The 71,405-nt window shown below is 33.8% G+C and overlaps 7 protein-coding genes across 8 annotated transcripts; 5 read left to right on the forward strand and 2 right to left on the reverse strand.

The window, feature by feature from the left end:
• The first annotated feature begins 608 nt into the window (after window positions 1-608).
• Window positions 609-1,540, forward strand: LOC116022875. The gene has a single exon (XM_031263762.1). It carries the CDS (start codon window positions 697-699, stop codon window positions 1,273-1,275), a length of 579 nt encoding a protein of 192 aa, XP_031119622.1. The 5' UTR covers window positions 609-696; the 3' UTR covers window positions 1,276-1,540.
• A 5,059-nt stretch (window positions 1,541-6,599) lies between these two features.
• LOC116023635 lies at window positions 6,600-7,199 on the forward strand. The gene has a single exon (XM_031264637.1). The coding sequence runs from the start codon at window positions 6,600-6,602 to the stop codon at window positions 7,197-7,199; it is 600 nt and encodes a 199-aa protein (XP_031120497.1).
• A 7,100-nt stretch (window positions 7,200-14,299) lies between these two features.
• LOC116022257 (casein kinase 1-like protein HD16) lies at window positions 14,300-19,388 on the forward strand. The gene is made up of 16 exons (XM_031262889.1): window positions 14,300-15,075; window positions 15,663-15,794; window positions 15,887-15,960; window positions 16,045-16,114; window positions 16,257-16,312; window positions 16,396-16,467; window positions 16,570-16,664; window positions 16,744-16,810; window positions 16,929-17,058; window positions 17,165-17,383; window positions 17,488-17,630; window positions 17,726-17,900; window positions 18,199-18,289; window positions 18,371-18,528; window positions 18,626-18,814; window positions 18,904-19,388. The coding sequence occupies exons 1-16, from the start codon at window positions 14,680-14,682 to the stop codon at window positions 18,961-18,963; spliced, it is 2,127 nt and encodes a 708-aa protein (XP_031118749.1). The 5' UTR covers window positions 14,300-14,679; the 3' UTR covers window positions 18,964-19,388.
• A 14,109-nt stretch (window positions 19,389-33,497) lies between these two features.
• Window positions 33,498-40,676, forward strand: LOC116023190 (ABC transporter G family member 35-like). The gene is made up of 20 exons (XM_031264173.1): window positions 33,498-33,874; window positions 34,065-34,359; window positions 34,568-34,727; window positions 34,831-34,907; window positions 35,071-35,124; window positions 35,464-35,554; window positions 35,644-35,945; window positions 36,189-36,948; window positions 37,037-37,146; window positions 37,252-37,399; window positions 37,496-37,651; window positions 37,732-37,907; window positions 37,989-38,321; window positions 38,417-38,707; window positions 38,805-38,888; window positions 38,972-39,105; window positions 39,204-39,431; window positions 39,546-39,717; window positions 39,807-40,061; window positions 40,148-40,676. The coding sequence occupies exons 1-20, from the start codon at window positions 33,498-33,500 to the stop codon at window positions 40,418-40,420; spliced, it is 4,476 nt and encodes a 1,491-aa protein (XP_031120033.1). The 3' UTR covers window positions 40,421-40,676.
• A 643-nt stretch (window positions 40,677-41,319) lies between these two features.
• On the reverse strand, window positions 41,320-44,689 carry LOC116022546 (transcription factor MYBS3-like). The gene is made up of 3 exons (XM_031263293.1): window positions 44,076-44,689; window positions 42,448-42,656; window positions 41,320-42,136 (listed from the first exon to the last, which is right to left on the reverse strand). Exons 1-3 carry the CDS (start codon window positions 44,395-44,397, stop codon window positions 41,564-41,566), a joined length of 1,104 nt encoding a protein of 367 aa, XP_031119153.1. The 5' UTR covers window positions 44,398-44,689; the 3' UTR covers window positions 41,320-41,563.
• A 15,276-nt stretch (window positions 44,690-59,965) lies between these two features.
• LOC116023168 (histidine-containing phosphotransfer protein 4) lies at window positions 59,966-61,645 on the forward strand. Its single transcript, XM_031264147.1, has 6 exons — window positions 59,966-60,143; window positions 60,250-60,380; window positions 60,859-60,927; window positions 61,027-61,098; window positions 61,230-61,302; window positions 61,395-61,645. The coding sequence occupies exons 1-6, from the start codon at window positions 60,084-60,086 to the stop codon at window positions 61,440-61,442; spliced, it is 453 nt and encodes a 150-aa protein (XP_031120007.1). The 5' UTR covers window positions 59,966-60,083; the 3' UTR covers window positions 61,443-61,645.
• A 202-nt stretch (window positions 61,646-61,847) lies between these two features.
• On the reverse strand, window positions 61,848-71,397 carry LOC116022721 (MMS19 nucleotide excision repair protein homolog). 2 transcript variants are annotated; one of them, XM_031263569.1, is made up of 19 exons: window positions 71,144-71,397; window positions 70,833-70,895; window positions 70,689-70,743; window positions 69,691-69,788; window positions 69,352-69,510; window positions 69,157-69,216; window positions 68,286-68,474; window positions 68,034-68,087; window positions 67,159-67,245; window positions 66,367-67,069; window positions 65,876-66,255; window positions 65,561-65,634; window positions 64,484-64,589; window positions 63,478-64,355; window positions 63,220-63,295; window positions 63,017-63,128; window positions 62,654-62,730; window positions 62,453-62,533; window positions 61,848-62,178 (listed from the first exon to the last, which is right to left on the reverse strand). In XM_031263569.1, exons 1-19 carry the CDS (start codon window positions 71,213-71,215, stop codon window positions 62,077-62,079), a joined length of 3,426 nt encoding a protein of 1,141 aa, XP_031119429.1. In that variant the 5' UTR covers window positions 71,216-71,397; the 3' UTR covers window positions 61,848-62,076. The 2 variants fall into 2 exon arrangements, with proteins under 2 accessions (XP_031119429.1, XP_031119430.1); XM_031263570.1 differs by lacking the exons at window positions 70,689-70,743; window positions 70,833-70,895; window positions 71,144-71,397 and having other exon boundaries at window positions 69,352-69,506; window positions 69,691-69,794.
• Between the last annotated feature and the right edge of the window lie 8 nt (window positions 71,398-71,405).

The raw sequence follows: 71,405 nt of genomic DNA on the forward strand, positions 1-71,405 counted from the left end.
GGAATTTGTGAGACCCGCAGCCGCCGTTGAATTACCAATATGTATATGTGACTATGTGAGTGCTTGTTACGTTGGGGCAATTTCTATGTACCTTAACCTACCTTCTTGACTAGGGTTTATCTTGTATTATAGACCCTGGTCCAAAAATAATTTTAAGATTCTATATTTGTAGTTGACACATTTTGTATATAAAATTGATAATTTTTTTTGCTGTATCTGTTACTATTAGCTATCATATTATGTGTTAGCAATTATCAAGTTATTTTTGTTTACATGTACAAAAATGGTTAATTATAATTACAGAATGTGTCAATTTGAAGTATAAATTTGTGTATTAGAGTTAATAATGCAATATGGACCATGTTCGTTGGTATAACAATTGACACTAAAGGCCTTAATTATTTTGAATTATTGTGATTATGACCCAAACCAGCATTAAACTCCCTATTCCACCTTAATAATTGAGCTGGATTAAAAAAATTATTAATTAAGACAAAATATCATTATAGTGTATACCAACAGGTCACCCTAGTTGAACCACACAATACTTTAGTCACTATATAAATATAGTGGTAATACCTCCCACTCTTTCTCATTCGGAAATCACAACAAGTCACTTCTCTTTCGTTTTTCTCTCTAAACTCTAATCTCTCTCAAATATTTCAATTCCAACAGAGAATTATACACAGATCAGAAATGGAGCCAAACAATTTGCCAGTGATAGCGAAGAAGTTTTGGAGCATTGTGAGAGCGGCGCTTTTCATGTTGAAGCAAGGCATATGCAAGAGGAAGCTTATGCTTGATCTCAATCTAATGCTCAAGCGCGGCAAGATCGCCGGAAAAGCCGCCATCCACGGCCTCATCTTCCACCGCGGCAACCACCACCACTTGTCCGTCTTCGCCGCCGCGGCCGCCGCCCACCGCCGCTCCTCCGACCCGCCTAACGAGTACGAGTTCAGCTGCAGCAACAGCCCCGCGTACAAGAAAAGCAAGCACGCGCTACACTTCCCGTGCGCTCACGCGCCGCCCACCGACGACGACAATGGCGTCGTCACCGTCAACTCGTTCATGAAGGCGCTGGAGATGCACGCGCTGCAGAGCGAAACGGCGTCGCCTGCGTTGCCGGGATTCGGGAGGACTCCGCTAGCGAGGCAGCTCAGGGTGACGGACTCGCCGTTCCCGGTGGGAGACGCGGAGGCGGACTGCCACGTGGACGAGGCGGCGGATGAGTTCATTTCCAGGTTCTACAAAGATTTGAGGCTGCAAAGTAATTAGAGAGAGAGAGAGAGAGAAAAGCTGGCTAGCAAAGATCGATGATAAATTTGTTGCGTGGATTGGATTTGCATGCAATAATATTATATTTTTCAAGTGACGATTAAATTCAAGCAATTCAATCAAAATCATAAATTATACATTATAGTATTATATCAATCATTGCGCATGGACTACTTGTGTTGCTGGGATTGGGACGTGACATTGTTACATGTACAAATTACTCGTTTATAAGAGCATATATATAATTCTCCAATTTTTATTTGCATCACTCTTCTACTTAGTTTATTGTCCATATGTTATTAAATAACTAGAGGGAATACAAGGTGCTGCGATTCTTGAATGTAGTTGATTGAATGGTTGATGAAGCTAGAAGAGTTTATATTTATTAGAAATTTAAAGTGTTAGGTTACCTTGTTAGTGTAAATAAAGGCAGTGCCATGGCCAGGGCTTTATGAGGTTAGGGAGACGGGAGGCAATCCTGTTCGGAAGCTATTAGATGGTTGAATCACAAATGAGCTTGATGTTGATGGGGTGGAGGTAGGGGTGTGAATGAGCTGAGCTGATCGCGAACCGCTCGGTCATTTATGATATTAACCATCATTTCAACTTTTGTTAATTTGAGACTCTTATTTGAATTGTTAAATAGTCTACGGTTCAAGCCGTCCATGCATGTCTTGACTAGGAGGGAGGTGTTCTTTGTTAGACTTTAAGGAATGGTGTTATTGTATGTTCTCCCTCTTTCATTGTTCATGTAGTACGTTTCGATAATTCTATGCAATAATATGTTTTTCTTGCTTTCAAAAAAAAAAGTTTATATTTTTTAAAGAAATATCAATCCTATTTTGGGATAGACTCAATTAAAGACAAAATGTATGGACTAGCAAGTAGTGAAGTAGTCTAACTTAATGTACACACAAATATTTACAAAGAATGTGAATTCAGGATAACTGAAAAATACTCGTTTAAAGTAAGGGCATTGAGAATGACAAGTTATACCATCGACCAGGTTTACCTTGCATTGTAGATCTTGATCTAAAAATAATTTTAAGATGTTGTATCTGTAGGTGATATAAACAATATATATATGTACAAAAACTATTAACTGGAGGTACATAATGTATTAACTAAATATACATAATATTTGTTTTAGGGTTCACAATACAATAGGAACCTTTGTCTATGTATAACAACTGATTGATAGTTCATGTTATATCAAGTTGAATAACCTCGTAACCAACGGATGCTGGCCGGCGCAAATTGGACAAACATTTTTCATATGAAGAACATGTGGACTTTTCAAGCAAAAGCTGCAATGTTATTGCCTTTGTTTTTCCATACCCAATCCCATTGAAGTCCAAATGCAAAGCGATTTATTGGGCAATTAAGTCGAGCAACGTGATCATATCATTGGCTTAATGTCCTTGAAAAGCTCAGACCAAAAAGCCATCATAAAGCTTCAAAAAGGGAAAGAAATCAAAAGGCAAAATACCAAAAAGCTCTCCAAGTTTAGTAAATAACTCATTAACCACATGCTTTGCTTTTGTTAACACGGCCGTGCCTTTAATCGTACTTTGACAGGCTTCAATAATCAATGTTTTTATAAACTTGGACTAATTGTATACCCAAAATAAACGCTCACTTCTAAAAGTACGTAGACTCTACTTTCATATCATCACATTTATAATTTATTACTATTTTTTTACATCATTGTAATTTCAATTTACATTTTGTTAGTCCCGAGCAAGTAATAAAAGTCTAGAGAGATGGATGGGTTGAATAGGTTTTATAAAATTTTCATTTTGAAAGATAATTACACTTAGTGCACAACAGAATTCTTGTACTTGGTAATAAGTTTAAATTTAAGAAATAAGATTGTAGCTTGTTGGAATATTTGAGTATGCAAGTGTTTGTGTATGTCATGGATTGAATAACAAATAAAGTAATAGAGTAAAGTATAGAGAGATTTTTATATTAGTTCGGAAAAATTTCCTACTCCATTATTTTCCTCTACACAATGAAGAATTCAATAAGTATTTTATATAAAATATAAAGTGATAGATTTTACACAAAGTCGTTTTATAGACGGAGTCACTTGTTCTTCACTATCTTGCCACTTCTCTTCAAGGATCTACAACAAAGTTCTCTTGAGTGGAAAAAGTATTCAATTCTAACAATGATACGGAGTTTTTGTTTTTGTCATGTAAAGATAGGTGTCGTACACTTGATTCTAAATGATTCAAAGAAGCTTGAGTGCTTGATGATTTCTATGTAAGCACACTTCTCTCCCAAACGAATAATTGAATTTTGCAAGATATTGTCAAAAGTCAAATTTTGATTATGAAAATTGATTCGTTTAATTTTTAATTTAAAATATCTTAAATGTCTTCAAATACAACAAGTTTTGACAAAGTAAGGCATTTTGGGTATTATTAAAATTCATTTTTTAATTTAGTGCTAAAAATTGATCAAAACAAAGTTGAGAACAAGAAATGAAATTACTACTATACTCAAGGGAGCAAGGTGTAATAAACTCTTTGATTAATTAACTAACACTAATCCACGTTCAAGTTTTGTTATATTAAAGACTCTAAAAAGAACTTTAAATTTGTTATTAAATGCAAAAATAAAGTTAGAATTTTTCTTTTAAATTGTTTTTTTTAAAGTAAAAATTAAGAGATGATTTTCAAATAATAAATATGATGAATAAATTGGAAAACGAAAATAGTAACTCATTAGATTACTTTTGGGTGATGAAGAAAACTCCGGTCACTATCCGATGGTGTGTGGGTAAATTTTGCAAACCACATAGTACGTAGAGGTAGGCTGCACTAGGAAGATCATGTGTATGTAACGAGTTCGACCGAGAGAGTACGGACAACAATTGAATTCATAATGTTTGATTACGAGAATTATGATCCACCAACCTTTCGATAAATACTCTTTTTGGGCAACTCATATTAGATTGTTGTTCCCGGCCACTTGAATGAAAAAGAAAAAATAAAAAGCATAAATTAAAATATATTATGTGGATCTAGTAGTGCGACCTTTTCACTACTTGTGGTCTCTACAAAGTAAACATCTTCCTTTAGGAAAATAAGCAATACATGAATAAATAAATATAAAAGGTCCTAAACTTGTTTGCAAGTAACATATATATGCTAGCTTCTTTTTTTTTTTTTTTAAAAATATAGCTTCATTTATATTTTAAAAGAAATTAAAGTTACATATACATTCACACAACTTATAATAATCTACAATAAAAATAAAGTAGAATTCACTATAAAATTGAGGTAATGAAAAGACAAAAACATTGGATTGTATTATGCACATAAAAATAAAGTAATAATGCTTGGCACGTACAAAACAATATAATTTTTTAAAATTGGCGCAAAGCCGCAAAGTATGAATGTAATTAAATAAGAAACTTTTATATGGTGCCATTGCAAATTAAAGTATTATAAATTAAGGGAAAATTATATTTGAAGTTGTATCTTTCTTTTTTTTTTTTTTTCTTGAATACTTAATAAATACATCTATTATAAAGAGTGAATTATAATACAGCAACAAACAAGTTGATCAAAAATTTTGTGAATAAATATAAAATAATAAATACCTATTAATAATATTGATGAGACTTGGATATTTTGAAGAAGTACTATTGATTGAGTTTGGGATTTGAATATGCCAACAGCCCCAAGTATCATTGAGATTCACAGGATAATTAGATAAGGTACTGGATCTGACCCGGTGCGTCTAACCCATCTAAGTAGCCAAACAACAATCAGGAGCAGAGAACATGTGGAACAGTTACAAGTGCGAGCCCACACATTAAGAGCAACGCCTCATCAAAGATATGAGTTATGGATGACAACGTCACTTATTAGGAGGTTGTTGATATCATTATTGTAACCGTTATAGGTTTATAGTATAAAGGTTGACCTTGTGTAGCAAAAGGGAGACACGCTAGCAAGCTATAATATAATATTTTTCAATCGAATATGATAGATTTTGTTAATGGCTTAATTAAAATTACCGCTTTATAAATAACTAAAGAGAAACAAATAGATCGAATAATAAATTAAAAATGGAGTCTATAATAAAAACATATTTAAAAGAGTAAAATTGGTACCTATTTCCTCTTATTATTAATTTATGTAATTGCATTTAAGATTAAAACATGTGTTTTAAAATTATGCATGCATGCATGATAGTTTCCCCTTCAAACTGGTTTGTTAGGTAAGTACTAAGTAGGACATAAGTTTACATACTAAAACATACCTTCCTTTGATTGTAAGAGACACGTGTAGGGCCCAGAGGAAACCTCCCCTGCTAAGCAAAAGTATTCAAGCTAAGGGCAGAAATATAATTGTGAGACGGCGTCGTTGAATTAGCAATATAATACAAACGTGTGTATATATGTACGCCCGTGGTGGGGCAATTTATACGTAACGTTACGTACAACTTCTTTAAAGAATGAAAAAAAAAAAAACAACTTCTTTAATGATTAAGGGTGACCAGAATAATGACCTACTCAAATTAAGACGGTTAATAAGTTATTCTCATTGTATGTCTAATTTAAAATATTGTAGTTATTAAATAACATTATCCAACTTGGTTGGGTTGTCCCTTTATTATAAAAGTTTGAATTAATCTCTTGTGATAAATTGTTGAGTACAATGATTGAAAAGGAGCTCTCTGTAAAACATGCGGTTTAATCATAGTTATTAATCTTGTCAAAATCAACTGCTTAGAATGAACATGAATTTAAATTAAAAAAAAAAAAAACAAGGGGACATTATAATAATTTTGCTTATTGTTGAAAGTTTAAAGTATGTATTTTTAAAGTTGTGTCATTTTAACACTTAAAGTGTGTCATCAGTTCCACACTTGAAACAAGAGATCAAATCATTCACATTAATATTCGTACGTTACATTGTGTTAATTATTAATTTCTTTGATTTGTAATTTTGTATCATGAATCATGTGGAAGCTGGGCACTACACTGCAGTAGACAAATGAATTTTAGCTTAGAAATTACTGAAAATGACACAAATTAAACCATCCAGCTTTAAAGCTCCGATCCAAATCACCAACCCGCCTTAATAATTGAGCTCCATTATATTATATAAAACATTAATTAACACTAACTATCATATTAGCGTGTCCCGACCAGTCACCCCATCCAATACTTTACTCACTATAAATATACTGCTTATACCTTCCCATTCTTTCTCATACGGACCTCACAACTTTCTTTTCTCTCTCTAACTCTCTCTCTCTCTCAAATATTTCACTTCCAACAGAGAATTATACAGAGATCAGAGATGGAGCCAAACAATTTGCCGGTGATAGCGAAGAAATTTTGGAGCATTGTGAGGGCGGCGCTTTTCATGTTGAAGCAAGGTATATGCAAGAGGAAGCTAATGCTTGATCTCAATCTAATGCTCAAGCGCGGAAAAATCGCCGGAAAAGCCGCAATTCACAACCTGATGTTACACCACGGCAACCACCACCACCACCACCTATCCGTCTTCTCCGCCGCGGCCGCCCACCGCCGCTCCTCCTACCCCGCCCTTCCTAACGAGTACGAGTTCAGCTGCAGCAACAGCCCCGCGTACTACAAGAAGAGCAAGCACCACGCGCTGCACTTCCCGTGCGCCCACGCGCCGCCCACCGACGACGACGGCGTCGTCACCGTCAACTCGCTCATGAAGGCCCTGGAGATGCACGCGCTGCAGAGCGAAACGGCGTCCCCTGCGTTGCCCGGTTTCGGGCGGACTCCGTTAGTGAGGCAGCTCAGGGTCACGGACTCGCCCTTCCCGTTGCGAGACTCCGAGGTCGACTGCCACGTGGACCAGGCGGCGGAGGAGTTCATTTCCAGGTTCTACAAAGGCTTGAGGGCTGCAAAGGAATTGAATATTTAGAGAGAGAAGTTAATTTTTGTTACGTGGGTTTGCATATTGCATGCAATAATACGGGCCGGGTTCTCGGGTGGGTCGGGCTTTTTTCCTTTTTCTTTTTCTTCCTGTAATGCAATGAAATTGTGAAGATTAGAATGGGAGATGTGAATAGTGCATGTCAATATTATATTGTTGCATGTACAAATTACGAATATATGGAAATTAGTTTTTTTTTTTAAATACTTCTTCAAATATATATAATTACCATTCTCCTAATTTATTAGAATTATAATTGTATTTATTATAAAGCAAGAAATATTTTTAACAAATAAAGAAAAAGTTATGGCCTTGTGGAGTTGTGGGAGTAGTTACGTTCTTACCAGCCTTTTCTGGGAAATAGGGAAAGGAGCAATACAGACAGGCAGTCCCGACAAAAGTAAACTCATCGCCAACAACATTAAGTCATTAACAAAGAAATTAAAAGAAATGTTCTTTTCTTCTTATCCAAGTGATATTATTATCATTGATTAAAATTAGGGTTTTCATTAAATTGCTTTTTGAAAACTTACTACGGAGTATATACTTATATACAGTGAGACCAAATCAAATTAAATATAATTAAAGTACCCAGGTCAAAATAATTTTCAAGCAATATAATACGTAAAATCTTCAATCATCTGCATACCAATTACTCGAAACTTAATTAAAATGTTTTATTATTTTAATACTCCAACAAATCAGCACCATCATTTCACTAACTTGATTTTCGAATCTGGTGAACGTACCCTCCTAGTAGGATCGTACAATAATATAGAATTTAGGACAGAGATTTGATGATAGATTTGCCTTAATTCTTTGAGGATTTAATTAATATTGATTGTATGTAATAAGGATAAGAAAAAGTTGTGGATGTGATTCCACTAATCCCAAAAGCAGGAATTGAAAACCCTAGCTGTTAAGTACGGGAAGGGCCTCCCTTCTCTCCAAAGTGCAAACACCTGCCTATTTTAATCAACCTCTCTCTCCCTCTCTCTTTCTCTTTTTTTTTTTTTTTTTTTTTTTTTTTTTTTTTTTTTTGCTTTTATTTCTATTTTATTAGACTATAATATCAAATATAGTTTAGTAGGCAAGCAATACACGGAGGATTTTTTAATTTGTGTGTTTTGATACTAAATTATTGAGTGATATATTTATATTAATTTTGAAAAATATAAACTAATAGTGAGTCCGCACATTTATTAATGTATATATTGTACTCTACCCAAATTAGACAGTTAATTAAAAGCATATATTGGTATTTTGTAACGGTTAAATCATATAAAATAATTTTGTAAAAAGAATGGGTAAGTAAAATCCTAGCTATTGTTACATGAGAAGCTTTATATATATATATATATATATATATATATATATATATATATATATATATTGGGTTTTTTTGAGCTTTCTTAGCCTCTTAGAGTCTTATTAGGTAGACTTTTGTAATGGGGCAATAATTTGGGTAGTTTAGATTCAAGCAAGTGATTAAACTTAATTTATAAATTAAATTGAATGGTGAACTACCTGGATTATTTGCAATGAAATTCTTTTTTAAAAAATCATATAATTATCTAGATTTATCGAACCCATTGAAATTGAATAATTGTATTAAAAATAATACACCTATATAGAAATATACTTTGCCCACATACATAGAAATATACTCTTTAGATGGGTAGTAGTACGAGCAATATTTAGGAAGGATGTGATGTTTTGGGATAAACTCGAGCACAGCTGGGGTTACAAATTTACAATTGTCCCATCTTATTCATTAATACTTAATTAATTAATTAATTAACTTGTAAAATTGAAACCTAATTAATATCGTGACAGATGGTGCACTCTGAATACGTGACTTTGGTACGCTTTTAGATTTGGGCCCTTGCGTCTCAATTATTTGCATATCATCATCCATCCCATATTGCTTTCAAATTTGTGAATTTCTTATATATATTTCCTCATTTATTTGGCTGTATTTGCCTATTTGGTAAATTGATGTTAGTTGATTAAGTTAATAGGTTTGTCTAATTGATAATTTTAGCTGAGCTTCATAGTTGACAGAAATTAGTTGTTAACAAATAATTAAACTAACTATGCTGCCAAATTAAGACCAAACATTTACTTTTGAGATAATTTTTTTGGATAGAGTTAGAATTTTATCTTAAGTGTCGTATCATATTAATCATGTCGATCAATTTTATTTTTTTTTAAAAAAGAAGGTATTTTTCCATCGAATACAATTTACACCCTTGCCTATTAGATATATTAAACCTCAACTTATTAAAACAATCACTTTCAATTGAAATTAATAATATTGATATACGAATCATGTGAATTTAATTCATCTGAAAAACCATATCATATTTGTAAATACAAGTTCCGTCATTTTAACAACTTTATAAATGTTTGAAAGTCTTTGTATTTTAATTTATTGAATTGAATTGCAAATCATGTACGTACATGGTTTAGGTAAATCTTTACAAGAAATCTAATACTTCTTGTTTATAGCGTCCAAGGAAAATGTTGCTAAATTACTATAATATTATTTCAGAAAAAGAACAAATATTTCTCCGATAGTGACCACCAAATAAAATCTTATTATGGTTTCTTAAAACACAAGGCAACGACAATCATCCTGTTGACACAGTGATATGAAAACCAGGCCACTTTAATTTGGTTTGTGCTTTACAGGCTTGGAAAACTTGTGTGAGACGGCTTCACAAATCTCAATTCGTGAGACGGGTTAGGTCAATATAATTTAGTTTATGGTCAATATTATGAGTTGCTCTTTGTTTGTTTGTTTTTTTTTTTTTATAGTAAAAAAGTTAATTCATTAATCATAAGTTGATCGAAACGTTTACAATAAAAATTGATTTAATGGTCAAACATTCTTACATTCCTTACCGTCAGATACAGAAACAACTTCCTTAGCAATGCTATAGAGAACTTGATTCGTAGACTGTTTCACAAATTTGAAGCTGAATTCTTTGGAGGAACTTAAAGCTTCTTTAATGTCATTAATGATATGGTCAAACGTACCCAAGACGGACTCTGGTTTAAAAGTCTTGCACACCAGTATCTATTTCCATTCTTATTTCCATTGACAATATATCTATCGGGCTGAACTGCATGTCCTAGTTCAATTCGGAGGAGTCTCTTTTTTCATTGTCATGTTCGTCACCTAGGATGAGATTCACATATGCCATGACCAGTTTTATCGTTTCACGCTTTATGAAAAAGAACTCGCCAAGTAAACTAGAGGAAGAAACTCGTCAAAACAACGAGAAGACGATGAAGGGGGACGTTGTTTGTGGTGGAGATGGAGGCAAGGGAAGACGATTGGGCACCGCCTCCACTTGTTTCACGGAGGCGGCGATCGTGTAGAAATTAGAGCGCAGCGGTCGAAAACCAAAGACACGAGAGAAACCCTAATGGAAAAATGTTAGTAAAGTTTATTCCGGTCAATTGAACTTTATCTTGATTGAAATTTAAAGAATAAGATTAGACAAAGTTCACTTATTGTTTGCTTATCAACTCGAAACTTTTTAACATGTCGCATCATCTACAACTACAAGTATCATATTTTTACTTTATAATTACATTTACAATTTGCTTATCAAATGTTGTAAATTATTGGGAATTACTAGGGCAATTTGTCCATAGTAGTATACAGCATATAGTAATCAAAGTTAAAGGTTTGGGTGGTCAAAGGTGAGTGGAACGTAACTTAGCGTGCATGCAATAAAAAGATGGATAAACATGCATGCATGCTTTTTTTCCAAAGTTAATTTCAATTCAATTATATTCTACCGGCCTTCCCCATTCATGCCTGCAATCTCAATCAATGTCCAATCCCCTTCCAAAAAGCCTAGCTAGTAGTGCTCCATTTCAATTCATTCAGGGTCATTGACTAAAATAGATATATGGATAGAATTTGGATGTGAAAAATGGAAATAGATATCTTTAGTTTTAAAAGAGATAAAACATACTTTTTTGTGTAAATATGTTTCAACTTAATTTTTATTTTTTTATCTCCAAAAATAATTTGTAGAGTATAGGTCAGGGAAACACATATTATAAGAGAGTTTTGTTTGCTAATATATAAGTTTTGTTCAAAAAACTTTACTTATTTTAATTAATGTCCTGCAATTTTAATCCTTCTATACTTCCTCTTCATGCCACTCGTGCACAAAATGTACAGTATGCACACATCTATATGTTTAGCACAATGACATGTCGACATGTATACATCAGACACACTAATAATTTCGATAAACACTTTATACTAGTTTATTATCTTTGATCTATAACTTTAGATAAGAATTCACAAGTCTAAGAATGCATAATAATGGTATTAATTATTATCAAACTTAATTAATGATCACGAAAACTTGAATTCATCATTAATTATATCGTAGTATAAATTGGCAAGTAACCTAGCTAATGGTTTGCAGATTGTGAAATTGATGTTAGTATCTCTATCATCTAATTGCATTATTGATCTTAGTACATAATGTTTAATATAACCTGTAAGAAAGTGTGTGCGTGTAAAGAGAATGAATGATATATATAGTTGATAGTTTATTAATAATATATACACACACGAAAGTACAGGTGGTGTATGCATAAGTGGCCTACAACTTTGTGTTTGGAAATGTGTATCCAAAGTAGATGACTTGGAACCAAAAAGACAAACTAGGAAAAGCCAAGAAAGCGACGACTCGATAAAACAAATTAAAAGAGAGAAAATTAATGGGTTTTGTGGGGGGAATTGAAGTGCGCCACCCACTGCTCAATTATTCAACTCTCTCTTTAGCCAATATAATGCACTCTTTACTTTGGTTGAAAATGAGGTTCTCAAGCCGCATGCATAACTCAATGATTAAGCTAAGCACTCAATAATAAGTCTTGCTATTATTAAGGATATATATAGATAATAGATATATAAATTAAAGATTCAACCTTTATTGAGAATCCATGGGTGAAGATTCAAATCTTACTGAGAATCTGCAGATAAAAATTCGAACCTTGCTATGAACTTGCACTATGGGTGCCTCATCATTTGTCACCATACAGAATTGTAGCTATTAATTACTTATGAATTTATGATATAAGATCATATTAGATATGCTGTTGTACCTAATTCTATGAGTACGGTAGACAATCCTATATAAATATTTGTCAAACTAAAGAAGCTTTATCCACCAATCCATTGCTTTAATGCCATGCAGGCCACTATAAGTGAAAGAAAAGAAATTAAAAAATTAAAAAAAAAAAAGTTAAGGGAAATAATCTAAAGCTTTGTGACAAAAAGCCCAACCGGCCTCTTTAGTTACTGTTTAGGAGAATCTATCATAAACTGAGTTCATATGTTGTTGCAATTGGATAAGAAGTTGGGTTCACAAAGTATTATCCACTCGATCTGCATTCATGATTCAATACAGGTGTGTTGAATCCCTCTCTCCTTTTATGCTTTAATATGTTAAAGTTATGGACCACATTTTCTTTAATTATTTGCAAGGGATATATATTTAAGGGTTTATTTATATTCAATCAGTTAGCATAAAATTTTGGATAAATCAAACAAATAAATATACAAATATAAAAATAAAGTTTAAAAAAAAAAAATAAAATTAATGGAACATCTATTTGTCTATGATCTGTGGAGAATAAACTACTAGGGCTACATCCATATTTTTTTTTTTCAAAATAGGACCCAAAAAATATTTCCAAACCCTTCACCCTTCAATTTCATAAGTATCAATCAATTTTTCATTTGCCTATGACATAGAAATATATGAAATAATGCAATTCCTTAGGGGAATGCATCCCAATGCAACATAATTAGTGGATCACTTAAAATAATCTGTTTACATTTAAGTTAATTTTTCAAAAATATAATGTCGAAGTTCAATAAACTTATCTTTACTTTGTTGTTGCCCCGTGCATAAATAAATGCTTAAGAAATCCCTCTCTAAGTTAGGGACGACGTTTATATCATCCAAAAACATAATGACATATTTATTAATTTTTTTTTTTTGAAAAATAAAATAACGACCATAGTCTACACAATAATGATTGATGGAAGCTAAATCGTTAATATCCGAACAGAATTTGTGATTCTCTCTAAAATCATCACTTCTCGGTCGATACAATTGTCTACTTCTAATCCAATTTTTAGTAACTTAGTGATTAGCATGGCATTCTTGAGCTAGTCTAAGTGCTTATTATGCCATGCGGCTATGGGAGCTCCCATTGATATGCCTTCCATAGTTCCATACATTAATTTCATCTATAGTGACTCATGAACTCATCCGTTGATAGAGAGCAATAATTTATAGGCATGACACCCAAGATTTTAAAACGTTTTATGAAAATTAAAATTTTGAATAAAATTCAAATGATTGTATAGGAGGAGGAGATAGTTCTAACAACAAGGTTCACATAATAAATTTTTTAGGAATACAAATCTTATTTCTTCGCTAAAGACCTTGTGGTTGAGCGGCATAATTGTAACTCCCCCAAATAGGAGGTCACTAGTTTAAACCCCAGTGAGAGCATTGACTCTTTGTGTACTTCAATAGGTTGAGAAAGTATGTATAGATATATATTACATGTAACATAGTCAAATTATTATTATTATTATATTATATTGATGGATGAATTGGGCTTGGGTGGAATTCCGATTGGGCCTAGAGACGAGGTTTATTCCCTTTTAGATTAGATTAGATATGATGGGTTGACGAAAATGTTGAAATACGGGCTGTTTAAAAAAATAAAAAGTTTAATGGGCTCTACATTGTTCATATTAAGCCCATGGAAATCTATGCTCGTATAAATTATTGTTGTGGTCCAAATCTTTCCCCAAACCACAAGTTTTTAGAGCGGCGGGGGTGGCTGTTAAAATCCAAAAAATGTTCCTGAATTTCTTTTCTTGAAATTATTTTAAAATTACATTGTAAATTTCTCCTTCCAATCCTGACCGTCGATTCCACTATCGAAATCCCATCAAGGGTCATCATTAATTCTTTCACATTCCTCGTATTCCCAAAAAATATATTCACAAATACAGTTTTCCGTATCTTTCTCTCTCTCTGTTCGTCTGTCTCTCTTTCTTTCTTTCTCTTTCTCTCTCTATCTTTCCTCATTTTCCAAAACGGTACAGATCCCTAATCTTCTTTACCCCACGAAACGCTAAATTCTTCTTCTGTGATCGTCAACTGCTTTCAGCTCTCTCGTGTTTATTATATACTCGTTGATCGCTACTCTTTTATCTTTAAGTCGCGCTCGAATTTCGATTCTTTTTTGCTGGGATAGGTTTTGTGGAAAAACGCGTATTATATAATATTTGTTAAGATTTTGTTTAGTGTGGGAGGGAGAGTGGGAGAGAGAGAGAGAGGAGTGGGCGTTGTGATAAATTGATTAGGGTTTGAGAATTGAGAGGATGAGAATCGGACGATGAACGATGCCAGTGCTGCGTGGTGGAGCGCGCAGAGGCCGGAGACCGAAGCAGCAGCAGCAGCCAGAGACAGAGGCGAACACTAATAACGATCAGACTCCGATTGAAGGGGAGGCGATTGCGGCGAGGACTAGGAGGAGGAGAGCTGCGGCAGCAGCGGCGGCGCCGGCGACACTGCCTGTGGATGAGAACGTAGGTCGGATACCACCTGCAGCAGCTGCAGCGGCGGCGGCGGCGGAGGGTCGAGCTGTAGAGAAGGAAGAAGGAATTCGAGCTAAGAGGAGAGAGGAAGTTGGGGACAAGCCCATGGCCATGGATGATTTTGATAGTGGCGGCGCTAAGAGCCCTGAAAAAGGTCATGCTGCCGACGATGATGGGAGCGCAGCCCCGCTTCCTGAAAAAGTAAGTACTATTATGCTGCGTTTCATTTTCGTATGACTCATTCATTTTATTTAAAAAAAATGCATTTTTATATGAAGTTAAGCTAGTAAAAGAATCCTGGTTTCTCTGGGTGTGACTTTTTTCTACTGAATCAGAGAATGCTTAATTATAATTACAATAGGGAATGGTAATGGCTGCTAACAACCTAAAATGATTGGAATGGTCTAATAGATGGAGGGTGAAGTGCTTGATTAAATCACAGAAATTTGTTAGTGTGCTCAGTTTGACTATTCCGTTTATGGGACTGTACTTTGTGTAGAAGAACTGTGTTTCAGACCTTATAGGTTTGGGAATGCTTCATATGTGTGCCTTATGAAGATTTTCTATAGATAGTAGTTATCTGTTGCCTTTTCGTAAACAACACTAAATCTTTTTTAGTTCAACATCAGAATCTGAATGTATGAGTTATTAACAATTGTTGGCTCATGACAGATATGCTGTATTTTTTACCATAATCTTTTGAGTATAATCTCTGTTTTTCCACAATCCAGCCGTTCATGTAATTCAGAGCTCATCTTAAGATGTATCTGAGCTTTTCTTTGCTACAGGTTCAAGTAGGTGGTTCACCAGTGTACAAGATAGAAAAAAAGCTTGGCAAAGGAGGCTTTGGACAAGTCTATGTTGGTCGCCGAATTTCTGGTGGTAATGCAATTGAAAGAACCGGCCCTGGAGCAACTGAAGTATATGTCATGACACCCTTACTAATAAATTGGATTTCTCTCGTGTGTGTTCAATGCAAACATGCTTATTTTTTGGTGTTCTGCTGCTGCAGGTGGCTTTGAAATTTGAGCATCGAAATAGTAAAGGATGCAACTATGGACCACCTTATGAGTGGCAGGTTTACAAGTAAGTTAAATAATTATTATGCTGTGGCAGTTTGGTTGTATGTTGCCGTCATGCTAAAAGTCTATTCACTTTTCATTTTTGCAGCACTCTTGGGGGCAGTCATGGTGTACCACGAGTGCACTATAAAGGCCAACAAGGTGACTATTATATAATGGTATGTCTTGAGAACACCTTTTCCCCCCTGGTATATATACATTGCTTGGAAATTGTGTACATAGTCATGTCAATGATATGGAGTCTATTTCATGCAATCCTGCTTTTAAGTGTATTATACATGTAATTTTTAATTGCTATAGGTAATGGATATGCTTGGGCCAAGTTTATGGGATGTTTGGAATAATAACTCTCACACGTAAGTATAAATACACTGAGTTAAGGATATTTCTATCATCATTGTACCATGTAAGTAAGCAATATCAAGTTTTTGCTTCACAGGATGTCCATTGAAATGGTAGCCTGCATTGCTATAGAAGCTATTTCAATATTGGAGAAGCTTCATTTAAGGGGGTGAGATTCTCATTTAACATTTCAGCTGTTTTAGTTCTTTTTAATTAGAGGTAATTTAGAAAATTTTACATAATTTTGACTAGTGTACAAGAGCTTTGGCAGGTATGTTCATGGGGATGTTAAACCTGAAAACTTCTTGCTTGGTCAGCCAGGGACTCCTGATGAGAAAAAACTATTTTTAGTTGATCTTGGCTTAGGTAATTCATTAGTTCTGCAATTTATGGTGTCCTTTTTTTTTGGTATCTTATTATATACTTTTCTTGGGTGATCTTACAGCAACTAAATGGCGAGATTCTTCAACTGGCTTGCATGTTGATTATGATCAGAGGCCAGATGTATTTAGGTAAGGGGTACAAGCTACTGGCTATATGTAATGGAGGAAAAAACATTATATAAATTCTTCTTTTTAGTCTTCAGGGCTTTCCTGGTAGACTCTTACTGCTTGTGTGCTTATCTATCAGGGGAACTGTTCGGTATGCTAGTGTCCATGCCCATTTAGGCCGAACTGGTAGCAGGAGAGATGATTTAGAGTCTCTAGCTTACACACTCATTTTCCTCCTTCGTGGCCGTCTGCCTTGGCAAGGCTATCAGGTTGTACATATGCAAAACAGTAAACTGGTGTATATTTCTCATCATATGTTTATTTTTCATATACTAGCAAGTGCTAACATGAATACATGATGGTTACTCTTCTCAGGGTGAAAACAAGGGATTTCTTGTCTGTAAAAAGAAGATGGGTACATCTCCAGAAGCTTTGTGCTGCTTTTGTCCCCAACCTTTCAAATTGTTTGTGGAACATGTAGTGAATTTAAAATTTGATGAGGAACCTAACTATGCAAAATATATCTCTCTATTTGATGGGATAGTTGGACCTAATCCAGAAATTAGACCAATAAACACAGATGGGGCACAAAAGGTGTTTATACTTTTCTTTAATGCCTTATATTTCAGTTTAATTTCTTACTATGCTCCTAATAAATTAATGATAGATCTCATGTGCTTCACTTGTGCCATGTACAGCTTATCTATCAGGTTGGTCAGAAGAGGGGTCGTCTCACTTTTGAAGATGAGGATGATGAACAACCAAAGAAAAAGGTGCGCATGGGGATGCCTGCTACACAATGGATTAGTGTTTATAATGCTCGTAGACCAATGAAACAAAGGTAAAACCATCCTCAGTTATTTTGGACATACCAATCTGCTCTATTCATCCCATTAGTGCTATGAGGATATAATTGTTTATTGTGTATTCATGTAGGTATCATTACAATGTGGCTGATGTGAGGCTCTCTCAACACATAGATAAAGGAAATGAAGATGGGTTGTATATAAGCAGTGTAGCATCTTCCACCAATCTGTGGGCTTTAATCATGGATGCCGGAACTGGTTTTACTCATCAAGTGTATGAGCTTTCACCATATTTTCTTCACAAGGTATGTATTTCTCAGTTTGCTCCCAACCACCAATGCATTCTTGGATTTTGATGGTTCATGTATTCTTTCAAGAAAATCAATAATAGAAGTTAAGTTTGTATTTTCACTTGAATGAGGCTTTAAAAAAAAAACCCTCCGAGTTCCGAGTCACCTTATTTGCATGGAGAAGTAATTATTTTGTTTAACCATATTGATGTTAAGCCATATTAAGAATAAGTTTGTTTTGTATATACTGGTATGAAGTTCCATGTTCTTCCCACTCAGCGAAGTGTAATTTTAATTCTTTTGGTGTTTGAAGGAATGGATCATGGAACAATGGGAAAAGAATTTTTATATCAGTGCTGTTGCAGGAGCTACTAATGGGAATTCATTGGTGGTAATGTCAAAAGGTTAGTGTTGGTTCCATTTCTGGATTCTTTGTTTTATTCCATGTATGTATTTTGCTTGACTTTTTTCTTTTCTCTGATTAGGCACACAATATTTGCAGCAGTCTTACAAAGTGAGTGAATCTTTTCCTTTTAAATGGATAAACAAGAAGTGGAGAGAGGGCTTCTATGTTACCTCGATGGCCACTGCTAGCAGTAGATGGGCTGTAGTAATGTCTCGTGGTGCTGGAATTTCAGATCAGGTTCCAATTAATCCATAATATTTTCTTAAAAGTAATTACTTGACATGGTATACACGACCTAATTTCTCTTTCATCTTTACTTCCATTTTCATTTTAGGTTGTCGAATTGGATTTTCTTTACCCTAGCGAAGGTATCCACCGGAGATGGGACAACGGATACCGTATTACTGCTACTGCTGCAACTTGGGATCAGGCTGCTTTCGTTCTAAGTGTTCCTAGACGAAAGCCATCTGATGAAACACAGGAGACACTTAGGACTTCTGCCTTCCCTAGCACTCATGTTAAGGTTGACCCATCATCTTACATCAATACAGTTGCTTGGATCCCAATTGTTTTCCACTAATACCCTTATATGAATTTGGTTCGATCTTGCAGGAGAAATGGGCTAAAAATCTATACATAGCATCTGTTTGTTACGGGCGTACAGTGTCATAGAAGTGCCAGCATCATCATCATCAAGGTTACATCTCCCGTTGATGACTACCCAAAACCTGGACCATAGTGGAAAATGAAGATAATAAAAGTCGCGTCTGGGTAGAGAAATTTTGATTTGGAACAGACTTACTAGTCATAGCTGCACTTGGTACCGTGCTTAGTGGGGGGTCATTCTGTTGTATGTAATGTCGATGGATGTGCATAGTGTGTTCTTACATCTGTTAGCATAAATGGGGGCTGTAGTAACACATTCCTGCCATCAGATTCATGTAATGTTTCTTTGCAGTTAAGGGCCATATGCGTATTGGTTAGAGACGTCTAATTATACATTATTAACTTGCATCTGACTTGGGAATCCCTAGGTATTCTTGCATTATTTCCCTCTTCTCTAAATAAGCTTAATATTGGAAGGGAATTATCTCAAATATTATCTCACCATCTTTTGCTTAATATACTATTGTAATCCTAGTTTTGGATGTCTAGGTTATATGATTAATGTTGCAACCAAAGCATCTGTGGGTTGCTATGGGAGTTGGGATTATTTGGTATTAGGTGGAATTATTTGCTTCATAATTTTGAGTTCTAGTGGATGGTTAATGCAATAGTTATACCATGGATCCGAGTCCACCTTGCAAGGTGGATTTGTCACAATTTACATACTGAATGTTCATAATTCTAATTGTGGTCATTCAGTATGTAAATTGTGAAAATTAAGTATAATAAATTGTGGATATTCAGTATGTAAATTATGTATTTTGGATTTGGGTTCACCTTGCAAGGTGGACTTGGTTTCACAAAATAATTTGCCTGTTTCGATTGTTATGTTATGTACCGGATCCACTTTGCAATGTAGACCAAGATTCATGTTCACAATTTTATAACTCTATATTTAATAGTATAACACAATTTTTGAATTTATATAACAAAATTGTGAATACTGAGTAATGTAATTTTGTATATTGAGATCTAAAATTTTAAATATAGAGTTTTAAAATTATTAACGTAGAGTTCTAAAATTGTGAATATAAATTTTTAAAAGGGAAAATTGTAATTTATGCCTCTATATAATATGTCACTTATCAATGTCACCTCTCAATTATTAGTGGTGTAAATGTTGTCACTCAATTTTTAAAATCGGTACATATATTGTCCCTTCCGTACCGATAGGAGGGGCAATATTTACACCATGGATGGGCAATGTAGGTACGTTTTTTAAAATTGAGGGGCAATATTTGTACCACTAATAATTCTGGGGTAACATTGATAATTGACATATTATGTAGGGGCAAAAATTACAATTTTCCCCTTTTAAAATTTTGAAAGCTTGAGTCCACCTTGCTACTAGACCCTTGCTAGTAGACCCGGGTCCATATGACGCCTGGGTTATGGGTCAACCTAAGACAATATGGTAGTTGACTCGATGCTGGTTGGGTTATGGGTCAACCTGCGTTTTGGCCCATGGGCATAGAGATTTGGTTCGAGGCTTGGGCCACTGAACGGAGTAAGGTTTATTTTGTGAACTATGGCCTACACAGCTGTGTGAATTATATATAAGCTATATTATTTTTATTTATAAAAGCACATTATTTTTGTGCATAATATTCATTATTTGAATGTGTACAAACATTATAAAATCAACTTCATACTTCATTATTTATATGCATAAGGTACATTTGAACATGTACAAACTGATAGAAAGTTGATTATCTAGGCATGTATATTTTAGGTTCATTTCTGTCGTACATGAGGTTCATTATTTGTAGAACATAACTTAACTTATTTAGCACACTCCACCACCTTTACTTAAAAGTCTAATATCCAATAAACCAAGGCTTATTATTTGTATGCATAAGGTTCATTATTTGTATGCATAAAGCACAAGAGTTTTTTAAATGTGTTTTCATGCATGGTTCATAGTAAAATTTGCCTAACCGGAGTAATCATTATACCATAGACCATGGTCCATCTTACAAGGTGGACCACTGACACAAAATTTATTTTTAATATATTGAATGTTCATTTTTGTGTACTAAATATTCATTATTTGGCAAATTATTAAATAATGAACTTCCAATATACAAAAACAAACTTTTAGTGTATTAAAAATAAACATTTATTCATGATCCATAATCCATACTGCAATGTGGATGATGGTCCATAGTATAATTTACATGATTGGTGACCATCTTAATTTGTTTGGGAGAGAAAGAGAGCTAATTAGGAAACTTTTTAGGAAACTTGCCATAGTCGATTAAGGCAAAGAAGGCTGTGGAACATTCTATAAATAAGAGTTTTATAACTTGTATCACAGTTATTTTTTATCCTTAATTTTGAAACATATTTCTAAGTATTTATGTTTCATTACACAGCATGTAGTATTAAATTCATCATTATTAGATATGGGTCAAAGATTACACGTACTACATGTGGAATAATTATGTTCATATTGGTTTCTAAAATGAACTTTAATAAGAGTTTTAATATATGCTAGGAACCAGGAAGGAAGGGATACAGAGCAGCAACGCAGCAGCAAACGACATATCGTGATATTATATTATTTTAAGAATCATAACGACCAAAAAACATTATTAATTATCATAAACTATTACATGCGTAATTTAATCAAATACAATAATGTCAAATGTCAATTAGCTGAAAAATAAATTTATACCAGCCGCCAATTAATTCGGTGAATAATTGTTATTAGTTAACTTAAGTACCTATACGTGTACTTAAGTATATTAATACATGCTAAATAAATAAAGAAGGGAAAGAAAAACTTATCACGTGTCTAATGTCTATATTTAAAATAATAATAATAATAATAATAATAATACTATGTAGTATACTAACCTTATCCGTATAACATAGAATAGGACGAGACGTCGTCGTCTTAGCGGTCGGCAAAATTGGCCATCATCATTCACAACAACCACTGTGCACTGGGCCCACTTTTGGTTCATGAATTACAACTTGTCAAAAAGTTTTCGGCGAGTAGTTTGACCTTTTCTTCTTCTCCATATTCTGACCATTGTTGACTAATTACAAATAACAACGAAGCACCTCACTATTCTCTGATCTGTCACAACAACATTATTAAATAATGTCACAGAATCTGATAAGCTCCATTCCATCACCACTAGATATGTCTGGTTAATCACAAAATTTACAACTGAAGTATAGCAATCATTTAATTATTAAGATCTGTATAGCAATAAATAGAATTAGACTTAGAAACACTTTAAAAAGAAGAACGAGAGGAAGAAGGTGGATTATTTGCTCTCTTTATGCGCAATTAGGGTTATTATGTTGTGACCTTCAATAGAAAGTAATGATTTTCGTTACTGTGCCTATATTGATAGAATATAAGTTATATAAGTTATTATTGTTCTTATTGTTGCTTACAAAATGCGAAATCCCTCTCGCAGGGACTCAACGTACACCCCGACTTGACATGATGATGGATAAATGAATTTAGTCATCTTATTGTTCATGTGTACTATTGCTACACTATCTATTTGCTTGAGGCCAAGTGAAACAATCTTTCTACTGTAAGTCTATGACAATTCAAGATTCAACGACTATGGTCGGAGGTTAAGTTGCTTGATTTTATTATGCTTCAACTCTGATGTTGGATTTTGTTGCATATGTACAATATTTTAAATAATTGTATTTATTTCTGACATAAGAATGTCATTTTAGAGGAAATATGTCATGAGTGACTCATTGTTGAGCATAAATATATAAAATAATTAATAAATATCAAATTTTGAATCTCATTATTTGAGAGGAAATATGTCAAATATAATTTTATTTATTTCTAACATAAGAATATCATTTTAGAGGAAATATGTCATGAATGATTCATTGTTGGGCATAAATATATAAAATAATTAATAAATATCAAATTTTGAATCTCATTATTTGAGAGGAAATATGTCATTAGTGACTCAATGTTACGTTGAACATATATAAATATGTAAAATAATAAATAAATATATAATTATAGACAATAATATGTATCATTTTTCATTAATGGTACCAATTATGGTGCAAATTTAATGCCGAATTAGGGTTACTATGTTGGAAAGTAACACTTTTCATTATCGTGCCTTGCCTATATTGATGGAATATAGGTTATATAAGTTATTAGTCTTAGATTCTTATTATTATTTACAAAAGATGAAATTTCCTCCGTAAGGGCTCTGTACTTTGCCCTGACAAGATGATGGATGTGAAAATTTAGTCATCTTAAACTTATTGTTCATTCATGTATACTACTGCTAACTATCTATTTGTTGAGATCAAGTGATAGACAATTTTTCTACTATAATTCTATAACAATTTAATATTCAACTATAGTTGGAGAATGCTCGATTATATTATGCTTCAACTTTTGTTATAGTTTTACATGTATAATATATTTATATAATTTTATTTATTTCTAACATAAGAGTTTCATTTGATAGGAAATATGTCATGAGTGACTCATTGTTGAACATAACCATCTAAAATAATTAATAAATATGTAATTTGACTATTAATTTAAAATTTTAATTTAGATGTTTTATCATGGCTGACGAAAATTCTTCATAAGAAAGTAGAATATTTGTAGTTGTTGTAGTTTTCTTTTTTAATTTTTTAAACTTTACCTACTTAGTTGTTGGCATGGAAATATATATTAAAATATGATCTTTGAATAATATAATGGACCGCAAAAAGGTGGAAAACGACATGATGACCAACTTTTCTAAAGGTTCACAGAAATACAAGTTATTAGAGGTCCTGACATTGGACTTAGGAGATCCAACAACAGAGGATCTAACTTTTTTTGTGAAATGCTATCCGCTCAATATACTTTTTCTATTAGTTATAATCTAAAAAGTTAGATTTGATTTTGTGACCTTTATTCAAGAAAAATCACATAAATGTCAATTGAACACAATTTGCTCGGCAATCCAGGATAGACCTTAATTCAACTAATCATAGACCAAATGATAATTTGTTTCCTACCAAGATTAGAGCTACTTATTCATAAATTGGATCTTAATTTCTTTAAGTTTGACCATTTTTACCTTTAAATTCTTTTTTTCACACTATAAAAGTAAACTTTACTTTGAAGTTCGAATGGTAAATGNTGTCATGAATGATTCATTGTTGGGCATAAATATATAAAATAATTAATAAATATCAAATTTTGAATCTCATTATTTGAGAGGAAATATGTCATTAGTGACTCAATGTTACGTTGAACATATATAAATATGTAAAATAATAAATAAATATATAATTATAGACAATAATATGTATCATTTTTCATTAATGGTACCAATTATGGTGCAAATTTAATGCCGAATTAGGGTTACTATGTTGGAAAGTAACACTTTTCATTATCGTGCCTTGCCTATATTGATGGAATATAGGTTATATAAGTTATTAGTCTTAGATTCTTATTATTATTTACAAAAGATGAAATTTCCTCCGTAAGGGCTCTGTACTTTGCCCTGACAAGATGATGGATGTGAAAATTTAGTCATCTTAAACTTATTGTTCATTCATGTATACTACTGCTAACTATCTATTTGTTGAGATCAAGTGATAGACAATTTTTCTACTATAATTCTATAACAATTTAATATTCAACTATAGTTGGAGAATGCTCGATTATATTATGCTTCAACTTTTGTTATAGTTTTACATGTATAATATATTTATATAATTTTATTTATTTCTAACATAAGAGTTTCATTTGATAGGAAATATGTCATGAGTGACTCATTGTTGAACATAACCATCTAAAATAATTAATAAATATGTAATTTGACTATTAATTTAAAATTTTAATTTAGATGTTTTATCATGGCTGACGAAAATTCTTCATAAGAAAGTAGAATATTTGTAGTTGTTGTAGTTTTCTTTTTTAATTTTTTAAACTTTACCTACTTAGTTGTTGGCATGGAAATATATATTAAAATATGATCTTTGAATAATATAATGGACCGCAAAAAGGTGGAAAACGACATGATGACCAACTTTTCTAAAGGTTCACAGAAATACAAGTTATTAGAGGTCCTGACATTGGACTTAGGAGATCCAACAACAGAGGATCTAACTTTTTTTGTGAAATGCTATCCGCTCAATATACTTTTTCTATTAGTTATAATCTAAAAAGTTAGATTTGATTTTGTGACCTTTATTCAAGAAAAATCACATAAATGTCAATTGAACACAATTTGCTCGGCAATCCAGGATAGACCTTAATTCAACTAATCATAGACCAAATGATAATTTGTTTCCTACCAAGATTAGAGCTACTTATTCATAAATTGGATCTTAATTTCTTTAAGTTTGACCATTTTTACCTTTAAATTCTTTTTTTCACACTATAAAAGTAAACTTTACTTTGAAGTTCGAATGGTAAATGTGAATAAGAAATTGGTACGATATTCCTTTTTTTTTTTTTTTTTATATCGGTGAATGTGATAGAACATGTAGTTGTATATTTCCAGTAATGAATAACAATAACGTATGTATATGCCGTAGTATACATATATACAAATCTAGTAAGCCAACATCAATGATGTTTACAAATTTAAGCCAACAACTATTGCAGCATCATCAATGATGTTTACAAATGTTAAGGAAATCCAAACGTATGCTAATTAAGTAGGAGGGAGCTTTCGTTCTGACGTTTCATTGGACCTGATCTAGACAATATTACAACTCTACAATTGCAACTTCTAGTAACAAGTAAACGAATTCTAATGCCCGTATGGATAATTCAGTTGGTCATAGAAGTAAATTTTTTAAAAAAATATCAGAGATCGAGTCTCATCAGCAACAGTGTGGGATTCTTTGTACGCAATAAACAAATGTCTAACCTCTGTGTTCAGCTGAGTTACCATGATTTACACGCTCTATCAGGTCAAAACGTGTGATCCTCGGGGCTGTGGGATTCAATTAACCATAAGTGAATTCTTGTGGGTTATTTAATTCTTTCCCCCCTCAAAATTGACCAAAGAAATTTACTATGTTGTGATTTATATAATGTTAGGTTCAAGTTAAATGAATCCAAGGAGTACGTGGCCGTTACTGTCAAATTGCATTGTCAAGTGGTTCATGAACGCAACAAACCAGCTGCCCTATTGTTTCTTAATTTTTATGTTCATATTAGGACAACTAAGGTGAGGTCATCATAGGTCCTATCATCTATTAATTAATTAAGCAATCCATTTTAAATATTTATGAGGAAGATTTTATGCCGATTTGGAGATTAATGAAATGCATTGAGAGAAATCGAATCTTTATCCACTTGGTTATTATGACAATATAGAGTTAATTCCAAGAATGACTACTTGATTGTTAATATTTATTAATTTGTATTTTATTTAAAAACTTTCAATATGACTATATATAATTGATCTCGTAATTATTATTATTTTTTTAGATGTAGTCTTCTCGTTAAATTTTTATTTAGTAAGCGTTAAATTTAAGGTGAAAAAAATGACTTATTACTGAGATGAACAAATTGGGTTCAAAAACTTAATACACTAAGTTCATCCTATCATTAATAGAAATGTGAAGAACAATTTGATGTATACGTCAATTTTAATCCGGCTAATGATAAGTCTTTGTCCTGAATTTGAGACGATTATATAATCTGTTTAGCACCCTTAAATAGTTATATATATGCAAATCTGGAAAGGCGATTCTATTAGTTAATTTTGCATTCTTACCCTTAAATTTAATAAATATTAAACAAATATTTAACTGGATGGATGACCAAATCTTGAATAAATTCAATAGTTCAAAGACCAATTATGATGAAATTGAAAGTGAATAATAACAAATGATAAATGGAGAAAGGAACTTGAAGCATACATAGAATTAACTCTAACAATATATTATTATTAACAAATGGAGAAAGGAACTTGAAGCTTCCCATAGATGGAGATCGAAAGGAAAGCTATATGTACATAGAACGATAAGTATAAAATTTTTTGTTATGACAGACAAATAATATCTACTTAATCTAAATATCTAATTGGTGAATTGAATCATGTGCTCCATCCTAAGCTGATAGTTGGACTGCACATTTACGCTCACACACGCCCCTTCACGTGTGCGGGCCGATTGACTTTGATGGGTTCCAAGATAGTTGGCTCCATCTCCCCTCACGTGTGCGGGCCGATTGACTTGGATGGGTTCCGATTCGAACCCATGATCTTTTGCATGGCTCTGATACTAAATTGAATCATGTGCTTCATCCAACTAAAAGACTAACCTGATAGTTGGACTACACATTTATGTTTATATTATATTTATGCTCACATGGTGGATCTCGCAAGTCAATATGGCCTTTGAGATTGGCCACTCTCAAGGAGAGTAAGTTGAGGAACATTGGAGCAAGTCTTAATTTCAGTACAGGTTGAGGTTTATTCACGTGTTAGTGATTGATTAACTCATTAACACTTGTAACAAATCATAATTACAAATGAGTGATAATAGGTTCGAACTTCGGTGATGGGGATTTAGATTTTTGGATTGAAAATGCTTGAGAAAGTATAGAACAAATATTATCTTGTAAAAAATATGAGTATTTCAATACGTTTGAGCCCTAATGAGGGCGGGTATTGAACCTTTGTGCTTCAATAGATTGAGAAAGTAAATATGAATATATACTACATTATAATAAAGTCAGTAGTACTAAAAAAAATTAATTACATAACTTTCCCTACGCTTGATGCCGCAATTTGCAAGATATACCATATTTTATGTTGTATACTTGTATATAATAATAATAATAATAATAATAATAATAATAATAATAATAATAATAATTATTATTATTATTATTATTATTATTAATGGAAAAGACCACGTGCAATAACTTTATAATATGTCAGCATTGCATAAGACATTTTTTTCCACATTAGAAAACAATGAACAGTTTTGATTAAAACATTATAATATGTTAGGGTTGCATATATTTATATATGTCATACTTTTCCCACATTAGGAAACAGTTAACAACTTTGATTTGAGTGATAGATTAGTATACACGTACTATCTTTAGACCAAATTATTAGGGTTAGTTGCCATCTCTGATCTTTTAATACAATTATCGAAGAGGTGGCCTGGTGCGACTATAGGGGTAGATATGACAATTTGCAATACGATCGATTAACACGATACAAAATAATAAGATCGATAGTGTTCACTTCTAACTTATCTTGAGTCATTAACATGTTGACTTGTTAAGTATCTATTAAAATTCATGTTTTGTAGATTTGAAACTTGTTAACTAAGTGTACATATCATGTCAACTCGTTTCATCTATTTAAAAATTGCATTCGTATTTGACTGTGCTAATAATTATTCTTGTCGTGTTCATGTTATTATCATATCAAATTGTTAAAAAACTTCATTTACATGAATTTCCAGGTGTACGGTAGGCCATGACACTAAGAAAAAGTTATTTTCTGACAGTTTTAATTTGTATTAAAATTTACGAAATTTAATAATACTTATTAAAAAAAATCCAATTATTAACTACTTATCAATTATTTAATTTTGTAACATGTATGTGTGAGAGAGAAAGAGAGAAGCTATACCAGAATATACAAATGTTTTATAGGTTATCTTTGATACACAAGTCAATGTGTATACCTGTTTTCTTCTTCTTCTTTTTTATTTTTTGTATTTTTTTTTGTTTTATTATTATTATTTTTATAGAACCAAACACAAACTTCATTCGTTTTATCCAAATGCAATACATGATCAAGGAAAATAAGAGAGGTAGATACTTACTTCATACAATCCGACATAGAACGAGCCTTTCGAGTCAAAAACACCCGCCCTCTGCCATTGGCAACCTTTAGCCACCACAAAAACTCCCGTAGCATCCCTTATTTACCACCCACACAAACCCCATGCATTAACTGAAATAATTCAGAGATCAAGACATCTTTAATTATCCATGTGTATACTTTTTTTTTTTTTAAAAAAAAAAACTTTAAACTCAAATATTAAAAGTTTTTTAATGCAATTTTAAAAAAATAGAAGTTATGAACTATAATTATATATTATAATATATGAGTCAAATCCATGAACCTTTGTCTAATTATAATCTCTTCCATCAACATTCAACAGTTATTATCTACAGTAATATTCATAAAAGTCTGGGTACTAGCTGGCTCTTAAAGTGTGATAATGAACTGAAAACAAAATCACAGAAGTATACATGAATTATAAAATTCAGCTTATAAAACATTGGCTATGTCCAAGTTGATGGTAGAAATATCCACTTGAAAATTTTAGCAATATGTTTTTGTCTTTTTTTGACGGCGAGGGGGAGAGTGGGGGAGTGTTAGGGTGTAGGGTCTGAACTTTTTCTTTTTTAAAATAAATGTCAAATATTAGGCATAACATTTGTACTGTTTTTTGATTTACAAAAAGTCTACACTCGTTATATGAAGGTGTGGTTTGGATGTTTATTGCTTACTTAACTCAAACTAAAAAGATCAATAGACAATTTCTATTAAAGAATCAAATTTATAACCTTGTAATTATCAAGCTAATTCCGACTATTTAAATAGGTTTTCATGACATTTGATCTCAACGATAAAATTTTTGCATATGTAATATCTAATATATAGTTATTCTTATTCAGCCTCGATTTAATTGAATGCTAGGGAAAATATAAGAAAAAGGTAACGATTTACATAAGTTTGAGAAATAATTAAGTTTTTTTTTTTTTTTTGGGCCAAAGGTCTTGTATTCGAGTGGCATAGTTGTGACTTCTCAAATTAGAGGTCTCAGGTTTGAATTCCAGTGTAGGGTATTGACTCTTAGTGTTTCAGTATGACATTGTATCATAGTCAACAGTACTAAGAAAAAAGTTTTTTTTGGTTAACTTATTAATTAATAATTATATGTGTGACAAGTGTTTTATTAAAAAAAAATATTCAATAATTGAGAGTAAAATATTCAATAATTGAGGGTAAAATATTCAATAATTATGATCAATCTTGATAGAATAATCCAATTTACATATGGGTGTTAGTGATTAACTGATTATGATAGGATGCGATATTTCGAAGGAGATGAAATAATTAATTATTTTAAGGGGAAATTGTCCAATAATCATTCGGTAGCTGTTTTAGTCCCTGATTGAAGTCAATTATTTGTCAACCTCTACAATACAATTGTTTTGTAGATTTGTGTTTCCCAGTGCTCTTATAAAAGTGTAATTTCTAAATTAATTATTGTTTTTTTTTGTTTGTTTTTGCCTAATAGATGCAAAATACATTCATGTTTGCATTGCCTTTTCTTTTGGATTTGCAAAACTCCATCGCATCTTCATTACAACAAATTCATTGGAACTTCTTCTCCATCCTTACCGTCGAAAAAAGTATAGTTCTCTGAAATTCGAGATCGACTTTGTAATGCAAAAGTGTAAAAATCAAATTAAAATTATGCTTTGTTAGAATTATAGCGAGGTTTGTGTTGTACCAAATTTCTTCAATTTCATGCTCAAGTTATATATATATATATATTGTTTTTATCTTCTCTTAGACATGCATAGATTGTAATGGGATTGAGAGAGGTGAAAATAAAGAATTCGTATTTCATAACCTGCGTATTGTATGCTCCGATCCATATGTTATCACGCAGCCATCTTCGTTAAAGTTGTTTCTAAAATCTAATTTGGAAATTCAATTTAAAGCGCCGTTTCCGTCAAAATAAGGCTTTGCACGGCCGCACGGTAGCAGTCATTTTTTATTTTTTTTAAACATATATTTATTTTTTGTTATAGTATTATTATAACATGATCATTTTTATCCTCTATCAATAAAATAATTTAAATTCTGTTAAATACAAGAACATTTCAGTCTTTAATTATGACTTTTTTTTTTCAAAAAAATAAACACAAAAATATAGTAGGTCAACCTACTTTTATAAAGATCGAATGTCTTTGTAGTTAACAATATTTCAACAATTTTATTGACGGAAGATCAAAAATGACCATGCCACAATAATACTAGGAGCAAATGAGAATGTTTTGATTAAAAAAAAAAAGAAGACTAAAAGTGGAATGCCAAAGACAAAAAATAGAATTAACTCTAAAAACATATATTAGTTTAAAAAAATGAAATTTTAAAATACTTTTAGAAAATCTAATCACGAATTATATTAATGAGATAAACTCATCAAATTAAATCCTATAAAATCAATACAATAAACTTACATGCATCCTCCAAATGCCTTGTGATCAAGCAGCATAGTTGTAGCATCTTGAATGAGAGATCACAGATTCGACTACAGTATGGGGACATTAACTCTTTATGTTTCAGTATGTTGAGAAAGTATATATAAACAAAATAAATACTATATTGTAGCCAAAGACTTTGTGATCTAATGGCACCTGGTTTACACTCCCATATGGAAGGGAGTGGGTTTGAGCCTCAGCGGAGGCCTTTGTACTTTAGTACATATTGTAAAAGAATTAGTAGTACTAAAAAAAATACTATAGTCTAATAGACTAGCTCAATAGTATTATTCAAAAAACTTACATGCATCCGTTATATTAACCATATTTACGTGCTAGAAATGCACACGTTTACAATGAGAAAGTTGAAAGTTGTAATTGATTGTTAAGTGTACAGTAGTCACTTAAATCTTCCAAGTTCTGTATAGCTCCAAATTAGGGACGACCACTGTTACTGTCCAAATTGGAATCGGGACGTAAAAAGTCTTGCTAAAGGAAAAAAGGTAGGTGAACTTCAAAATAGAAGAACGTTTACATCGGACATGTAATTTCTTTTTCACTTAATTCTATAAAATACAAAATTTCAGTCTGATAGAAAAAAAAAATTATAAATTACATTATCACTAATTAAACAATAAAATTTGTATTCTTACATTATTACAAATTTTTATCTTTAATTTTGTTAGATTCTGTAAAATTAAGTAAAAAGAATTTGAGCCCCAAAGCTTAGCGTAATTCATTCGCCATCTTGCTTAAAGGTCACGATTGGAAACAACACTGTGAGGGATTCAAATCCCACTAAAAACATGTATGGAAAAATGGCCCAATAAGATGCTAAAAGGTTGTTGCTAAGTGTCGTAGTAGAACTACGTTGATGTAGGCTGGAATGTGTGAGAAACTGAAAAGAAAGGAAATCCGTGTAAGCTAGAATGTATGAGAAATTGAAAAGAAAGAAAATCCGTGTAGGCTGGAATGTATGAGAAACTGAAAAGAAAGAAATCCGTGTAGGCTGGAATGTATGAGAAACTGAAAAGAAAGGAATCCGTGTAGGCTGGAATGTATGAGAAACTGAAAAGAAAGGAAATCCGTGTAGGCTGGAATGTATGAGAAACTGAAAAGAAAGGAAATCCGTGTAGGCGGGAATGTATGAGAAACTGAAAAGAAAGGAAATCCGTGTAGGCGGAATGTATGAGAAACTGAAAAGAAAGGAAATCCGTGTAGGCTGGAAGTATGAGAAACTGAAAAGAAAGGAAATCCGTGTAGGCTGGAATGTATGAGAAACTGAAAAGAAAGGAAATCCGTGTAGGCTGGAATGTATGAGAAACAGAAAAGAAAGGAAATCCGTGTAGGCTGGAATGTATGAGAAACTGAAAAGAAAGGAAATCCATTTTCAGAGACTGTGCATGTTGCTAAAGATGGCAACATCTACATTCCCTCTTTCTTTTCCCTCCATAATATTTCAAATGCTTTTAAATGGTTGGTATTTAAAAGGAGGAAAAGATTCTCATTGAAATGCAATGTGGGACAAGAGATTAAGAAACTACACCTATTTTGAATGCTATATCTAACCGTGGTATGGATTAGATTCCGGTGAGTTTAGAATTAATTCGGTAAAAATGTGATCACCCAAATTTAAGGGAAAAAAAAAATCTGAATCAGATCCATTTTAGGAGTGCAAATACAATGCAACGAAATAAAAGTAAAAAAAAAATAAAAAATGATGGTCGGTGTGAAACGCAAGACTGAGAGAAGTAAGTTGACCATAGGAGGGGAGGGGAGACCCACCAAATGCTCCCCGCCAAGATTGTCACAGTCGTACCAAACCGAAGCCCCCCAACGAGGAAGTATCATTGTGCAAGTGGATGCAGCATTCTCAGCAGCCTATCATCTTTGAATTCAATAATTTTATTAACAAATCATTTCTCCCCCTATGCCCCATTGCCCCCACAATATTTAATATTTGGATATACGCCTTCCTGTTAACTACCTCTCATTAAAAAAAAAAAAACAAAAAAACAAATGCCTATATTTTATATTAACATCATCTCCCTCCCTTATAATCTATATAAATAGCCACCTCCAACTTTCCGGAGACTCACTCTCTCTCCCTCTGTCTCTCATCTCCTTCACAGCTCCAGCGAATGAGAGAGACTTGAGATCAAAGCATATCAGAACTAGACACAATTTTTTTTTTATTTTTCCATTCTTGCACATATATATACAAAAACAGTTTGTTTAAGACTTGAATTGAAGCTAGCTAGCAATGGAGGGAGAGAGGAGGCAGATGAGCCGGAACTTCAGTAGGAACTTCAGCAGGAGCGTGAGTAGAAGCGCGAGCAGGGCGAGTAGGATCATGGAGGAGGTGTTTACTCCGGTGTCTGCGCGGCGGAGCACTCGGGCCGAGGAGGACGAGGAGGCTCTCCGCTGGGCCGCCCTGGAGAAGCTCCCCACCTACGACCGCCTCCGAAAGACCGTCCTCAAATCCTACGCCGACAACGAGGATGACAAGGTCATGCACAAGGAGGTCGACGTCCGAAAACTCGACATGAACGTCCGCCAGGACTTCATCGACCGTACGTTTAAGGTTGCCGAGGAAGATAACGAGAGGTTCTTAAAAAAACTCAGAAACCGTATCGACAAGTAAGCCTAATTTTACTTATAATGTTTTAAAATACTTATCCATTCCAGCTGAATAGACAACTTAGACTGATTTACTTTCTTATAATCCTTTCACAAGATAAAATTTAACTCAGTGTATACTTTAAGATAATAGCTGTGATTTTTCTAGTCATTCAAAAAATATTTATTCATTTTACTTTTTACTGTGCAGAGTTGGGATTAGTCTACCGACGGTGGAAGTTAGATTTGAGCATTTAACGGTGGAGGCGGATTGCCATGTCGGCGACAGAGCTCTTCCCTCACTACTGAACACCGCCCGGAATCTTGGTGAATCGGCGTTAGGGTGCGTGGGGATTAGACTCGCCCAGAAAACAAAACTCACCATCCTCAAAGATGTTTCTGGGATTGTAAAACCGTCGAGGATGACATTGTTGTTAGGACCACCATCTTCCGGGAAAACGTCTCTTTTGTTGGCCCTAGCTGGAAAATTAGACCCTACTTTAAAGGTCAATTACTAGTCACTTCTTCAATAATTGTTATTACTTCTGCAATTATGCATGACACCACGGAAATATCTTTAATTATTCTAAGATATTATTTCCTTTTTTTTTTTTTTTAATTTTATAAAATATGATATAGTGTTTCACTATACAGTAGAAATTTCTTTAAATTGAAACTAACTTTATATTATATGTTCCAAAATATGTTAAACAGGTTAAGGGAAATATCACTTACAATGGTCACAAGCTTAAGGAGTTTGTACCACAGAAAACCTCGGCATATATTAGTCAAAACGATGTGCACGTAGGAGAAATGACGGTTAAAGAAACCCTAGATTTCTCAGCTAGATGCCAAGGAGTTGGGAGCCGATATGGTATTTCATTAATTACTTTCCATTTCTGCTACTTTTAATTTCTGCAAAATAAATAAATGGTTTGGACAATAATTAATTGAGTATGAACACTCAACTTGTGCAGAACTCCTTACTGAACTTGCTAGGAGGGAAAAAGATGCCAAGATTTTCCCTGATGCTGAGATTGATCTCTATATGAAGGTAATAAATTTTGCAATTACAATGATATAGAAATTTCATAATATCAAAACATTTAACTCATATCGATTAGTCTATATCAATATATTAACGTATATTTAATATATGTATGTATATATGTAAAATGAATGTTAGGCTAAATGATTGTGTTATGTGATTGATGTAGGCAACTGCAGTTGAAGGGGTTAATGAAAGTCTTGTCACAGATTACACGCTCAGGGTAAGTTTTCAGTATTCATTCACATTTTTATTTCACTAATGAAAAGAGCAAAAGTGAAAGTTTGCAATTTAACCAAATATATCTCTTTTTGACTTCTCCCCTTTGAATATACTCATATAGGTCACCACCAACCCCCTTGCTGCGTTTTTCTTTCTTTGACTTTGATTCAATAAACTCTGCACCGTCCCGTTTACACAGTGTATTCCCACATGTGAAAAATTTAGTTTACTATTAACGTTTTCCTAACTCCAAACAATTAAAGACATCAAAAAAGTTAGATAGTCAAAGTCATTAGTAAATGTTTAGGAAAGAAAATTTTAATGATTTAATTTCGTGCAGATTCTTGGACTAGATGTGTGCCGTGACACAATTGTTGGGGACGAAATGATTAGGGGAATTTCGGGTGGTCAAAAGAAGCGTGTGACAACAGGTATGTACATATAAGATTAATTTGGCGTAACTTGAAAAACATATTACAGTAAAAATGGCTGACGTTTTGTGTTTGGGTTAATGGTGCAGGGGAGATGATTGTCGGGCCGACAAAAACGTTGTTCATGGACGAAATATCAACTGGACTTGACAGCTCAACAACGTTCCAAATCGTGAAATGTTTGCAGCAGATTGTGCATCTCACGGAGGGGACAATCCTGATGTCTCTCCTCCAGCCTGCTCCTGAGACGTTCGATCTCTTCGATGACATTATTCTCCTGTCTGAAGGCCAGATTGTGTACCAGGGTCCAAGAGAGCATGTTCTTGAATTCTTTGAGTCTTGCGGATTCAAATGCCCCGAGAGAAAAGGCACTGCTGACTTCTTACAAGAGGTACACACATGCAACTTTTCTTCAGTAACCAAAAAATCCGCAATCACTACTCAAAAGTAAAAATTGTGCATTATGGGTTAGTAAATGATGTAAACCAGCCTAAATTGTCAATAACTAATATGCTCAAACTAAGAAGGCCGATAGACTACTCTTACTAAAAGTTAACTTATAACCTTATTGTTACAAAATCGTCCGACTTGTTTTATATATTATATGCTCAACGGTATTGGATGCACAATGCAGGTTACGTCGAGAAAGGATCAAGAACAATACTGGGCAGATAAGAGGAAGCCATACAGATTCATACCTGTGAAAGAATTCGCGAGAAAATTCAACAGTTTCCACGTTGGTTTGAGTCTAGAAAATGAGCTTTCAGTTCCCTATGACAAATCAAGGAACCACCAGGCAGCTCTGGTGTTCAAGAAGTACACTGTTCCAGTTAAGGAGCTTTTGAAAGCCAACTTTGACAAGGAATGGCTGCTGATCAAGAGGAACTCTTTTGTGTACATATTCAAGACGGTTCAGATCATCATCGTGGCCATCATTGCGTCCACTGTGTTCTTCAGAACCAAATTGCATACCAGGAATGAAGACGACGGAGGGATCTACATTGGAGCATTGCTGTTCGCGATGATCATCAACATGTTCAACGGTTTTTCTGAGCTAACAATGACTATTCAGAGGCTTCCTGTGTTTTACAAGCAGAGGGATCTTCTGTTCCATCCACCTTGGGCTTTCACTCTGCCTACGTTTCTGTTGAAGATTCCGATATCTGTGTTTGAATCGACTGTTTGGATGGTGATAACGTACTATACGATGGGATTTGCTCCTGAAGCTAGCAGATTCTTCAAGCAATTCTTGGTGATTTTTCTGGTTCAGCAAATGGCTGCCGGTTTGTTTAGGCTCATTGCGGCGCTGTGCAGGACGATGGTTATTGCAAACACGGGTGGATCTCTGAGTCTCCTCCTTGTATTCCTTTTGGGTGGCTTCATCCTTCCCAAAGGTTTGTTCACCCATAACGTGTTCGATAAAATGTCTCAGAGAGTCTGAGGTAGATTGTTTAGCTAACAAGATACTGTTCTTGATGACAGGTCAAATTCCGGACTGGTGGGGTTGGGGCTATTGGATTTCTCCTATGACCTATGGCTTCAATGCTTTAACCGTCAATGAGATGTTTGCTCCTAGATGGATGAACAAATTTGTATGTTTGCTTGCTTGCTTGCTTATGAGCACTTCTCAGTTCTCTTCATATCTTTTTCACCTCAAAAGTTTCATATATCCTGATGATGTACTTGTGTATTCGCAGGTTTCGGGCGAAAGATTAGGAACAAAAGTGATGGAGAACTATGATGTGTTCGCTGAAAAGAGATGGTTTTGGATAGGTTCTGCTGCACTTATGGGATTCGCTGTTTTCTTCAACGTTCTATTCACCTTCGCCCTTACGTACCTTAACCGTGAGTAGCCAACTTCTCATAAAACTATGTACTCCGTAGCATATACTGGTTTTCACTCATTGGTTAGTTTCTGAATTGTGTTGTGTATCACAACAGCTCTTGAGCAGAAACAAGCTATAATATCCAAAGAGCAGGCAAAGGAAATGGAAAATGAGCAAGAAGAGTCCACAGAATCGCCTAGACTAAGAACAACAAAGTCGAGGAATGATGGACTTCCTCATTCATTATCTGCAGCTGATGGAAACAACACAAGTAAGAATCCTGATTATATGAGTGATCTATAATTTTCACATTGATGTAATAGTTTCTTACCTTATACCGTTCTTTTTCAGGAGAAATGGAAATCCAACGCATGAGCAGTCGTACCAATACAAATGGCCTTAGTAGGAATGAAGATTCAAGCCTTGAGTCTGCAAATGGCATTGCTCAAAAGAAAGGAATGATTCTACCATTTACACCCTTAGCCATGTCCTTCGATGATGTTAAATATTTCGTGGACATGCCTGCTGTAAGAATCAATAGCCCCTGTCTCATTTTTCTTTCCAATGACACAAAACTTGTGTTTCTGATATAATTGAGATATTTACAGGAAATGAGAGATCAAGGAGTGACAGAGGATAGACTCCAACTACTGAAGGGAGTAACAAGCACATTTAGGCCTGGAGTTTTGACTGCATTGATGGGAGTCAGTGGAGCGGGAAAGACTACGCTGATGGATGTTCTTGCAGGGCGAAAAACCGGTGGTTACATTGAAGGGGACATCAGAATATCGGGATTCCCAAAGAAGCAAGAAACCTTTGCTAGAGTCTCTGGTTACTGTGAACAGAATGACATACACTCACCTCAAGTAACAGTTCATGAATCATTGATATATTCAGCTTTCCTTCGGCTTCCTAAAGAAGTTAGCAATGAGGACAAAATGGTAGGAGATTCTATTCCCCAACATAATTTTTCTTTAAATCAAGATAACCTTGTATATGAAATACTAAAGCTAGTTTCTTTTGACATTTCGTCCAGATTTTTGTCAATGAAGTAATGGATCTTGTTGAGCTGGACAACCTCAAGGATGCGATTGTAGGGATCCCCGGAGTTTCTGGTCTGTCAACTGAACAGAGGAAGAGGTTGACCATAGCAGTTGAGCTGGTTGCCAATCCCTCGATTATATTCATGGATGAACCAACTTCTGGTCTTGATGCGAGAGCTGCAGCTATTGTTATGAGAACTGTCAGAAACACAGTGGACACCGGGAGAACTGTTGTTTGCACCATTCATCAACCAAGCATTGATATCTTTGAAGCATTTGATGAGGTATAGGCTCCATGAAAGTAAAACAAAAAATAAATAAAATGTTTGCCAGCATTTTAGGACTTCCTCTAATACATGCATCTTCTGTACTGTGCTTCAGTTGCTGCTAATGAAAAGAGGAGGACAAGTGATCTATGCAGGGCCATTAGGCCGACACTCTCAGAAAATTATCGAGTATTTTGAGGTACCCAACTTTCTGACTTCTATCTTGTTACATCATCAAAGAAAGCACTAAAAACTGATCATGGGTGCAACCATGGAATGCAGGCAGTTCCAGGAGTACCTAAAATCAAAGAGAAGTATAATCCAGCTACCTGGATGTTAGAAGCGAGTTCGATCTCGACAGAACTCCGGCTTGGAATGGATTTTGCTGAGCACTACAAATCATCATCTTTGCACCAGTAAGTTCAAATATTAATCAACTCAACTGTGGTGTGATCATTCTCTGGTATATTATGAAATAGTTGAGCCTAATGTTTATATATGTAACAATGCACAGACGAAACAAGGAACTTGTGAAAGAGTTGAGTACCCCTCCTCCTGGAGCGAATGACCTTTACTTTGCTACCCAATATTCTCAGTCCACATGGGGCCAATTCAAATCCTGCCTATGGAAGCAGTGGTGGACTTATTGGAGAAGTCCAGATTATAACCTTGTTAGATACTTCTTCACTTTGGTTGCAGCACTATTGGTTGGCACAATCTTTTGGAATATTGGTGGCAAAATGTAAGTCTTCAGTCTACACAGAGTCACAGAATGAACAATCTCTTTTACACAACAAATCTTCATAGTTTTCCATGTACTAATTATTCCCATTTCCTGTTGTTGCGTGTGATTCAGAGAAACTGGTGGTGATCTTATGACAGTCATTGGAGCTATGTATGCAGCCGTACTGTTTGTTGGAATCAGCAATTGCTCAACCGTACAGCCCATTGTAGCCACTGAGAGAACTGTGTTTTATCGTGAAAAAGCTGCTGGAATGTACGCAGCATTGCCATATGCTATGTCACAGGTCAGTAACCATAACCATAACCATGTTTTCTCTTCAAGATTTCAAGAAATTCAGAATCTCATCGAGCGATCTGGTAACTTGCCTTGCAGGTTGTTTGTGAAATACCATATGTTCTTGTTCAAACTACATTTTACACTCTCATAGTGTATGCCATGGTGGCATTTGAATGGACAGCAGCCAAATTCTTCTGGTTTTACTTTGTGACATTCTTCTCCTTCCTCTACTGGACATACTACGGAATGATGACTGTTTCCATCACACCAAACCACCAAGTGGCCGCCATCTTTGCAGCAGCATTCTACGCGCTCTTCAACCTTTTCTCCGGTTTCTTCATCCCCAGACCTGTGAGTTAAACCTTTTCTTTCTTACATTTCTTAACAAACCATGCTATCGTAAACCACAATTCTGATTCATGTGATTGCATTTACAGAGAATTCCCAAGTGGTGGATCTGGTACTACTGGATTTGCCCCGTGGCATGGACCGTATATGGGTGCATAGTTTCACAATATGGAGATGTAGAACAGACCATTAAGGTTCCAGGAATGACTTTTGATCCTCAGATCAGAGACTACATCAAAGATCATTTTGGGTATGAACCAGACTTCATGGGACCAGTTGCCGCAGCTCTGATTGGTTTTGCAGTGTTCTTTGCATTCATGTATTCCTATTGCATCAAGACATTGAACTTCCAGCTTAGATAAGTATGGTACTCCCATAATATGCAGGTATTTAAGGTAGCCCTAGCCACTAGGGGCTTGTAAATATAGTATATATTGTAATGGTTTGATAAGAAAGAAATGAGTTATCACAGTTGTTGCATAGTGGGTTAATAAAGTACTGTAAAACAGTACTATTTAGGAATTGTAAAAATAGTGTTCCCAGACCTATCATATAGGTCTTTGTACTTTAACAAGAAATTTTGCAAATTCAATGGCTATCCATGAACAAGTTTAAGTTTGGTGGGATGCAACAAAGGGTTCTCTACCCTTGACTACACAGCCATGCCTAACTTCTAATCAATTAGCCTACTATCTCTTAAAATTTAAAAAAAAAAAAAAAAGACTAAAAGAAAAAAGTAGACGCAACCTTAACTTTAATAAAATAATTTCTAAATTTACATTTTTGCAATAGATAACCATTAATCTGGGGTGTAGTTAAGTGGAAATGGACACATCTATCCTTAATCAAAGGTCAAGAGTTTGATCCTTGACTTTTGGTATGGAGCAGCCTGAAATTAACCGGGACATAATACTCCTCCCCCACCCAACAGAGGTGCAATGCCTACAAATTCAACAAACAAGAGTTCCTAATTCCAACTTCAACGGAGACAGAAATGGGGACCAAATTTGGAGAACGGGAACAGAATACCCCTCCCCACCCAAAAGAAGTGGCATTCTTAATTCTCACTTCAACGGAGACAGAAATGGAGACCAAATTCAGAGAACGGGAACAGAATACCCCTCCCCGCCGCGATTCTACACTGATTGTTCTCAGTATCATACAATTCTTCTATTCCATGCATTTTAAGGGTAGGTTGATGATTTATTTAGTAAGAATTAATCTGGCTCCCATTCTTTCCGCAAGGTAAAACACATTCATAGACTAAAGAAATGAATTTTAGCAGTGAAGTTTATTTCACGACCAAATTATCAGTTCCTAAATTGTTTACAAATTACAAGAAAGGACAAGAAAATCCTGCTTGATAAAATCCTATTTCATGTCTTTTTGACAAATCCTAGGCTGTGATGCACAAAGGGGAAGGAATGGAAAAAACAAAAGAGTAATTACACCATAAATGGGAAGGATGAGGGGATAAAACCTATCAGCCAAACTTCCAAGACCACTCACAGTGCTTGGATTGGAGTAGTTTCACCCTTGCTAATTTCCGAGCTGTTGTCAGGAGTTCTAGCGTGAAATGCTGATTGCCTCGATGATTCTCCAGTCAACTTAAGCGATAGGGGCAAAGCATCCTTTTGGCCAGAACGCATTTCCCCTAAGCTCAGTTGGGACAGTCCCACGAGTTCATCTACATTCACGGGTTCTTTTGGGACTACTGGAATTGGCTTCAGTATCTGATGGCGGGAGGTCTCTGCGCCTCTATCTTCATCCAGAGCAACCGCGTTTGATGGCCATATTGGAAACGGAATAGGGATGTAAGCTGGGATGAACTGTGGATAGACCAACGGGATTTCAGTTGTGACTGTAAAATTTTCCCGCGTGTCTTGAACGGGCTCGGTTGGAGTGGCGTCCATGGAATCAACATCGGGCTTGAGAGAGAGATCTAAGGAAGGCAGCGAGTCCGCGGAGTCGGTTTCCACCGCCTTTGAAGCAGAAGGAACCAGCTCTGCAGTCTCGGTTTCTAAGGCCTGTGGGGGGAGCATAAATTGTTCTTCTGGCATCGGTTGGGGATCTATGCCCTGTGCAAAAGCATAAAAATCAGGACAGATTATACGGAACGCATGCCTGCCTCATATCTAGCATCAAACGAGAGTAGATATAAGCATTCTAGTGAGAAAGTGGTTCGCTATGAAAAAGCGTTATCAATCGCAAGCATGTAGAGTGATAAAAAGTGACGATTTCCCCTGAGCCCGCTCCTGTGCCTCTCGGAGCAAATGCGGGTGAACCCGGACCGTTAAACGGACAGAGAAAGACCCGGTGAATTTACCAAAACAGTGATAAAAATACGCGTGATAATCATATATGTGGAGATTTGAGAAGGAAGACGTACCGCATCTGGGACCATATCGAAAAGACTAGAACGCCTCTTTCTCCGAGTAGCATTACTCTGGCGGATAAAATACTTCTGGGCATGGCTTGCTACCTGGGTGGGTGTTCTCGTAGTAACAAAGTTCCGGGATATGCCCCGCCAATCTCCTTTGCCCAACTTCTGTAGACCAAGCAGGAAAAGTCGATGCTCTTCCTCGGTCCATGGAACACCTGCAGACTGAATCCATCAGAGGTGCTTTTAACTTTCCAGGTTCCCGTCAAACTACACAACTAAAACATTAAATTTAATCCAATCAAGTAGAACAGAAACATAGAACCACACGAATACCACGCAGTCTTCTCTACAAGCTTGATTCTAAAACCAAAAGCCGAAAAATTACAAATCAATTCCCCGTAAAGCACTCAATGGCAGTAATCTCCATTAAAGTGAGGAATGTGTTGATTTAACGATCTGAGAACCTGACTTTGTGGGGGCTGTTGGATAAAGAAATTCTTTATCGAGTAGACAAATACGCTCCAATAGCATCCTCACATCCACTGCCACATCCTAACAGACATCACACCTTTCTAATCCTCGATTCCCCGCCACTAGAAGTAGAAGTAAAAGGCGGCTCTGCACTAATCACCGCACTTTATCACACAATAACCTCAGGCATCTTGCCTCCGTGGGCCACTGGCCACAAATAAAACCATTGACAATTCGAAATTGTGTATACATAGTCATCGACTACTTGAATTTATTAAAAAGAAAAAGAGTAATAATAGCAATTCCATAATGATGACATCCCACCTTATATTGACTTGTGAGAGAGTTTATTGCGACACTGTATAACCATTTGCAATTTAACGAAAGAAATAAGTCATTGAAAATTTTAAACAACCAATAAGTGCAATCCACTAAGGCACACCAAACAACTTATCTCACTTATTTATTTTGCAGGCAGAAAGTGAGCATTACAATTACATCTTAAGTAAAAGTTAATAAAACATAAACAAGTGTAACAAAAATAGAATCTTTAAAACAATGAGACATTCTCAAACCAGTGGGTATAACATAAATAGATTCAAAACATTTGTTTTAATTAAAGAGTAGATAATAGATACCACTATACAGTATGCAGATTGAAAAAGATTAAATATGTGTTCAATCAAAACAAGTGAAGATATGCATAAAGAAGAGACCTAAAGGTCAATGAAGAATTCATGTAGCCTTTAAACCATTTATAGTAAATTCAATGGATGCTAATAGATATATACAATTCTTGGCTCAGCTAGAATTGTAAAACTTTCTGCAAGGAAACGAGTCTTTACTAAATATAGCTATGATGATTCATGTCTAAATACATTGATTTCTGCAAAGGGAAGGGAATGATCGTCGTGTTCTATTAAAAACACTTCATTTAGCATTAATAGCAAGCAAAAGATCCAACATAAACACAGCAACACAAATTCTAAGCAGAATTCATCTATTTCACACACCACATACACCAATAAAATATTAAAATTGTGTCCTCAATCTTTCAGCTCAAACAATCCAAATCCAAATACAAATAATGACTAAATTATCTTCAAACAAAAAGGAGGAAAATAAAAAAAATATTAGGAAATTGAAAATGAAACGAATTGGACCTTTCTTCCTCTCAGCCCGGCGATCGGTAGAAGAAGAACCATGAGCCGGATCATCGGAGAGGTACCCATCGGTGGAGTGGGCGGGCGAGGCGGCGGCGGCGGAGAGATTCCCCATACTCGCACTTTTCTTCATGAAGGAGCCCTGCAAGTTCCCCATACTCGCGCTCTTCTTCATGATCGACCCATCCGTAAGCCGAACCCCGAAAATACGAACGCTGCCGCCTGCGGTGGCTGCGCCGCCGCCGCCGCCGCCGCCGCCCCTGGACGGACACGTCCGGGAGTTGTGGCCGTCGTTGCTGCAATGAGAGCAGCGCCGAGTCATGCTGACTCGGCGAGTCCACTCACCGAGTTTTCAGATAAGATTTTTTATATTAATTGTTTATAGGTATGCATAGGTGGAGACGAGATTTCGTGGAGGCGAAGGACTCAAAAAAGGGTTATGATTTATGAATTCATAGTAACCCAGACAGGCAGAAAGAATGAGAGATTCAAACTATAGAACAGTAGTGCTAAATTTTGGCGATCAAGAAAGCTTTACATAGTACATTTCGGGGATAACTATATATCGGATTATCTTACCGCCACTTGTTTGTCTCATTGTCTCTTCCTAATTGGATCAAATCATCAATTCCACAACCCTTTATTTTACGACTTTTCTAATTACTTATATAAATTTATTGCACACGGTTTAGTCCTATAACAGTTTGCTACTTATTTTTGAAGTATTTGATATTGGATTATTAAATGTAATTTAAGTACGAAATTAGAAAATTAAATGTGGAAACTTAGGTTTAAAGATATCACTATATTAAATAAATATCCAAAACTCATATTTAAAGTCAATCATGTCCTTGTGGTCTAGTGGCACCCGGTTTGAGCCTCAATAGAAGCAACTGTTGACTCTTTGTACTTTAGTAGGTTGAGAAAGTAGCTATGAACAGATAGATACTACATTATAACGGAGTCAGTAGTACTCAAAAAAATATCCTAGAAAAATAATTAATTAAAAAGGATAATTCAAGACTGGTCATGACTATGTGCGGCCAGAGGCTCTCAATTTTTGGGGCACAATTCTTTTTAAATGTAATATATATATATATATATATATATATATATATATATATATATATAAAATTTATTATTGTTATACTTGATACTTGATAGTTATATTTTTTGAATTTATAAATTAGTTTTAATTGTAATTAAAATGTTTTTTAAATTTTATTTTAATTTAAATTGTAAATTAAATAATAATATTATAATAAATAAATAAATAAGTTCTTTGGATCCATCTAATGTTACCATGTCTCAATCCAATCGTCGATTGTTATCCATTGCACCCAATTTGATCCTTTCAAGTTTCAAGTGATGTAAAGTTTGAGAGGCATGCACATTATACCAAAATGTACTATGCATGTTTGCCATTTCAATTATTACACCAAGTCAAAAAAAGTAACTCAATATGCACAAGTCAACTTATAGCTATTTATTGAGGAATTCTAATACATGTACTCTCAAATTTTACTCTCTCATTTTTACTCCATGACGTAACAAATAATGATAGGATATTAGAAAATATTATATCGACTCTAATTTCTTACTCACAACGTCTATTCCCTCCCACAAATCTTGGATGTACACTTTTCTTGGGACCCACATGATAAAAGTATCATATACTTAGGTTGCTACATCATGGAGTAAACGTGATGAAGTAGAATTTAGGAGTGCATGTAATTTTTTCCTTAAAGTGGAGGAAAATGTTATTTTTTTGTGTTTGGCTCATGGAATTTATTTTCCATTGCAAAATGAATTCTTCACATTTGAGGAAAACAAAATCCTTGGTAGAACATGAGATTTTGTTTGTCCTGGGAGTTGGGAAGAAAAATTGAGGTGGCTTGACAATTTTATTCTTCTTGTTATTTCTTTGATTGTTAATACTTTTATTATTTTGTAGGGACATATAGGTCTTTATACTCGTTATTCCTTACCATTTCAAATTTAACCAAACAATGGAATCAATATTTTTTTTCACCAACCAAATAAATAAATTCATCTTCTTAGACTTTTTCATGAAATTTTTGTTCCATTCCCCCTAAATATTTTCCGCGAACCAAACAAACCTTATATTATTCGAGGGTCAATGCATGATGTTTAAGGCAAATTATTGGTCCACATAGTGATGTGTAGACCATGACAAAAAGTATATTTTTATTAAGGATACATACAAATAAGTCATCGTACAATTTGGGAACAAGCAATTAAGCCATCGAACCCGAATAACCTCCAAATAAATTATTGAACTCGGAATAACAGAGCAATTAAGTCATTGAAACCTTTAAAAAAATAATTAACCCATTTTTAACATGTCATTTGAATTTTTCGGTCACCGACGGCGACTCGGTCGCCGCCGATCACCATCTCCGGCGAGGGCAACCAGCCGTTGGCCGAAAAATTCAAATGACATATTAAAAATTCAAATTCAAATGACATTATTTAATGATATATAAAATTACTCACTTTTAAATAATGTACTTTTTTAAAAAAAAAATAAAGAAGCTAATTCATTAATCGTAGACTAAAACGTTTACAATAAAGATCGATGGAATGATCAAACATTCCTTTCAGACATAGAAACAACTTCCCTAACATAGAAAACTTGATTCGCAGACTGTTTCACAAATTTGAAGCTGAATTCTTTGAAGGAACTTAAAGCTTCTTTAATGATTTGGTCAAACGTACCCAAGACTGACATTGGTTGAATAGTCTTGCACACCTCCTGAGTATCTATTTCATTCTTCTATCCATTGACAATATCTCCATCGGGCTGAACAACATATCATAGTTCATAGGAGTCTCTTTTTTATTGTCATGTTTGTCACCCAGGATGATATTCACGTATGCTATGACTAGTTTTATCGTTTCACGCATTATGAAAAAAGAACTCGCCAAGTAAACGAGAGGAAGAAACTCGTCAAAACAACGAGAGGAAAAACACAGAAACTGCAAACAAAATTAAACCAATAAAACAAAGCAAAACAACAGTGTGAAAATGAGAGAATAACGACTAGTAGCAGTGGAGATGGAGGAGAAAATAGTGAATGTAGAAAAGACAATGAAGGTGGACGCTGTCTGAGATGGAGATGGCAATAAAGGAGGACGATTGGACGCCGCCTCCGATCCGCTTGCTTCACGGAGGCGGCGGCCGTGAGGAATTGAAAACCAAAGACGAGAGCACAATAGGGTTTAGAAACCAATTCGACTATATTCTATTGTTCAATATTAAATAATGTACTTTTAGTATATTAAAAATGTAATTTTCATTTACAGTTCGCACAGTTGCATGGACAGGAGTCCATGTAATAATTTGGCGGCAAATTATTGCATGGACCATGGTCCACATAGCTGTGTGGACCAAAAATAAAAAGTACATTCTTTTTATACTGAATGTACATTATTTTTGTACTGTAAGTACATTATTTGATAGTATATATCAAATAATATACTTTCAGTACAAAAATAATCTACCCTAAAATAATGTACCTACAGTACAAAAATAATGTGCTTTTTATTTATGGTCCACACAACTGTGTGGACCATGGTCCATGCAATAATAATTTGGCCATTTGGGTTGAGAGTTTAGTGGTGATGGGCTCTACAGTTTTGATTCTGGGCTTTTTAGAAGGTTGTTGGACTATTTTCTAAAGATTTCTTTGGGTAGTGTATTTGGATTTTTAAAATATATTTGGTTATAGTATGTTTAGGACAGATTTTAATATAGGAATGGTCTATGTAGTACCGTTGATCATGGAATAAAACGATATCATTTGATTTTAATTTTAGATAAAAATTTGTTACTGTTTCATAGTTCATTATCGTTGAGCTAATTTTTTAATTTTATTTTTCACATATACTAATTTCATTATAGTAACGATGAAATATCATTTTAATTACACTTCGTTACTATAATGACACTAAAGTATCATATTTGTATGAATTTTTTTATTCAGTTTCATTTTATACACATAATAGGTTCATTATAGCAATATTAATATATCATTTTAATTTTACTACAGGTTATTTGACAATTACATATTTGTAACGTGATACGCCATTGGTTCACAATAACAATAAGCATTTCTTTAAATTAAAAAAAAAAACAAAACAAAAAAACAAAACAAAAACCGCGCCATATTAAATTATAGTCCATCGTATATTAATTGTATGTTTAGTTACATTAGTTACCGAGAATATTACTGGTGATAGTGTCTGATACAATCTAAATAACATAGAAATTTTCTATAAATTATAGATTATGAATTATTGTATAAACTGACTTAAGCCTACCTGATGAGGGGGCTCTCCATAAGTTGTTAAAAAAAAAAAAAAAGAGTAGTTCAGTTTCATTTTTTATTTAAGACATTAGCAATTAAGGGTTTGTTTGGAAACTCGAAAAATGATTTTTGAAATTCATAGACTATGTTTGGCAAACCTAGCTGAAAAGGTAGCTGAAAGCTGAAAAGTAGCTGAAAACTGAAAGCTATAAGCTCGAAGCTGAAATCTGAAGAGCTGTTAAGCTAACTGTTATGCTTAAAAGTGTTTGGTAAAATTAACTTTTTGATAAGTTGATAAACGTAAAAAGACTAAAAAGGGCATCTTCATACAATTTAAATAATTTTAAATTTAAATAGGTTTGTTTATATATTAAAATATAAAATAATGAAATCAATATATTTAAATAAAATATAAAGTAAGAATATATATTTGAAAATATATAAAGTAAAAAAAAATGTTTATAATTCATAAGATTAGTTCATACAAAAATTAATGTTCAAACACAAATGTCAAACTGAAATTCCTACCAAACATAATGAAAAGAAAATGTCAAAAAGGTTTTAATTGAAAGGAGTAAAGGATGTCATTTATTTAAAATAATAAGGATAAAGATGGAAAAAAAGTTAAAAAGCTACTAGCTTATTTTTGAAAAGCTACCCCAAGTAGCGTTTCAAAATAAGCTCTTATTTTAAGCTACTAGCTTATTTTGAGAACATTACCAAAAAGAGCTTATAGCTTATTAGTAGCTTAAAATAAGCTATAAGCTCCTAAATAAGCTCTGCCAAACAGAATGATAGAGTTCTAAAATTGTGAACATCGAGTTCTGAAATTGTGAATATAGAATTCTGTAATTGTGAATATAGAGTTCAAAAATTGTGAATATACAATTCAAAAATTATCAACATATACAGTTCTAAAATTATGAATATGGACCTGAGTCCACCTTACATGGGTCCATGGCATAACAACTACAATTCATTGATATTGTAAACATTACCAAACTATATAAAATAGAGATAAGTGGTGTTGCCGCACATGAAGGGTTTGAAATAGATGGTGCAGAAATATAGAATAAATGCTGCAAGCTGAGGATTGTACCAGTGAAAAAGGTGATGAACAAGCTAAGATAAGCTAATATAATTAAACAACCTAAAGGCAAAACGTACCCTTTATGAGTGCATCTATTCTCCGGATAATGAGCACATTCTTTCCAAAAGAAAACAGAGAATGTTATTCCAAAAGTTTTATAAAAAAAAAATAATAATAATAATAATTACATCCTTTAACGTGTCTGTCTCGAAATACGGAGTCCTTCTTTACCATTTTATTATTTTAAAAAATCTTAATTTATATTAAATCCATTTTGTATAACATTTTTGTATTTGATATGACTTGTTATTCATTAGACGTGTGAAATCATATCAAATGATGTGAGATTTAGTATTATGTTACTTTTTTTTCTTTGACATTTGCCATTTTGCACGATGATAAAAGGTGCTTTTGCTAATTTGTTAAAGTGAGAATCAACAGAATGAATTTTCTTATCTGTCATTCCAAGCAATCATTTCAAGTCATTTCAGTTGTGTGTGTACGTATACCAGCTCGCCTAGCAAATTATTTTGTGAACACAAGTTTACCTTACAAAGTAGATTTATACACAATTTATATATTAAATACTCACAATTTACATTTTAAAAATTCAAAAATTGTATACTACCAACACACAATGTTAACATATATGTAATTGATTATCTTATTTTGTATTCACAAGTTGATTTCAAATATTACAGTCAATTCTAATACTAAAAATACACAATTTAATCTTTTTAAAATTTAGTACAGCTATTATGTGTTTTGACTTAAAAATACACTTTACATTCTGAAAATTCACAATTCAATGTCATTTACCCTGGTCCATGGTATAACAACTCGTCTACATGAGGGTAAGGTTGGTTTAATGTTTAATATATTTTAATAATTATTTTGAACTTAATGGAGACATCGGATTATTGCCCATCAGACCCCAGTCGTTATACCGTGGACCATGATCACAAAACGACGTCGTTTCAATAAGTGGGAGAAACGGCTCCCGTAAATATCCGTAACCGATACTACAATTCATCTCAAATGATATTGCAGTTGTGTTGAAAGGGAACTGCAGTTGCGCGGAACGGGTCGTTTCATCCATCTGGAACTGCAATTGTGTTGAATTGATACCGCAGTTGTGTTGAAAGGAAACTGCAGTTGCGCGGGACGGATGAAACGACGTCTGTTTCTTTAATCAAAACGACGTCGTTTTGATGCGCAGTCCACACGGTAAAATTTGCGATCAGACCCAATAGTGGACCAAGATGTCCAATAATCATATGGGAACGACATTAAAAGAAGCCAAATGCTGATGATCAAGTAGGGAAATAGATCAACCACAAGAGATCAGACCAGATTCCCATCCCTAGTGAGTAGTGACAACAGTATTAGCACTCTGGCTGATTAGATTGCAGAATCCTAATAAACAATAATTGAGCAATCATTATTGCATGGAGCATGGTCCACACAGCTGTGTGGACCACAAATAAAAAATACATTTTTAATATACTAAAAGTACATTATTTTTGTACATAAAGTACATTATTTTAGAGTACATTATTTTTGTACTGAATGTATCTTCAGTACAAAAATAATGTACTTTCAGTATAAAATAATGTACCTTATATTCATGGTCCACACAATAATTTGCCATAACTAAGTGGCTAGATCTCTTCAACTAATTGACTCTCCATTGCATTGCCTAACATCTTTCTAAGTATCAATCACCCCGCGGCCGTTCCAATTGACAAATTTTATTGTGGATCATGGTCCATGTAGTAGCGTGGATCATTATATAAGCTCAATTTTAATTTTATTTTGTATGCACACTAGTTTCATTATAACAAAGTTGAAGTATCATTTCAATTACATTTCATTTCATGTATATCATATCCAATTTTATTTTATACATACAATATGTTCATTATAACAACACCAAAGTCAGAGATGGAGCTAGCGTGTGGGCAGCTTCCCCCTCCCCCATCCCATCCCTTTATGTATATGTATGTATATATAAACATATATAGCATTAAAATGTATATAAACTGATATTTATGTTCAAATTGTTATTAATAATTTGAGTAGCTTAGTTGGTTGAACTCAAAACTTGATGTTATTCAAATTATTTTATTTAATTGATTATGTTTCATATTTTGTCATAAATATATTTTCATATTTTCACCACACTCAAGTATATATTTGACTTTGACCATAACTATCATGTAATCTATCAAAAACATTCTATTGTAATTTATAATATATTTTGTACTTTAACATTTTCATCATTGACATTTCTAACGTAATTTAAATTTCACCTTGGCCCACTCAATCGATTTTCTGGCTCCATCCCTGACTAAAGTATCATTATAATTCCAAAACACGTACATTCATTTGGCATTATACATATATGTATGAGTTTTGCTATTTAGTTTCATTTTATATATACAATAGGTTTATTATAGCAACACTAAAATATCATTTTAATTCTACTAGAGATTCATTTGACAATATACATATATATACATGAGGTCTGGTATTCAATTTCATTATATACACACAATATATTCATTATAATAACATTAAAATATTACTTCAATTATACTATACATTCATTTCACAATATACATATTTGTGGCATATCACCATATTCCACACAACTACACCAAATAACGATTAGCACTAGTTGCCTTGAATGATCGAGGTGCTTCGCTTCGAGAATATTTGATTTAAGCCACCAACTCAACTCCTATAGCTGTAGTGTGATATTATTAATTACCTCGAATGCACCTATATTATTAACCAATAAGAAATGACATGTCAACTTACAAAATATTTACACATCATTATGTGATTGGTAGTCTTCCACCACTATATATATAACTGCTTTATTCTTAACTTTCAAAGAATTATCATGCTTATAAGGAATTAAGGATAGAGCCCATTGCTTTCAATTTAGATTCCCAAACTCCCTCAATTTGTCTTGTAATTAAAGATTTTTGCTATACTCTTATAATCAATCTCTCTCTCTATATATATGTGTGTGTATCATAATAATACGTTGGGTTATAAAATTCGATGTATTATATGTATTTAATTTTTTTAAAGTAAGCATACGATGTCGATTCTTCTATGAACCGATGTCGTAGATTTTTTAAAAAAATTATATTTAACATCGATTGTCCGATAAAACCAACGTTAAATATACTTCTTCTTTTTTTTTTTCAAAAAAGCAACATAAATCGACTGATTAATGTTCCTATTTTGTAATAGTGAGTATATCCTAGTGAAAGTATAGTGGAAGGGTTCACCTTTTAGAGTTTATTTTATTTTTATTTGTTTTAGGGTTTTGTTGTTTTAGTTTGGTTTAATTTAGTGGTTTACTTCTAGTTTTTTTTTTTAATATTTAAGATTTAGTATTTATGGTTTACTTTTAGAGTACTGTACATTACACTCACCAAGACTATAAAGTGGACCTAATGCTAATTAAAGTGTAGTACAATTAGGACTCCCCTTTTAGAGTTTCTAGTTTCATTTTAAGGGTTATTAGGTGTTTTAGTTTGGTTTCGGGTTCAATTTTTCATATTTAGGGTTTAGCTTTTTGGTTTAAGTTTTAGGATTTATCAATGGATGCATTCTATAGTTTGCTAAATGTACTTTGATCAGTGTTGCTAAATGTATTTTAAAATTCAAGTTATTTATCAAAAAAATACCATATTCTTTTTTTTCTTCTTCATGCTTTAATTTAAGACCAATAGATTTGTGCAAATGGGCGACGCTAATTGGTTCTTAGCTTTCTCTTAGACATATTCTCATAATTTCATGTGAGTGTGCATACACACACATACACATTGGACATCAAGTCATCGCCACATCAGAATAATAACTTACTAGCATATATGAAAATTAAACTTAGTCAATATCAAAGCAATAGCAAATTGCTAACTAAGTAATTAATTAGATTAGAACTCAATTGTAATTTTTTGGGGGGCCAATTTAAGAGATTTTGATAGAACTATATTTTTTAATTAAGATGATTAATTGTATTATTTTATCAATTTAAGAGATTTATTTAACACCTTTTCTATTTAAAAATAATAATAATACGTTAAGCTTATTTATATTAGTATGTATAAAGTATTATGGATAACTTGGCTTTTAAGTTTCATACTAAAGTGGTACAAAAGGAATTGAGTTTAGGCAAAGATGGGATAGGCAAGCATATAGAACATTGGATGGGGTTATTTTCAGTGGGTAGCTAGCAAGTGTGGAATAGGTGTAAGCATCAAAGTTTTTGTCGTTGTTGTTTGCTTTTGTTTTTTTTCCTTCAATTATATATAGAGTACTACTGAATTTGTTACAAATTCAGTAGTACTTAATATAGGTGATGAGAAGACTGCATTATAACATATTTAGTAGTACTTAATATATATAAGCAGTGTTGCAAAAATCTCGCTTAGGCGCCGATTAATCCTGCTTAGGCACTAGGCACCGGTCGATCGACTAGCGTATTACCATAAATGGTGTTCTAGGCGGCTGGCCGGCTAGGTGACCGTCTAAGTCGCTTAGGCGCTGACCGCCTAGGTCTCCCAATCGGCCGATTAACTATTGTTCTTTTTTCTTAATAGGTTATTTCACTCAAAACAACACCGTTTTGAGCGAAATAACCCTAAATTGTACAAACTCTAGATATTTTTTAGGTTAAATATTTAATATTTTAGTATTAACTAGTAAAGTAGTATATAATTTATAATTATTAGTCTTTAAAAATAAAAAATACAATAAAAATACACGGACGCCTAGGCGCCGATTATTAATCCCTGCCTAGGCGTCTTAGGCGTTAGGCGCTCCCCGAGCGCCCAAGGAGCGCCTAGCGATTTTTTCAACCATGTATATAAGGCTCCAAAATTGAATCTTCTAGAAAGAACAACGCTATCTTTAGATGGAATTTCAACTGAAAACATTAGAGCATCCAAGAAGCGAGCCAAGCTAACTCAGAGTAGCTGACCCTGTAGTCGATCCCAAGGCACCAACACCGACCCTATGGTTGGCCCTGAGCATGAGGTCGGCGAGGACCTCAAATTAAATTCGGTTGAGTCGGCCAAGGCTTGAACAGAGAATATTGTAATCGCCCACCCATTTTGCACGAGGCGGTTACGGAGGAGCTATTAATAGATCATTTTGTCTTGCTATTACATATTGTGTACACTCATTGCACAAAAGCAACTTAATACAAGGACACTTTGTTTCCTTTGAGCTTCACTCATCTGTCTTTACATACACTCCCTTTATTTAATTGATATTAGTTAATTCAGGCCTTCGAGTTAATTAATTCCATCAAAGCCATTAACACTTTTTTCATGTTCATAGTTTGACACATAGTTTGTCATATATTCCATTTTAACAAATATCTATCTAATATCAATTGGTACATGCCCATCAACTCTATTTTAACTCACTTTTTTCATGTTCATTGCTACTCTTCTTTGACACATAGTTTGCCATATATTCCATAAACATTTCATTTTAACAAATATCTATATATCTAATATCAATTGATACATGCCCATCAACTCTATTTAACCCTCACTTTTTTCATGTTGGTCACTACTCTTTCTTTGACACATATTTTGTCATATATTCCATAAACATTTCATTTTAACAAATATTTATCTAATATCAATTGATATATGCCCATCAACTCTATTTTACCCTACATACTTTGTTGGGCATTATAAATCTGACTTAGCTTGCCTCACACCTTTATGATATATGCATATGTGTCCAGTTTATATATACAACTTTATGCAGACAATTAAATGTGATGCTTTAATTTGATGTTTGCCCTCCGACTTTTATGATTGGAAGGCTGGCATAGATAGATTAAGAATAATTTTTTTAGGTTGTCATTCTCATCCTCAACAATTCACCTAGCATTCTTTTTAATTATTGGTCACAAAACTGAAATTACATTGCTTCTTGAGCTCCACACCTCAGCTTGATAAGATAGTGGATGGATATATCAAGGTAACTCAACAGTCCATTAAGTAGGATGATGAATGCATGGTGCTAAAAAGGAGCATATATCATTGAATGTAACTCTCACACTGTGACATATTATTATGACATTGTCTCATTTAATTATATTCTTTTAATTTTGTCACATTACATCTTTGACTTTCATTTGTTTGCTACAATTAGTCATCTTTTTAAAATTTTGTGAATCCACCATTTAATAAATATGGTTAATATGTAATTTAATCATTCAATTAAAAAAGTTTACAAGAGAAGAAGAGAAATTACATGTTCATGCAATAGGCTTGAATAATAAAATCACATATTAGACTTCTTTATTATATGATGAAATGATTAAAACAAATGGAAGACTAATTATATCAAGTAAATAAGAGTCAAGAATGTATAAGTAATAAAACAAAATTTAAAAAAAAATTAGACTAGATGTGACAATGTTACAATAATTGATGACTAATTAAAGTATAATTTGTTCTTTAATATAATATGATAAGTCGAGAAGAAGTAATCCACAGGGTAAGGTGTGGCTGGCCAAAGGATATTTAAATTAATTAATAAATAAAATTGAAAGGGCATAGAATCTCTTCTGAAACATTCAATCATCAATCTTCTTTAAACTATATTATTGGTGGGATAATGGAATTAAGGATGGAGAATTGAAAGACATATGATACTATAAAAAAAAATCATTAGAATATGGAATTAAAGGACTAGACCACGGCCAAAGTCAAGCGGCATGAAGTGACTCTCTTAATTGGGAGGCCATAGGTTTGAGTCTCAATGGGGGTATTGCCTCATTGGGCTATATGGACAGACACCTAACGGGGTAAATTCAAAGTTGAAGTTGTCAAAAATAAAATGTATCATATTGTGCATGTGCATGTAATTTTATTGATAAATATTCATCTTAAGTATATTGAAAATTCATTTTTATGTATTATATGAACTTGTAATACACTAAAAAAAAAAAATTATCAAATGAACTTGTAATATACAGAGTACTAAAAATATAACTAACTTGATTGGTGTGAGTGACTGCGTACTCTCATTCTTTAAGAGGTTTCAGGAGTTCAAAATCCCCTCTCATATGAAAAAATCAATATAACTAGCACTTTGTTCTTTAGCTTAATTGTGTCGATCGGCCTGGTGCAAATGATAATAGTCTAAGTATTGTACAAACTTAAAATGTCTTCTATAATTAAGGCCTATTTAGGACACCTCGTAATTTATTATGATAATGATCCACGGTATAATGCAGGACAGTGCATGAAGGGCAACCATCTGGATGAACATTGATCAGATTACTTTTTATGGATTCCTTATACTCCCATTTCTTTTTTGGGAAAAGTGTCAATTTGGCCCCCTAAGTCCGGTGGATAGTGCAATTAAGCCCCCTAAGTGAAAAAAGCTCCATTCAAATCCCTTAAACCTGTAAAATTGTTCAATTAAGTCCAAATTGACTTGTTTATCAGGTCAAATTCGTGAGGTGCTGACACGTGTCTTTTTTTAATTTTATTTTTCAAAAAAAAATATTTTTATTTATTAAAACTATTATTTATTATGAATAAAAATAAATAATATTAAATTTAATAATAATAATAATAAACAAAACAAAAACAGTCCGGCTGCCAAGGAAGAAGAGAAACCAGTTTACCATCTTCTTCTTCGTCTCGCATCCTCGCCGCACGTCCGCCGTAGGGAGAGAGAGACGGAGCTGCACCTTGCAATCGTCGCCGCTGCCAGTCCGAGGTGCAATCGTCGCCGCTGCCAGTCCGATGCTGGAGGAGGAACCAGTTCTCGCCGCCTGCTGCTCCGTCGACCTCACCGCCAGAGATGAACCAGATCAACCATCGCTCAAGCTCCGTCGTTTACGCCTGCTGCATCTCAGTTCGCCGGCGAGGGAGAGGGACGATTGTGGTGGTGGCTACGGCTGTGTTCGCCGGCGTCGGACTGGTAGGGTGCAGCTCCTTCTCTCTCTCTCTCCCTCCGGCGAACGTGCGGCGAGAATGCGAGACGAAGAAGAAGAAGATGGTAAACTGATTTCTCATCTTCTTCCATGGCTCATGGCTATTTTTTTAATTTAATATTATTTATTATTTATTTATAATAAATAATAGTTTTAATAAATAAAAATATTTTTTTTGAAAAATAAAATAAAAAAGGGACACGTGTCAACACCTCACGAATTTTACCTGATAAACAAGTCAACTTGGACTTAATTGAACTACTTTACCGGTTTAGGGGGCTTGAATGGAGTTTTTTGCACTTAGGGGGCCTAATTGCACTATCCACCGAACTTAGGGAACCAATTTGACACTTTTTCCTTCTTTTTTTCCTTATTTAGTTACTTAATGATATTTCTTTTCTTGGTGTTTTTTTAATATTCCCACCCCACTGTCTCCGCCGTACATTTTTTTCCCATGTTAGGCTAGTATTCGCAACTTGTAAAATGAGATTAATACGGAGTATAATTGAATTTTAAATTTTTTTGAGGGCGATATTTCATGATATAAATTTATGTTTGTATCATAAGTTAAAAACTTATTTGTTATATTTAATTTTATACTAGACGAGAGAAAATATTTTTTTTTTTATTCCTCAACTGCTAAACTATATATTAAAGTTTTTTTTTAGCTAAACTATATATTAACGTTAAACTTAATAAAATTCACTTATTTGATCCCCAATTATTTATAATGAGTTGTTTTACCAAGGTGGATCATGGTCCTAAATTGTGTACTTTTAGTATTGGAATTGTTAACTTCTAGAATATAAATTGTGTTTCTAAGTCAAAACACATAAATTGTGTATGTTAACATTGTGTGCTCGTAGTATACAAATTGTAAAATTTTAAAGGTGAATTGTGAACATTTAATATGTAAATGGTGAACATTCACATTCTATGTTCGTAATATACAAATTGCGAATTTTAAAAAAGTAAATTGTGAACATTCAAAATACATGTCCACCTTGCAAGGTAGATTCGGGTCTACAGAATAATTTGCGGTTTATAATTGGGTATTAGATTATTCTTTACTTTGTGAGCATTTACCTATTTAATTCAGACACGATTGCTAAATTGATTAGAGTTTTGGACCGTACGAACCACTTTTGTGATGTGAAAAAAAGTTGCAAATTGGGAAATAAAAGGCATGCAGAATAAGGCAAGTAGTGCATTATATATTTATATTATATGCATGCATGGATTTACGTCATTTTAAATTATTAGTGCCAACTAGCCCAACAATAGCTGACAGCTTAGGCATAAATTTATTCATCGCGTTTTATTATGTGGACGAATAAACCCAATATTCACCATTTTTCGATATTTCTGAGAAAATAAGAATCATAAGAAAATGTCTTTTCGTTGCATGGGGGATCATATCGGATAAATTAAATGGGGAGTTTTTTTTTTTTTTTCTTCAAAATTATGCTACTTGCAAAATTTATTTTTAAATGGATATTTTTTGTCATGTCAACGCTTTGTCATATCATATACATGTCACGTCATATGTTTTTATTAGTCCATGATTTTTAGTCGTGAGACCAAAATGTTATTACTCCGTAATAAAAATCGAACATGATAATTTAAATAATACTTTGTAACTTAAAAGAATTATTTTCACTTTTGGTCTCACGACTATTGTGTCACTTTCACATTTAGTCCTCAAATATTATTTTTATCACATTTGTACATGACGTTTTTTTTTCTCACATTTGGTCCTTTCAACCAAATCTTAAGTAGAAACCAATCGAAATATACCACATTTCTAGTATTAACATCAACTAGGAAGCTCCTAATTAAAATATAGAAATCTTTTCAAAATAAAAATTTTTAACCCTATTTTTTTTTTTGAATACTCTATATATATTCCTTATGTTTAAAAATAAATAGTAATTTATAATTTAAATGACAAGTATAAATAATACTAATATATATTTAGTTTTAAAAAAATTATATAAGGAAAAATGCAAAATTATTAGAAAATAAATTTAAGGTTTATGAATTTTATTTTGAAAAGATTTCTACATTTTAGGAGATTCTTTCAAATTAATGTGTTAATACTTAATATTAAATAAAATAATTGCAAAGTTATGAAATTGATATTGTATTATTCCCACAAAAATGTACTTCCATGTATATTGACCAATAAATTAAAGCCTCACAATACCACTTACAAAAATGTGTGCCAAATTAAAAACATGCAGACACACATATATATTGGAATCAAATAAATTATAAACAAATAATTTACGTCATTTGGATCAGTCACTTCATTGAATTTTTGTTGTAAAATATTTGAGAATATGTTTAAAAAAATATTCCAAAACTCAAACCATCATATCATTAATCTTGATGGGTAGTTCTGTCTTCCAATTCCTCCACTAGGCACTAGCTATAAATACCATGTTTGCCAAAACCACAATTACACCATCATATCACTCCCCTTTCTATATATAACTCATAAGTTCATTATATTGTCTCTCCCCAAAATATAATATATAGTTATCAACCTCTACATATCATATATCATTTAGTTTCTCCATTCCTTAGCTTCCATGGAAAGAAACCACTTGCCTAGGCAGCTTGCCACCATGAGGAAGTCTCTTTTTGATCAGGTAATTAATTACTTCTTCTTTGTATCATAAAAATTTCAAGATCAGGCTTGATATATTCAATAATATACACATGTGGATGGGCATTAAATATATATTATTGGTGCAGGGGTATCTAGATGATCAATTTGTTCAGTTGGAAGAGCTGCAAGATGATGTTAACCCTAACTTTGCTGAGGAAGTTGTCACTTTATTCTATCGAGATTCTGCTCGCTTAGTGCAAAACATTGAACATGCATTGTAAGTATTATTAAATTACCCCATTGATTAGCTAAGCTAAAGAGCGTATATCTTAAAATATATTTTTTGATACATCAGAAGGATTGAGAATCAGACCTATGACATTACATTCTAACCTAAAGTTATAAGTTGGTGCACGTCACTCGACCACGTACACAGTCTTAGCTATCAATACTAAGATATTAAGATACAAGAGTTTGCCGGCCTTTATTGAAACTTTTTGCCTTTAATCAAGGATTTTATCCCCATTTAACTTTAACGTCATCATATCATTATTTGTATAGCTTGTTAGATCGACCTAGCTCTTTCCACTTTCTCATCATAAATGTATAATATTAAAATACTTCACACAAAATTACTTATTTCTAATGAAAATCAAAACTTATTTAACAACCGCCTTCAATTTTTTTCATTACGATAAATTATCATCGACTTATTAACGTCACTTGAATTGAATAGAAATTTTCGATTTTCATAGGGAGAGAAGTCCTCTTGACTTTGCTAAGCTGGATGGATTGATGCACCAGTTCAAGGACAGTTGCTCAAGGTTTGTGCAAATTAAAACAACATATACATGCATGGCTACAATATAATGGTGAAATCTAAGTAATAATAATCTTATAATTTCCTTTGTTTTTGTGTGCAGCATTGGAGCCAGGAAGGTGAAATATGAATGCACGCAGTTCAGGGAGCATTGCAGGGTGGCAAATGCAGAGGGGTACATAATAATTTTCATCATACTTAGTATCTTAATTACTTTCTTGCATGTTAATTATCATTTCATAAGGTAAATATTTTAGACATATTTGATTAACTTATAGGGGAGTCGGTTTGTTGGTTGGTTTGCAGATGCAAGAGAAGTTTCCTGCAGCTAAAGAAAGAATATTCCACACTCCAAAAGAAGCTCAAAGCTTATTTTCAGGTGCATAAATTCTCTATACTTACTAAATAATTGAAAATTTGTTTATTTATTTCATATGATTATATTTAATGTAGTTTTTGTGATTGATGCAGTTTGCAAGACAAGCTGGGCCTGTTGAGGTGGCATGTCGCCCTAACTGATCTGAGGTCTTCAACGTTGTCCAAGTTGGCTGTATATATCTCTGTAAATCTTCAATGAAACGAATGGGATCAGTTCTGTTTTTTTAAGTCTAATAAATTGTAATTTCGCTGTCAAAAAAAATAAATTGTAATTTCTATATTTCGTGTAATATATTTGCAAAATTTTGACTTTTCTTCACAATACTCAATATGTAAATTCTTCACATTTGTTAGTTAAGACAGAATGTATCTTTCATTATAATTAAAAGATTTTATTTGATTTAAGAGTTTTAACTTTAATTTACCAAAAAAAAAAAACTCAATCATTATTCGGAAGTACACACTAAATAAAAACTGTAAAACATATCTTATGACCTTATCTGACAAAAAATCACAAGAAATAAATCAATTTAAATTGTCCATAACTGATCATCTCAACCCAAACAAGTTTTTACTCAACATATGTAAAAAGGTTTTAACTTTTGTATATGTGAATATGTAGCTGTAGTTTTATGAACATTAACGTCAAGTTTATAGGCAACATTAAACTTGATACTCGTACAAATGTAAACATGCTTTCAAGTCTGTTTATCATATGGACATTCTTTTAATTGCTAATATTTTTTCTTGGAAAAAAAACAAAACAAAACAAGAACTATCTACCCTCGATTTCTAACCAAGCATGCCGACATCTGACTGCCTCTTGACGAACAACTCTCTTGGGGTCATCAAGAGCTTTTGATATGGCTTGCAAAACCTGAAAAATGACAGCATGAAATTTGACTAAAAGTGGGTATAGCAGAGCTGATGAAATTCTTGATTCAGAATTACTCGATTCGAGTGGGCAGCCAATATTACGGGAAGTTAGTATAAGATGTTTCCTTCTCCCTTAACAAAATTAGTAAAATTACTAATGACAATTAACATAGTCAATGTGTTCATTAGATAAGCCAGTTTCTCAGTTTCTGTATGTGATTTCTATGTAATCTGTTTTCAGCAAATTCTGATTAGCATTTTTCATGGAACCTAACCTCTTTTCTCAAAGGATATATTCTTGATTGGGGTAGCCCTGACAAGGCAACAAGACACTGAATTGCTGTTTCTCGGACTACCTGAAAAGTTCGAGCATGACAAAATGATTGGAAACACACAGATATAGGTGAAAGAATGTAGAATTAAGTATGGGAGAAAGATCGGAAAAGAGATTTGAAATGTGCAAGGACTATGCCTACCATCATATGGGGATAGGAAACGAGGTTATTAAGTTGGTGGACAATGAGATGCGCATTTTCTATAACAGCTTCTTTTCCTGCAACAGTATGATGTAAAACAACCGGGTGAACACACAAGCTCTGATACCATGTTATAATTTAAAATTGGGTCAAGGTCACTCAATTGGGCTATAATGACATGGGCCAAACCACACTGAAAGATTGAATCCAACTAATTAACTAGTCTAACTCATGGCTTTTTAAACCCATATGTATATTTTCAATGTGAGACTCTTAACACCAAATTTTATGCACGCACAATTGCGTACTCGACAACAAAATCATTTTCTGCATAGCAAGATAGAATATTGTAACAGGGCATACCATTTTTATCCATCAATATTCCAGAGAGGACTAATAAGACACTGAAGATTATATCTTTGTCAAGAGCATCCTTTTGCAACATGAATAGGCAATCTACTAGCACAGGGATAACCTGAGAACAAGGTTCCAAAAAAATTTGCAAGAATTAATTTGCAGTCAATCACAAAAATGATTTGGCTTTGGATATATTGGTATTTGCTTACCTTTTTGGCATCACTCACAACCGCAATGAGAGGAGCACCAGATATCAAATGTGAAAAGGCTCGGTATAGCAAGGATCTGAAACCAAAAAGAGAGTTGATAAATCTTAAGCAAAGAAAATATAATCACGCAGTGAATCCCTCGGCATCAAGAGAGCTTGGAACTAGAAAGAGAAAACCAATAAACTAACAGTATGTATAAAGATGAATTATATATACGATATTAAATTATTAGGTCCATGATAAGTTCTCAATTCATACCTAGTAGTTGGTGAATCAATTTCCAAAATCGAAGATAATAATATAGGCAACACCATGTTGTAAAATCGCTGCTTATAAAGTGGACGAACAGTTGCATGATAATTTCTGTTCAAACAAGCTTCTGAATCACTCATGAGAACATGAAATGCATCTGCAGCAGATTTCCTCAAAGAGATCACTTTCAGCTCTTTGTTGTCTTTCAACTGACCATCCAACTCTTCAAAGGCCCCAACATTTCCATTTGAAAGTATGCAACTCACAAAAGTGCTAGTAATGTCTTTTATCTTCTGATGACCACGCATAAGTAACCCTTTCCCAATCCAGGCCAATCCAACAAGAGCATGAATCTTATTAGACACATCACAACCATATATCCTTAGACTGCTGAAATCTATAGCACTACCATTGTCCAGGGTGGAGCATTTATTTCCATCATAAAAATTGCAGGAAATCCAAATTTCATTGTTAAATAACACATCTATTGCTTCTTCCAGATTACAATTTTTTATACTGGTCTCTAAAGGTAGTTTGTTAACCAAAGATCCCAATGCCTGAGCTGACGGAATGTGACCTTTGAGGAGGGTCATTAGAAATAACTGCAATAGCAGTTTAAGATTTGGTATGTGAGTTTGAGGGCGCAAAGCTATTATAACTGATGCAATGAGTGAGATAATACATTCATCTCTGCAAGAAATTCCTTCCAACATGCTAGTAAGTTGTCCTCCATTGGAGTTGAGTGGTGTAGTATAAGGCTTCAAATCCTTCAATGAACCTGAAGAAATTAGGTCAAAAGCTTTTTTAATAATTCTCTCCTGGTTTTCCTCTGAACAGCTGGCTACAGCATGCTTCAGTGCAATCATTATTGCATCAAGAAGTTCCTGATAATGAATACAAAAATCCACTCACAAGTCAACCACTATTGATACTATCAATATGATAGAAAACTAAAATCCATAAAATTTTAATGTTATGAGCAACAGAGTGTTGGATACACCCATTCACTTACACTTTCCTGAAACCCAATGCTGGAATGCGTACTTTTCTCAATCTTTTCCAAAATATTAAATGCAAGATTCAATGAGACTTCCTCAGAACCTCCGTTGTCATGAAACCTGGACACATAATAAATTACTTCACACTAGTTCTAATTGTATAGTAAATATGGTTATTTTGAAATAAGAAGGAAGAATGCAAACAAATACATTTATAGTTTTAATCAAAGTGTATCCATTCTGAATCAAAATAGCTGGGTCTTGTTTACTGTTAAGTTTGATTTTCACAATGGTTTAAATTTAAAATCTTGAAGAAAACACGTCATTTTTGTCCGTTGGAAACTTCCATGACTGATTAACAAACAGTAGCCAGCTTCAATGGAGCCTTTGGACATTGTTAGACAAGTATTTAGCAAAGAAACATAAAAATAACTGACAATGAATAAAAGATAATACTAATTGGAGAATTGGAAGCACATATATGACTGTAAAGAAATAATGAGGTTTAAGGTCCAGCAGGTGGTAGAGAATTACCGCAAGAGCCTAGTATTTGTAAGCTAGGAGGGATATAAATGAGGTCTAGAATCTAGATCATGGCTATTCTTTCTACATGTGATAATTGTGAGACTATGACTCACGTTACCCTAAAACTCTTTAGTTTACAGTGTGTTAAATACAGAAATTTGATAATTCTTCATTTCCTGACACTCCTTAAGTTGGAGCACATGCAATATCTTCAACTTGCATTAAAAGGTCAATAATAATCTTCAATGAACTCATACCAAATCCTGATCCTTGAAGCTCAAACTAAAAACTGAAGTGAAGTTGAAAATAGTAACTGGAAACTGAAATTGGAATTTGAGAAGTATTATATTTGGAGAGAAAAACCTTGCACTAATGATATGTACAGAGGTACATACAGCTATATATGCATGTATATCAGAGCCACAGTCACATGACTAAATGGTTGAGAGGATATAGTGGCAAGATGGCAGCAGCACATTTGTGAGAATATAACAGCAAGGCAGCAACAAATTTAAAAATTGACGGTTACAGAGAATAGCATGTAGAGACTGAGAACAACTGCATACCAGGGAAGGACATTCCTAGAGTAACAGTCCAAAAGCGGGATTGTCAACTCAGTTGATTTTACATTCTCACTGACCTGTCATAGCCCATGTTAAAAAATAATCACAAAGACAATAATGAATAAAGAACTGGGAGGTCGGAGACGCATGTTAAAGCAATTGCTGGGTATGTAATGATTATTTTCTTTCTAACACCTCATGTACATAATATTATCTAGCAAATTTTGGTGTTTTGCTACATGTTACACTGGTATATTTGTATATCTAAGACACCTCATTATACCAGCTTACTGTAATGGTTTCAAACAATATACGTACAAATATCTGAGACAAATTGTCGAATAGTGTCTTGTCCAATTCCTGAACTGCTCTGTGCATAAACTTCTTCCCAGTCATTCCAATATCAAAAGTTGTTTGTAGTTTGAGTGTCAAAGGCACAGTAAGGTCATTAGAAGATATCAGAAAACCAATTTTCTCCATGACTACACTTTCAAAGCTCGCTACTTTCTCATCTTCACAGGATTTATCAACATAGAAGCCAATATCTACCAAAGCTTTCAATGCAGTTTTCCATAAAAATGTTTTGTTGAAATCAGTAGTGATGACTGACATCAATGTTAACAAAACGTTCTCAAAAATGGGCTTTGGCACCTGAGTGAAGCTTCCCGGGAACATTGCCAGAGTTTGCAAACCTTTAACTACATTTGAAAACAGAGAAGTGGTGTTGTTAAAAGCAGTTGGCTTAAATAAACCAGAAAGTGAGAGAAGTAGAGAACAGACATTGTGTTAGCTAAGGGCATTCCATATACCTCCATAGTAAACATTAGTGTTTGGAGTGCTTTCCACACTAGTTGTTTGCAGAAGAGAAATTAAAGAATTGCTCAATGAAGTAGAGAAGCAACATAATATGCAGCACCAAGCCATACTAAGAAAATCAGGAATAGGTGTGAGACCATCACAGTTCAACACCAAACATCTGCATGCAGACAGTAGTTCGACAGAGAGATACAAGGCTCCAAAATTGAATCTTCTAGAAAGAACAACGCTATCTTTAGATGGAATTTCAACTGAAAGCATTAGAGCATCCATTAAGCTAGTAAAGAAATTTTGGAAAACTGCATCACAAGAAGCAAAAGAAGATCTGGCAGACGCCGAGAGAATACAACCAACTGCATGCAATCGCTGTTTGTTCTGTGCAGAAGCACTGTCAAAATCTTTTAACCCATTCAATGAGTTCATAAATGTTTTTATGTCCTCATCAGCCAGGATAAAACTTAAGAATGAACCATTACTTCGCTGAATAACCATCTGAAGCAGCTCAAGGGCTTGAATCATTATTTCACTCTCTTGAAAACCTATACCGTCAACTAACTCAAATTCTATTGACAAAGTGGATTGTGGTTTAATGAATAAAACATCTTTCAATGCAGACCAAAGAGCTTCAAAATACTTTGCCATTCTATCTCCCCCATATTTCAATGTGCAATAGCTAAGGTACTTTAGAGATTCAACCTGTTTCCATGAAGAGTTAAAAAGTAACAATAAAAAATAATATCAACTCCAACTTCAAATGACAATGTTTAACTGTTAGTTGAACTAACCTTTGTTGACGGCAAATCAGAAGATAGTTTCTCAAGAAGTAAAGGAATTGCATACGGTTCAAAAAAAGGTGTAGACGCAAATGCCAGCTGGAAAACATAAAAAATGAATAAGAAAATGAAAATAATAATAATAATAATAATAAGTATGTTCATGTAGCCATTAAAGCAAATCCAAAACAAAATGCAATAACCATATATTAAGTATATAATAAAGGATTAACTGTGCAAGCCCTACCAAAGATATGTGCCTCCCTATGTCTTATGTGGTTGGTTTCGAACTAAAGGAACATACCCTGCTTTGTGGGGCAGTGGGGCTATTGGCACTGGTGCTCAGACTGTCTGTGAATCCTATTCATTTGGTATGGACAAGTTTCTAGGCATTTTGTTCACAGGTCCTACTCTTTGGACTTCAAAAGATTCCTTTGAATTGGAACCCTTTGCCTAACTTTTGTGAACTAAAGGTACCTTTCTAACAAAGAGTACAAAACTGACCAGTGACCATTTTCAAGGCTTTGCTCTTTAGCATAAAACAATTTAAACAAATAATGCAAGTTAAAATCAACAACCATACATCAAAGATTAGGTGATGAAATCTCTTGATATATATGTATCAAGCCATATTTCTGGGGGCATATCCTAGGCAGATTAACAAATTGAAGGTATAAGTTCCAATCAGCACATGCCTCAAGCCCTCAACAAATAGATCTAATATGTATTCATTATGATGGCTCAACCTTCTTGTAGAACCATTTGTTGGACTAACTAATATTTTTCCTTACAAGTAGAAATATCAATAAAGGAAGCACAAAGTACAATTGTGTTTCCAAATGGAAGCCTTAATGTTAAAATATAGTACATTTAAGTGAAGAACATACCATCAGTGCTTGCGAGAGCTCCTCCCTCTTTATATCAGCATCTTCACTTTTTGACTGAATATCAAAAATAACAAAAGCAGCAGCATATGAAAGATGATAAGTACAAACTGGCAAACACAGACATAACCAGAACCATAAAAGTGATCAAGCATTAAAATGTGCTTTGACTTCACAATTGTGGAAAATATATTTTAAGTAATAGAGAGATGAATATTTACAAAATAAAGTAAGATTGAAGTTTAATGATCTCACATGTGTAAAATGAATAGGGAAGTAACATCCAAGAATCTCAAAAAGATCCTCTGCATAACTTGCAAGTGACCCAGAAGAATGAGGAAATAATCGTGCTAGAGCTTCAAAAATCCTAAATATGAGCACCAAGCATTGCGGATCCTTTTCTCCATCAATCGATTCACAAATTCCATAAACAAGGACATCACCCTAGGACACCATCAGAAAGGAGAAACAAAATCTTTATGTTTTCTGATTAACTGCAAACATCTTATGGTTAGAAAGAATCAGTTCAGATATTTGATATGGCAAAAAAGAACTTCAGATGTATCAGTGGATGCCACAGTAAACCTAAGCCTCAAAAGTTTAGAAGCATCCAAAATTAACAAGATAGGAACTCAAAGCATTGCTCCTGGATTATTAAAAACAGTTTTTACAAGTACTTCAGGAATCCAAGTGTCAAGCCCAGACCAATAAGTGAGAGCATTCTGCTTGGCCATGGGACAAATGATCATGGAGTCATTGGAGTGAACCTTTAATTGGATTAATTACACTACTCAAAAGTTTTTTTCTAGGTCTTACTTAGGCCTATGGCTAATTTCCTCTTATAGTGATCACTAGACACCCCAATCTACAATGCCGGACTAGAGTCCCATGCAGTGTCAAACCAAGTGTCAACTTTTGGACATAGAATCATAATTTATGGTCTGAATCTGGATGGGGCAGATTTACTATAATGGTAATAAGGGTTATAGGAAGATGAAAGCAGATACTTCTAGCATTGCAATGTAGGATAACTTAATTTAAAGAAAATTAAGAACTTAAATTTACAGTTATTCTGTCTATGGCACAACCACAAGGAAAACAGTAAAAAGAATCACAGTGAACTTACCAACGGCTCAACTGCATCAGGATGGCAATTTAATAGGCATTCCAAAATTTGAAAGCAGAGCTGCAAGAATGATATGCTAAGTTCAGAAGGCAGGTTTAGATAGCTAAATCCATGCCAAATGTTTAATGAGGAGAGGTTAGCCTGCTAGGATTTGATAGACAATCAACAATGCTTAAGTGCTTAACCTTACTATACCTTCCTGTCATGCTGTCCCAAGGACTGCACTTGCATGTTCTCCAAAAAAGATTGTGCAGCAGCCATTGCTTGACTCTGTGTGACCATGCCAACATCAACTTTCCTCCTCAATAGCGCCAAACAACCAACTAGAGCACCACGCAAAGCTTTCCAATCTGCCTGATATGAGTAAAACATCATATATCGAACAGAATTCAAATGATAACTGACAGGTGTAGTTGGTATGTAACACGAGATATTCAAAGAAAAAAAAAAGACAAGAACTGGAATTAGTTTGGTTGGAAGCTAGAAATAATTTAAAAGAATCTTTCTTATTATTATACTAGATTGTTCTCTCACCAGCCTCTCTATGAAGAATCCTATCAAGCTCTGTATAGCAGCATCAGTTAAAGGCTTCAATGATAGTTGTGTCAATAGTTCCCCGAGGAGGAGGATCCCTGGAAGAAACCATGTCAAATCGAAAACATAAAAGATTGAGAAACAAAGTAATATGCATGCCTTAAGAAATGAAAGGAATACCGACACAACCATCAATAATTACAATAGAGTTACATTAACAGCTCAACAAGGCTTATATGTGAGACTCATAGGCAACCATAGTTAAAAGCATAGAGATGTTTATATTCATATCATATATATAGTGAAAGGTGATGCAAATCATTAAACAAGATCCAGCCAATTCCTTTGTATTAGCCAACCTTTACAATCTTTTTTGACAAGTATTATGTTATTCAATATTGGCACGGAATAATATATCTTGTTAATTCATAATGGGACAGTAACCTGCAAAGCCCCAGTGGATTAATAGATAGTACCCAGTGAGCACCAAATATGGGAAATTACAAAATCACATATATGAAAAAGAAAATAATGCTTTAGGTAGCAGATGAAAGTAATTTATACTAGCAAAAATGAATAATAAAGCTAGAACTTGTGATACCTTTGGTCCCTTGGTATAGTAGCAATTCCACTATTTCCACCCAAGTTAAAACTTAAAAAGTAGACAAGAATGGTTCCCAAAACTATTGCCAAATTGTTGAATGAACAAAAAGGGTCCTTCAGTTAGAGTTCCATTAGGGAACCTAATGAAAATACCATGTATGTCCAATTTACAATATTGTGTGACCATTTTTGTCCAGTTTTTGAGCTTAAGAGAGAAAGCTGAATTGCCAATATACTGAAGTGGGAAGTACACATCCGTATTGTTTTTCTATTTTCAATTCTTTTCTAAGCAAGGTCTAACTATGTTGATATCAGTGAGATGTTACCAATAATCCAATGGTTTCCCCAAAATAAACCTAAAAACTTATAAAGATCAAGGGGGGAAAAAGAGGTACCTCTTGAGCGGATGATGGTATCAGTAGTTGTCAAATACATCTCCATCTCTCTAACCTATAAATTAAACATCATCTTAATTCCCAAGCAATGACAAGTGCACATACACATTTGCAATGTATAGGAGAAGAGTTCAATAAACATACCAGCTCCTCTAGAGTCAACAAGTCATTTTTCACAAGGGCAGCAATAGTGTCTACAATTGCAGCCTGTAATCCAAGCACACATTACAAGAGCACAGCATCATAAAACAGAATATAACTGCGCATACAAGGTAGTAAACGCAACTAGCAATTCGACAATTGAAGATTCTTAGACAGATTAATATAAGAACCAAAAAGGAAAGGTTAAGGTTGTGAAATATACCCGGGCTAAATGTCACCTAAATTGTTTGCAATATCAAAAGCGAGGAAAGGATAAGCTAAGAAAAGAAAAGCAAAAAAAAATGAGCATGAACCTGTTGAGCTGGAGAGGTGGATGAACTAACGTACGACTCAATGTGCTTTACGCACTTGCTTGAATTGGCCATCCGTAGAGAGAGCGAGAGCGAGAGCGAGAGCGAGAGCCGAGAGGGAGTTCAGAGGGTTTAAGCAAAGAGAAGTGATTGAGGTTTAGGATTTTGCGAGGGTTTCTGGAAGGAATTTCTCGGCAGCTGTAAAAAACGGCCAGAAGCTGAGCCGGGAACGGGAACAAGTGAACAACTTCCTTCCTTTACCGTT

The sequence above is a fragment of the Ipomoea triloba genome, chromosome 6, assembly GCF_003576645.1.
Source record: "Ipomoea triloba cultivar NCNSP0323 chromosome 6, ASM357664v1".
Taxonomy (NCBI): domain Eukaryota; kingdom Viridiplantae; phylum Streptophyta; class Magnoliopsida; order Solanales; family Convolvulaceae; genus Ipomoea; species Ipomoea triloba.

What these genes read in the sequence shown, in the direction of transcription:
- LOC116022875 (XM_031263762.1), top strand. Translation starts at nt 697, where the DNA reads ATGGAGCCAAACAATTTGCCAGTGATAGCGAAGAAGTTTTGGAGCATT.
- LOC116023635 (XM_031264637.1), top strand. Translation starts at nt 6,600, where the DNA reads ATGGAGCCAAACAATTTGCCGGTGATAGCGAAGAAATTTTGGAGCATT.
- LOC116022257 (XM_031262889.1), top strand. Translation starts at nt 14,680, where the DNA reads ATGCCAGTGCTGCGTGGTGGAGCGCGCAGAGGCCGGAGACCGAAGCAG. An exon ending in CAGAGGCCAGATGTATTTAG is followed by an intron (nt 16,811 to 16,928) that starts GTAAGGGGTACA and finishes CTTATCTATCAG; the next exon opens with GGGAACTGTTCGGTATGCTA. An exon ending in CACCATATTTTCTTCACAAG is followed by an intron (nt 17,901 to 18,198) that starts GTATGTATTTCT and finishes TGGTGTTTGAAG; the next exon opens with GAATGGATCATGGAACAATG.
- LOC116023190 (XM_031264173.1), top strand. Translation starts at nt 33,498, where the DNA reads ATGGAGGGAGAGAGGAGGCAGATGAGCCGGAACTTCAGTAGGAACTTC. An exon ending in CTGCTGACTTCTTACAAGAG is followed by an intron (nt 35,946 to 36,188) that starts GTACACACATGC and finishes TGCACAATGCAG; the next exon opens with GTTACGTCGAGAAAGGATCA. An exon ending in TGGAATATTGGTGGCAAAAT is followed by an intron (nt 39,432 to 39,545) that starts GTAAGTCTTCAG and finishes CGTGTGATTCAG; the next exon opens with AGAAACTGGTGGTGATCTTA.
- LOC116022546 (XM_031263293.1), bottom strand. Translation starts at nt 44,397, where the DNA reads ATGACTCGGCGCTGCTCTCATTGCAGCAACGACGGCCACAACTCCCGG. An exon ending in CCGGGCTGAGAGGAAGAAAG is followed by an intron (nt 42,657 to 44,075) that starts GTCCAATTCGTT and finishes TTCAGTCTGCAG; the next exon opens with GTGTTCCATGGACCGAGGAA. An exon ending in TCGATATGGTCCCAGATGCG is followed by an intron (nt 42,137 to 42,447) that starts GTACGTCTTCCT and finishes GCTTTTGCACAG; the next exon opens with GGCATAGATCCCCAACCGAT.
- LOC116023168 (XM_031264147.1), top strand. Translation starts at nt 60,084, where the DNA reads ATGGAAAGAAACCACTTGCCTAGGCAGCTTGCCACCATGAGGAAGTCT. An exon ending in CAAAACATTGAACATGCATT is followed by an intron (nt 60,381 to 60,858) that starts GTAAGTATTATT and finishes CGATTTTCATAG; the next exon opens with GGAGAGAAGTCCTCTTGACT. An exon ending in AGGGTGGCAAATGCAGAGGG is followed by an intron (nt 61,099 to 61,229) that starts GTACATAATAAT and finishes GTTGGTTTGCAG; the next exon opens with ATGCAAGAGAAGTTTCCTGC.
- LOC116022721 (XM_031263569.1), bottom strand. Translation starts at nt 71,215, where the DNA reads ATGGCCAATTCAAGCAAGTGCGTAAAGCACATTGAGTCGTACGTTAGT. An exon ending in TTGTGAGTGATGCCAAAAAG is followed by an intron (nt 63,129 to 63,219) that starts GTAAGCAAATAC and finishes CCTTGTTCTCAG; the next exon opens with GTTATCCCTGTGCTAGTAGA. An exon ending in TATATCCTTTGAGAAAAGAG is followed by an intron (nt 62,179 to 62,452) that starts GTTAGGTTCCAT and finishes GTCATTTTTCAG; the next exon opens with GTTTTGCAAGCCATATCAAA.